The sequence below is a fragment of the Notechis scutatus genome, chromosome Z (genome assembly GCF_049901735.1).
Source record: "Notechis scutatus isolate UNSWTSFEM ecotype Mainland chromosome Z, rNotScu1.2, whole genome shotgun sequence".
Taxonomy (NCBI): domain Eukaryota; kingdom Metazoa; phylum Chordata; class Lepidosauria; order Squamata; family Elapidae; genus Notechis; species Notechis scutatus.
This window is the reverse complement of record NC_142025.1, coordinates 135,769,369-135,824,263: the sequence shown is the minus strand read 5'-3', so window position 1 is coordinate 135,824,263 and position 54,895 is coordinate 135,769,369. Positions and strand designations below refer to the sequence as shown.

At 43.4% G+C, this 54,895-nt stretch overlaps 1 protein-coding gene across 1 annotated transcript; it reads left to right on the top strand.

The window, feature by feature from the left end:
* The first annotated feature begins 3,401 nt into the window (after positions 1–3,401).
* Positions 3,402–51,092, top strand: CACNG6 (calcium voltage-gated channel auxiliary subunit gamma 6). Its single transcript, XM_026677415.2, has 4 exons — positions 3,402–4,096; positions 40,205–40,279; positions 45,239–45,376; positions 48,452–51,092. The coding sequence occupies exons 1-4, from the start codon at positions 3,772–3,774 to the stop codon at positions 48,688–48,690; spliced, it is 777 nt and encodes a 258-aa protein (XP_026533200.1). The 5' UTR covers positions 3,402–3,771; the 3' UTR covers positions 48,691–51,092.
* Positions 51,093–54,895: the final 3,803 nt, after the last annotated feature.

Below are 54,895 nucleotides of genomic sequence, written 5' to 3'. Positions count from 1 at the left end.
TTATGGTGATGCATGAGTGGTATTTTTATGATGCATGAGTGGTATTTTGCATATATATATATATATTGCTCTTATATAGAGAGATTTAATGGAGACACACACAAAATTCTGATGACCTATTGCCATCAACATGACAAAAAACAGCTCTTGTTATTTGTTTATATAATTTAGAAGCCACCCAGATCCAAAATTGGGTGGTTTCTATTTTAAAAGTAAAAAATCTTTTTTTAAAAAAAACTCCCCAACTTACACCATTGGTTTAGTGACTGAATTAGAACAGCACTGAAAAAAATGACATGATAGTTTTTCCACATGACCATTGCAGCATCCTCCTGGTCACGTGATCAAAATCCAGGCGCTTGGCAACTGGTTCATAATTATGACGATTGCAGTGTCCTGGGGTCATGTGAACACCTTTTGCAAACTTCTACAAGCAAAAACTTGCTTGTCAGAGGGTCGCAAAAGATGATCACATGACCCCGTCATAAACAGTTGCCAAGAATCTGAATTTGATCATGTGACAATTATGGGGCTGCTGCATTGGTCATAAGTGCGAAAAATGGTTAACTTTGAACAGTCAATAAGTGAACTGTTGTAAGTCAAGGCCTACTTGTATTTTACTGTGGCCACTGTTATAACTCCATAATGATCTCCACAGAAGTTTAGGAGGGAACAGAAACAGAGAAACATAGCTCAATATCTTAAGGATTCACTCTCCTAATATAGGTACTCCTCAACTTACGACCAAAATTGGGACCAGAATTTCTGTTGCTAAGCCTGGCAGTTGTTAAGTGAATTTCATTTGGTTTTACCTCCTTTTTTTTTTGCCAAAGTTGTTTTTTACCAACGTTGTTAAGCAATTCACTGCAGTTGTTAAGTGAATCATGCAGTCATTAAACGCATCCAGCTTCCCCCCATTGACTTTGCTTGCTGGAAACCAGCTCAGAGGGTCAAAAATGGTGATCACATGACACCGAGGTGCTGCTAATATTGCAAATTTATTTGTTTGTTTGTTAAACGTCTATGCCACCTATTCTGTCTTTTGGTTCACTTGCTGAATATAAAGACAGATAGAATAAATCTACAAATTCTTCCATACAAAGTTTCTTTTATTGGATTATATCAGGTATCCTCAAGGTAACTCACAGTTATGTCGAGATGCATCTAATGTCCAATTCTTTGCACAGTTGAAATCGTAGTGTAAATGATGGTAATCTTTCTATCCCATATTTCATCCCATAGTAGTAGAATCAGGGGGTAGAGCTGCTACCATGAGGCTGTGTTCAGGCAAGAGTGAGGGAGCCTCCCCCAACCCAACAAGGGTCAATTCAGAGACCAATCAGGGTTACAGATGTGACCACATGACATGAACTACATTTCCCAAGATACCTTAACTACATTTACCATGATGCATTCCCTTAAGGGGACCGCTCCCAATTCCTAACTAACTATACCTGGCTAGACAGCACACTACCATCTCGTCAAGGTGACTCGTCAAGACGGCTTACAGTCACACAATACATGCTGGTTGTCAAGCATCCCTCATGTGACCATGAGGATGCTGTAATTGTTAGTGTGAGGAGTGGCTGTGAGTCACGTTCTTCAGTGATATTATAACTTTGAAGAGTAACCACACAAATGGTTGTAATTCAAAGACTACCTGTATCCTGAGGAAACAATACCCTAAACAAGGAATTATCTAACCCCACCAACACTGGCAAACTACTGTATATAAAAAATGAGCAAGCCCCACACTCATTATCACTGATGATAGTCTATAGCAGTGATGGCTAACCCTTTTGGCACAAAAATGCCCAAAGTGCGTGTGCATTCCCAAAATGCAATGCATGCATGCTCTGTGCATGCGCCCCTCCCCCACGTATACACATGTGACCCCCCCACACCCCCTGCCTAGGCGTGCAAGACCCCCTTGCTTATGCTGACAGAGACCTGAAGACCAGCTGGCCGGTGGGAGGCGCACACATGCATGTGTGGCAGAGCTGAGCTGGGGTGACGGCTCGCATGCCCAGAGAGAGGGTTCTGCATGCCATCTCTGGCACGCGTGCCATAGGTTCACCATCACAGGTCTATAGCAGGGGTGTCAAACTCGATTTCATTGAGAGCCGCATGAGGGTTGTGTTTGACCTCGGGGGTGGGGGCAAGGAGGCATGGCCATGGTGGGCGTGGCCAGCATGATGTCACCGTGTCAGGGGGCGCCTGTGGTGGCTTGAGCGCTCTGCCAGTGAAAACAGGCTCCTGAGCTCCGCGGGCCGGATCTAAGCACTCTGTGGACTGGATTCAGCCCCTGGGCCATGAGTTCGATACCCCTGGTCTATAGAGATTTTTCAGTCATCCAGGTCATGGTTGTCTCATGAAGGTGCATTTTTAGGAGGCCGCCGGACTTTCTTGTTTTTCTTTTGAAGACATTTTGCTTCTCATAAAAGAAGTTTCTTCAGCTCTGACTGGATGGTGGGGCATGGAAGGATTTATACTCCTTGCAGACATATATTTGCATCCTTTTAGACTGACCTGGATGACTAAGAATCTCTGCAGACTTTTAGCTATGCAATTGGGATGAACGCCCTTTGAATGGCGTGGGAGTAAGAATGGATTTCCAGAGGGTAAAAAATTGCAGACTACAGGAACCAGAAGCACTACTCAGGTGACCCTGAGGACACTGATAAACCTCCAAGTGCTTTAAAGACCCTTTAAAAGGATGCAAATGACCAGCTGTCTGCAAGGAGTATAAATCCTTCCATTCCCCACTCTCCTGCCAGAGCTGAAGGAGCTTCTTGGATAAGAAGTAAAACGTCTTCAAAGAAAAAAACCCAAAAAAGTCTACTTGCCTCCTGAAAAAGCACCTTTGGGTCTACCGGTGATGATGTTGCCTAGTTGGGTAATAAAACATCTGCAAGCAAACAGCCAAGTCCAGACAGCACCGAGAACTCCACACAACGTGAGTGTTTAAAAGTTACAGTGTGGTAAAGGCAACATTCACAACTGAGTGCCGCATCAGGACATGCACGCACCCTGCTCTGAAAATAAATCAATGCTTTACCCAGGGGACGTCTAACCTTTTTTTTTTATAGGACTTCAAAATAATAAACCAGACCAGGACAATTCATTGCCTCAAGTCAACCCCTCCAAGCGCACGCGAAAGGATTTAATACGTTTACCTATGATAAACAGCAGGCACATTGAGAAGATTTCCAGGCCTATTTGGAAGCAAACCAAATTCCACAGAAGGACAGAGGAGGGACAGAGGAGGGTGCCTCGAGCTCTTCCATGCCTAACAGGGCGCTGTGGGAGTGGGCAGCTGGCGCAAGAGGGCCTCCCCCATTCCTGAAAGGATCCAATTTAAGCGTCTGCTTTTTTAAGAGTGCCGTACCCCTGCACACAAACACATCCAGACTGTCTATGAACCTTGCAGCTTAAAATAACCCTTGCTGCATGGATGGAGGCTGAGAAGCAGCAACAGGTGCTCTGTAGGCTTGCCAAGGCACCAGGGTGGCTGAGGTAGTTGCTGTGCTTGTTGCCAAGTTGGGGGCACTGCCTCGAAAAGACAGGGGTGCTGGGAGAGCGCTCGACAACTTTTCGGCACTGCTTGCAGTGTGTTGACCTAGATAAAACTTAGAAAAAGCTGGGCAACAGACCCAAGCACAAAACCTGGCTCAGAGCTTGGGTGTTTAACAGGCAGCGGACACACTAGCTTTTATTTTTTTCCCAGGCAAAATAGATTCCCTCAACCAGCAGGGATCAGGAAAAGGGGCTATGATGTGGCCTAACTTTTTCCTTCAGGACCGGGAGCAACGCATAGCTACGCGCAGGAGAGGGGAGACCCAACGGCAGAAAATTCTGACGGACGAGCAGGAAGGCAAGATCAAGCTGGCCTTCTTTGTGGCCATTGTGGGGATGACCCTGACGGTGCTGGCGGTGGGCACAGAATTCTGGGTGGAACTCAACACCTACAAGCAGAACCACTCCGCCATCTGCGAGGCCGCCCACTTCGGCTTGTGGAAATTCTGCTACAAGAAGCTCTGGGTCTACGATGTGGGAGAAGAGAGGCACACCTGCGGGCCTGCGGAGCTGCCCGGTGGTAAGTATGCTTTGAATCCCCTTCCTATCTGCTCTTCCTCTCTTTGCTAAGTTTCAGCAATTCTTCAAAACCTGTTCTCCAACTCTGTTTGGGATAGTCAACTTTGTAGACTTCTCCAGTGTTTTATGCTGGTCTCCTTCTATTCCATGTCCTGTTACTGCTCCTTCATACAAGCAGTTTTGTTGATGCAAGGAGTTTGTTCCAAGAAATGTGCCTGGAGGTGGGATGGATGAGGCCAGCCCTAGAGGAGACAGATGAGATTGCTGCCCTTCTCACCTCCCCAGAAAACCCAATTCAACTTTCCACACGCATTCTTTCTGTCTCACACACGCACACGCACACACGCACGCACACACGTAACTGAAAAGCCTTTGCGTTTGTACTTTGTTCCAGGAGATGTGCCTGGATGAAGGATGGATGAGATGAGATCACTCTCTTGCTCAACCTCTCAACTCAACTTTCCACACATATTCCTTCTGCCTCACATACACATAAACACACACACACACACACACACACACACACACACACAGAGCTATGTAACTGGGAAGACTTTATACTTGTACTTGTGTTCCAGATGTGGCTGGAGTTGGGATGAGGCCAACAGTAGACAGGTGAGACCACTGTCCGGCTCATCCGCTCAGAAAAGCCAGTCCAACTTTCCACACACATTATTTCTGTCTCACCTAAATACACGTGCACACCTGTGTAATTGGAAAGACTTTGCACTTCTATAGCCATTCACCATCTACTCCGTCACCAGTGGATTCCTCTTAGCCAGCCAAACAGCTGCTGCTCCTGAGTGGTTTCTTCCTCATAACTATTATGCCACTTGGCAATTTATGAAGATGTTGCTGCCACTCATGGGGAGAATTTTGCAGCTGAAGGGAAATGTGCATGGGGGAAGGGACTTCACTGAAGCTCTCACATGCAGTTTGTGGGCACTGATGTCACACAAAATTCCTTATAGTGTTTTTATATGGAAGCATAACATGCGCATCTTGCATAGAACCATAAGGCATGGCACAGGCAAGGTCATGATGCTAGTTTGAAGATGAGATTTTAGCAGCCATCAGTAAATCTGGGGCTCTTCTCCTTAATGTAATGGAATAACTGTAGGGCTTACTAAATTACACTTTTCAGCAATTCCAGCTAGCAAGACCAGTGGAGAAGGGCGTAGTTGCACTCCTGTCTTGACAGCAATGCTAATTTCCCTACTTAGACATATTCACTCTGATCTTTTATTCACAAAACTAAACTGATGCACAGCATCTGTCTCTCCTCTCTTGCTCCCCTTCCCTTCCGTTCCACATATACCAAGTCTGTTCATAATGAAGGCTCATGATTTCAGGCTTGGCATCTTTTTGCAAGGGTAGGCAAAGAACTTGCTGTGAAGAATTGCTGAAGCATTTATTCCCTTCGGCTAATGATGGGTGACTAAGGCCCTGCTAGCACATTTTTCAGATACCGGTTTCCATAAGCACATTCCCTCTTTGAATGTAGAATTGTCTTAACAGCAGCCTTTGGCATCCAGGTGGATTCCCATCCTTTTGCATTACAACCAGTTGCCCTGTTGTCTGGATGATTATAGGAGTTGATAGCCCAACACATCTAGAGGCCACTGAATTGGTACAAATGATTGTTTAAATTAGGAGTGTATCAGTTCATGAGTGTCTAAATTCAGAGCCCTTGTAGGGTCTCAGGAAGCAAACCTTCCTAATTAGCACATTTTTCTTCGATCCCATCCATCCACGTCATCGTTTCCCCCCAAACTTTATCATAAAGGCAAAGGAGTCCCTGCTACTCAGCTAGCCATTGCCAGCTATAGGGCCCCCCTGCTCATCTCCCTTTCAAGGCCATTGAGCCAGAGCTGTCTGAAGACCTTTCCATGGTCATGTGGCCAGCATGACGTCATGGAGGGCTGATACCTTCCCACCAAAGTGGCACCTATTTATCTACTCGCATTTGCATGTTTTTGAACTGCTAGGTAGGCAGAAGATGGGGGCTCACCCCGTCGCAAGGCGCTTGGGCCTCAAACCTGGGCTGCCAAGTTTCCAGCCAACAAACCCGCTGTCTTAACCGCTGAACCACTGTGCCGCCCTTTAACTTTCATCACGCAGTCTTTTTCTATTCCATCATCACTCTCGTCACATGCCCCGAGTATTTTACTTGCTGATATCACTGCCTTTGTTCAATTCAGGATTGATTGGCAAGGGTTTTCCATGCAGTCACTCTGTTCTTCGCAATCAGCAGCATCCCCGTGGTCACGTGATCAAAATTCAGAGGCTTGGCAATGACTTGTATTTATGATGGTTGTTCCGAACAAGCAGGCTCGTAAGCCTGCGAACCTGACTGGCCTTTCCACAAGCTGGCTCGTAATCCTGCACATTTGATTGGTCCGTTAACAGCGGGTCGTGATTGGTCTTTCTGGACTGATCTGATTGGCTAGTTAACGGGCTGCCGCGATTGGACGCTCCAAGCGCGGCAAACTTAAACCATTGGACGCTTTGACAGCAGCCAGCTCTATAAAAGGAGCTGCTGCTGCCAGTCTCTTTGCTCTGTTTCCTGAAGTCACAAATAAAGAGTTGGAGTCACTATTCGATGTCTCGTCTCCGTTATTGCGCCCACTCTCCGAGATAGAACACTGGCGACGAAGGTGGGATGCGGAGACGATAAGAGCTGACTGAACACTCGCGAAGTATTGACAGAGCACGTGGCTGACAACGTGCAGAAAACAGCAGAATGACCAGCAGCGCAATACCACCCGCTCCGTTTGATCCAGCTAACGAAGATTGGGACTCGTATATGGACAGGTTTCAAATGTTCCTGGAAACCAACAATCTGAAGGATGCCATGCCTAGCAAGAAATGCGCAGTGTTCCTAACGCATTGCGGACCCGCAAAGGCACTAGCAAAACCAGCTGAAGTCAAAACTATGGATTGGGACACCCTCGCTCCCATTCTCAGGGCTCATTACGCCCCAGCAGTTCCAACCCTCATCAGAAGACACGAGTTTTACCAGAGGGACCAACGGGAAAGCGAAAGCATCGGGGACTTTGTAGCTGATCTAAGAAATCTGGGTGGACTATGTGGCTTCGCGAATCTGGAAGAAGCCATGAGAGATCGGCTTGTCCTGGGTCTAAGAGACCTCACCATCCAAAGCAAGATTATGGCAAAAGGAGATATCACCCTCGCAGATGCCATAGCAGATGCTACTGCAGCAGAAGCAACCAGGAAGTCAGCAGCCCAAATGCGCCGAGCGAATGGGTCCAACCGCCAACTCGCCAGCAACATCGCAACACCCCCAGAGAGACACACAACAACAGCCCACCATGAAGACATCGAGTCCTCATCAGAAGGTGAAGAAGAAGAAGTCAACAGACTCAGATCAGAGCGCGACCAGCGAGACCAGCGAGGTCGTAAACCCAATTTTCAATGCGCCGGATGTGGGGGAAACCACCCACGAGCAGATTGCAGGTTCCTAAATGCCATCTGTCGTTCCTGTGATAAAAGGGGCCACATCGCCAAGGTCTGCAGAAGTAAACGAGTATCCAGCCCCAAGAGGAACAAAAATACTTTCCGGCAGACAGAGGGCAACCACCCATCAAAACACCTAGTGGAGCCCGTACAACAGAAACCGAATGCTTGCCACCACTACCAGACGAGAGGAGGCACATCAAACCGTCACCATCGGCCATGCCTCATCAGTGGATGCAAAAAAAATCTGGGTAAAGGTCACCATCGAAGACAGACCGTGCATCATGGAAGTCGACTCCGGGTCGTCCCTATCAATGGTCTCCTGGAAAACTCTCAAGCAACTGATCCCTGACATCCGCCGCCAGGATCTCAGCACCCAGAGACTTATATTAAAGGACTACCAAGGCAATCGAATCCCGGTTGCTGGTTCCAGTCACGTCCAGGTCTCGTTTAAAGACCACACCGCAACTCTACCTCTCACCGTCGTTGACAGAGACTGACCCAGTTTATTGGGACTACAGTGGTTCGCGCCATTAGGAATCAAATTGGCAGGCATCAACCAGACTGTAAGCGAAGACTGGGAGGCGGCCCTCATCCGGGATTTTCAAGATGTCTTCACCGAGCAATTAGGCAAGTACAAGGGGTCCCCCATTTCGTTTAATCTCTGCCCTGATATCGCACCCATCCGTCTAAAGCCACGCCGAGTTCCCTTTGCTCTCAAACCGAAAATTGACGAGCAATTGGACAAATTAATAGCACAGGGCGTGTTAGAACCCATCGGCCATGCCCGATGGGAGACCCCAATTGTAACCCCCATAAAACCTGACGGATCCCTGAGAATCTGTGGGGATTACAAGGCCACCCTGAATCACGTGCTTCAACAGAGCACCTATCCAGTACCCGTGGTCCAACACCTTCTTCACTCGCTCGGGGGCGGAAAAGTATTCGCTAAGCTTGACCTGGCCCAAGCGTATCAGCAGCTGCCAGTAGACGCAAAGACCGCAGAAGCCCAAACTATAGGCACACACAGGGGTGCGTTCAAATGTAATAGACTCCAGTTCGGAGTAAGCGTAGCACCTGGCATTTTTCAAAGTTTGATGGAAAGGTTGCTACAGGGCATAAAAGGAGTTGTACCCTATTTCGATGATGTATTAATAGCCGCCCCTACACGAAGTCAATTAGAAAAACACCTAAGAACTGTCCTACAAAAGTTCCAGGATGCAGGACTCAAAGTCAAGAAGGACAAGTGCCAATTATGCACTGAAAGGGTTGAATTTCTTGGTTACCTTCTTGACAAACAAGGTATTCACCCTACCGAAAAGAAATTAGCAGCTATTAAAAATGCTCCAAGACCCAGAAACAAGACAGACCTCCAAGACTTCCTGGGCCTCATTAACTTTTATAACATCTTCCTACCCCAGAAGGCGACTGTTGCTGAACCCCTGCATAGGCTCCTCGACAAGAAGGCTTCCTGGTTTTGGGGACGTCAAGAGGAGCAAGCTTTCCAACAAGTCAAAGACCTTCTAACATCTGATGCAGTGTTAATCCAATATAACGAGACACTACCCTTGACTGTGACTTCTGACGCTTCACCTTTTGGAGTAGGAGCCATCCTGAGCCACGTTCTACCAAACGGTACGGAGGCGCCTATCGCATTCTTTTCAAGAACTTTGTCTAAAACTGAAAGGAACTATAGTCAATTAGATAAAGAAGCCCTTGCTATTGTATCCGCAATTAAAAGGTTCCACGAATACGTATATGGACGATCCTTCTCCATAATCACAGACCACAAGCCATTGCTTGGCATTTTAGCAGGGGATAAACTAACTCCCCACATCCTATCACCGAGAATGACACAATGGTCAGAGTTCTTAGCCGCCTATGACTACCAGTTAAGACATCGACCGGGGAAAGCCATTCCCCATGCTGACGCCTTAAGCCTCTCGCCATTGCCTGAGTTCCTAGACGATCCAGCTCCTACGCTATCCACGCTACAAATTGAGATGCTTCCCTCACCCCCACTAACTGCGCAGGATATCGCGTTAGAAACAAAAAAAGACCCTTGTCTGGCGCGAGTCCTCAGCTGGGTGGAGAGGGGATGGCCAGAAATCGAACCCAACGACAAGTTCAAACCCTTCAAAAACAGACAGACAGAACTTTTCTCCCAAAAGGGGTGCGTGTTATGGGGAGACCGAGTAGCCATTCCAGAAAAACTTCAACACAGAGTCCTGAAAGTGCTGCACGATGGACACCCGGGCATCATGCGAATGAAAGCACTGGCAAGGAGCTACGCTTGGTGGCCAGGTATGGACAGACAAATCGAAGCCTGGGTTGCCACCTGTAGCAAATGCCAAGAAACACGTTCGGCTCCACCAAAAGCACCCCCAACGGAATGGGAAACGCCCAGGGGTCCATGGTCCCGCATCCACATCGATTTTGCGGGACCTACAAAAGGACATACTTTTCTAATAACAGTAGATGCCTACTCGAACTGGCTCGAGGTGAACAAGATGAAGACCACCACCACAGAAGCGGTCATCAAAAAACTAAACAGACTGTTTGCAACGCACGGATTTCCAGATGTCCTGGTTTCCGACAATGGCCCGCAGTTTACCGCCTTGGCGTTTGAACAATACCTAGCGGACCGGGGATACGTCACGCCTTGACATCACCTGCTCACCCGGCGGCCAATGGCAGGGCTGAACGAATGGTTCAGTTTACTAAAACAACCCTACACAAAATGGACCAAGGAAACATTCACGACAGAGTCACCAGAATGCTCCTTCTCCAACATATTACACCGAACAGCACCACAAACAAAAGCCCAGCCGAACTCCTGATGGGCAGAAAACTTAGATCACATCTGGACCGACTACACCCTGCCTACACCCCAGAAAAGCCCCTGGGTTCCAGCAGCAAACATCGCACATTTAAGGTAGGAGACCTCGTATTTGCTAAGAATTTTATAGGTGACCCATTGTGGGTCCCTGCCAAGATAACACAAATTACGGGCCCCCGTTCCTACTGATTAGAAACCACAGATGGAAGATTGTGGAAACGCCACATCGACCAGTTGCGTTCAAGGCTGACAACTACCCCCTCCACGAACTCTGAAATCGAAACCAGAGGGGGAAGGGAAACCGAGGATTTTGAAAATGAAATAACACCTGCTACAAGACACGCAAACCCACAGTTCGCACAATCAAGCCCATCATACTCACCTGATGAAGAGGACCCATAGCAGATGGTCACTTCTCCAAGCAACAGCAGCCGAGTGGGGTCAGAGGACCCAGACGACGGGAACGAGGGTAATGTTGAAGGCATCCCCGAGTCACCTGCAAGGATACCCAGCATAGAAGCCAGGTCACCGTTAAACAATCCACCAGAACCAGAATCCGAGCAAAGGCAGGTTGAACAACGCAATCAGGTAGACAGGTGCGAAGACCTGCCTACCTGCGCGAATACATCACCCCACCCCTGAGACGGAACCTAGAGGGGAGGGGTGTTCCGAACTAGCAGGCTCGTAAGCCTGCGAACCTGACTGGCCTTTCCACAAGCTGGCTCGTAATCCTGCACATTTGATTGGTCCGTTAACAGCGGGTCATGATTGGTCTTTCTGGACTGATCTGATTGGCTAGTTAACGGGCTGCCACGATTGGACGTTCCAAGCGCGGCAAACTTAAACCATTGGACGCTTTGACAGCAGCCAGCTCTATAAAAGGAGCTGCTGCTGCCAGTCTCTTTGCTCTGTTTCCTGAAGTCACAAATAAAGAGTTGGAGTCACTATTCGATGTCTCGTCTCCGTTATTGCACCCACTCTCCGAGATAGAACAATGGTTGCAATGTCCCGGGATCATGTGACCTTTTTTCACCTTTTGCCACCTTCTAACGAACAAAGTCAATGGAAGAGCCAGATTCACCTAACAACCGTGTTACTAACCTAACAACTGCATGATTCACTTAACAACTGTGGCAGGGAAAGTTGTAAAATAGGGCAACATTCATTTAATAACTGTCTTGCTTAACAATGGAAATTTTGGGCTAAATTATGGTCCTAAGTTGAAGACTAACTGTTGTTTTCTTTATTCACTTTTTCTTTTTATTAAAACTTCCCACCCAGGAAAGGAAACCTCATATCATCCCAGACAAATGGCTGCCCAATTTTTACTTGAAACCATCTCGTAATAAAATAACCATGACTCTAGCAATCCTTCTCTTTAACGATTTTGCCTAATCTTGTTATTGGTTATATTTCTAAGCTTAAACTCTGTTTTTCTGTTCCAGCAGATAAACCTCCTTTATCTATTCATAGACCCACGAAAATAAAATCATCTACCAACTTCATTTCTTTATTCATTAAGCTTGCAGGTTGACATGATTTTGGTTTTTTTAAATATTTAACTGCAATCTCAAATATTAATTTCCATTTTACGTTCATTAAGAGCTCATCTACATTTTCTTTACTTCCAGCTAAGAAATTGATATGATCTGAATATTTCAAGCCATTGTTTTCACCTTCGGATTTTAACTACAGCTGTCAGCATTTCCATTCGCTGTATGTTCTGGGAATATATATCTATTATATTCTATATTCTATTCTATTTCTCCGAAATCTGTCCTTATATCTCCTCTTCCTCTTCCTCCTCCCCTCCCACCCTCCTCCTCCCTTTTCTCCTTCCTAAATACTCCTTAGAACAGGGATGTCATCCTCAATTTCATTGGGGTTCCATCAGGGTTGTGTTTGACCTGGGGGGGTGGTCAGGTACGCATGACCAGGGTGGGCATGGCAAGGAGTGGATGTGGCCAGCTCGAGGTCACTTGTTTGGGGGCAGAGGTGGTATTCAGCAGGTTCTGACCAGTTCTGGAGAACCAGTAGCGGAAATTTTGAATAGTTTGGAGGACCAGCAAATACCACCTCTGACTGGCCCCGCCCCCATCTATTCTTTGCCTCCCATTGAGTCCCGGTTGATTGGCTGGATCTTCTTTTGTAGCCTTGCACAGGAGAACAGAGCTGGAAAGCAGGTTAGTGGGGTGGGGAGGGAATGGGATTTTGCAGTAATCTTCCCCCAGGAGTGGGGAGGGAATAGATCTTTTACAGTATCCTTCCTCTGCCATGCCCAGAGGTGGTATTCAGCACATTCTGACCAGTTCTAGAGAACCAGTAGCGGAAATTTTGAGTAGTTCGGAGAATCAGCAAATACCACCTCTGACTGGAGGTTTCACAGTATCTTTCCCCTGCCATGCCCACAAGGCCACGCTCACAGAACTGGTAGTTAAAAAAAAATTGAATCCCACCACTGGCCACACCCACCAAGCCACACCCACAGAACCGGTAGTAACAAAAATTTGAATCCCACCACTGGTTGGGGGCACCTGTGGTGGCCCAGGAGGAGCCATTGTCTATAGCGGGGGGAGATGAGACCAGGGAGAGTACCAAACTCATCCTCCGGAGGAGCCTCGACGTCCCTCTTCGGCCACATGGAGGAGTCCCCGGATGGTGGCGTGGGCTGTCCAAAGCCCTAGGCAGTGGACAGCATTCCCCCAGCCCAGCCCTTGAGCTCCCAGGGCACCATGACCTCACAGCCCAGCCCAGCCCTGCTTCCCTGAGAGGGTGCCAGGCTGAGCTTAACCACCTCCTCAAGGCGGCTGCTGCTGTTCTTGCTCTCCTTGGCCAGGTTGCTCAGGTGTGTGCAGGAGGACAAAGTGTGCAGGTCAGAGGGAGGCCCACTCCCTCTCCATGCAAGGAGACCTGATTTTGTAACAAAGCATCCTCAGCAACAGGATGGGAGACAACCAGGAGAGGTCAAGAGGAGGAGATAAGGGGATGGTGAAAAGGCAGCATGGCTGCTGGTGACCAAGTGCTAAGGCAGGACTTCCCTCAGACTCTCCCTCTCATTAAAATATTTCTTTCTTTTTTCTTCCTTCCTTCCTTTTTCCATTTTCTTCTTTTTCCTTCCCTCTTCCTTTTCCTTTCTTTCTTCTTCCTTTCCCTCTTTCCTTATTTTTCCTTCCTTGCCCTCTTCCCATCTTCCCTTCTTATCTTCCCTTCGTGGGTGCTCAAATGCACGAGGCCTCCTCGCCCTGTGATCAAAGGCTGCTTTTGCTAGCAGTGCCTCTGCCAGTGTAAACAGAGCTCAGGAAGGGCACACCCGGCCCTCCCGAGCTCCATTTTCGGCTGTGACAGCCTGCTCCAGCAGTCTGCCAGGGAAAAGGAGATCTGTCCCGGGCTCCGTTTTCACTGGCAGAGGCACCGCGGGCCAGTCCTTCACTATTTCCAAGATGGCCGCATGGGTCACATCAGGCCCACGGGCCGTGAGTTTTACACCCCTGCCTTAGAAAAATCACCTTGTTCAGACGCACCATTAGCCTACAATTCAATTGGGGGTGGGGTGGGAATCCACCTCTTTTTTGTATTTTCTTCTTTATTATCCTTCTCATGTTAGCTTGGAAATTCTCTCCCCATCTATGGTTCCATACTTGGGGGGGGGGGGAGGTATTACTTTGCTGTGTGAGAAATTAGGGCAGTGATTCAGTAATTAGCACCTTGTCTTGCATGTCTTCTTCAGCGTAGGCATATACAGCGATCTTTCCTAATTTTTAGGTCGCACAATTTCATTTCATATTCACTGACATATTCATTGACATACAATTATGAGCACTTTAATTGCCTCTTTTTCTGGAGCTTTATGCGGTTTCATTGATATTTGCTCTGGTACTCCCCTGTTTGACAGGTGGCCTATTACCTTCAGTACTTCATTTTCTAGTGGGGTTGGATTTTGAATATATGATTTTTTTTTCATATATATTTGATATTTGAGAATATAATATTTCTATGAATATTTCTATCATTCTACAATAATAAGGGGTTTTAGTATAGTCCAGTGGTGGCAGGGGTGGGATTCTACCAGTTCGCACCTATTCTCTAGAACCGGTTGTTAACATTCTAAGCAGTTCGGAGAACCGGTTGTTAGAAGAAATTACTGGCCTAATCCTGTAAGGAAGGCAGGAAGGAAACATTCTGGTGTTGCTTACAGAAACTGCCTCTCCGTTAACCCTTATTACATTCTTGGCAGGACTAGACTTCCTGTCTCAGGAACATCTCTGGAGTTTTTTCCCCCTCCTTTGCTGGTACTTTGCTTGTGTGGAGTGACCATTTAAAGTTACAATGGCACTGAAAAAGGTGACTTATGATCATTTTTCACACTTACGACTGTTGCAGCATCCCCACAGTCATGAGAGGCCATGGGAGGAGATGAGTGCCTCAATGTGAGTGATATTGAGTTGGCCACGCCCAGCCAATAACATGACCACCAAGCCATGACCACCAGTCACATGACCACCAAGCCACGCCCACCAACCAAGCCACGCCCACAGAACCGGTTGTTAAAAAAATGTAATCCCACCCCTGAGTGGTGGCTAACATTTTTCAGCTTGTGTGCTGAAAATTGTGCACATGCTCACACACGCTGGTCATATGTTAGCACCCAGAAGGTAATGCGCGCGGCCTCCCCCACGCCCCTGAGCATGTGTTCACGAGGCCCCCACGTACCCCACACATCTGCGTATATGCACACATCTCCTGCACATCCCCAGCCCCCCACGCATGCACGCCAGATACCTGAAAATCAGCTGTCAGGCGGGTGGCACACGCGGATGCGCGGTGGGGCTATGGGACACATGCCATAGGTTCGCCTTCACGGCTATAGCTCTTCTTCCTGGAGTTTGCCTATATCGGATTATTTCTGTTGATTCCTCTTGCATATTTCTAGCTCAATTATAAATGTCTCTGTGATTCCTCTACTGTCTTACAAAGTTATTTGTTTCCTATATTTATATGCTACATATGTGTTGACAGCTTAGCTGACAGATTTTCCATTGTCCTTTCTAGTTTGATCTTTAACTGTATTCATACAAGCATCTGTACCCACAGAAACCAACACCGTTTGGCATTAAAAGTGATTTTTTAAAAAAAAAAAAAAAAATCTGGTAATAATAAACAGATACCTGATAGCTAGATTAAGAAAATAAGGCTGTGTGGGAAGGAAGTTTTAGTCAGAGGCATGATATTTTCGGGGAGTAAAAGAGCCAGGATATATATATATATATATAGGTAGTCCTCAACTTATGACCACAATAGAACCCCAAATTTCTGTTGCTAAATGAGACATTTGTTAAGTGTGTTTGGTCCAGTGGTGGGATTCAAATTTTTTTTACTACCGGTTCTGTGGGTGTGGCTTGGTGGGTGTGGCATGGCTTGGTGGGCGTAGCAGGGGAAGGTTACTGCAAAATTCCCATTCCCTCCCCACCCCACTAACCTGCTTTCCAGCTCCGTTCTCCTGTGCAGGGCAACAAAAGAAGAGCCAGCCAATCAGCTGGGACTTGGGAAGCAGGGAATAGATGGGGGTGGGGCCAGTCAGAGGTGGTATTTGCAGGTTCTCTGAACTACTCAAAATTTCCGTTACCGGTTCTCCAGAACCAGTCAGAACCTGCTAAATACCACTTCTGATTTGGTCCCATTTTACAATTTTTCTTGCCACAGTTGTTAATTTAATCACTGCAGTTATTAAGTTAGTAACACTATTGTTAAGTGCAATTGTTTTCTCCATTGAGTTTGCTTGTCAGAAGGTTGCAAAAGGTGACCACATGACCCCTGGACACTATAACGGTCATAAATATAAGTCAGTTGCCAAGAGTCCAAATTTTGATCACACGACTGTGGGGATGCTGTAACAATTGTAAGTATAGAGAATGGTTACGAATCACTTTTTTCAGTCCTGTTTTAACCTCAGCATTTTTAGAAAACTGAATCTCAGAGAAAGGGGTCAGGGAAGAAAGCAGATTGGGGGTGGTGGAATTCAAATGAGCAAAAGTGTGCTGTGAAAGCCATTATTTTGGAATTGAATGCATGAGATTCAAACCATACATTAAACCCCATCCAAAAATTATGGCTTTGTGTAATGTGTTAACCAGGTCAGGGGGTGATTCTAGACAAGTAACCAACCACATAGTAACTCAAAGATGGATGTTTGCCATCATAATTTGCTTCCAAACCATTTGGGTCCCTTAATCCTAAAGAGCTTGTCAGAGATCCACACTTCAGAAGAACAAATGAATGTGTTGGTGCAGCACACATGAGTGCATTCATTCATTATGCTTTTAGCCTTGCCATACTGGGTAACCTCTAGTTCAGTCATGGCTAATCTTTTTGTCAGTGCACGAGCGTGCCTGCACCCATAATGCAATGCATGTGTGACCCCCTCCCACTCTCCCTGCCCCCCTGCACATGCCCATGTTCCCCCACCCCCCCCAACCGGGGTGGGATTCAAAATGTTTAACAACTGGTTCTGTGGGCGTGACTTAGATGGTGGGCATAGCTTGGTGGTCATGTTATTGGCTGGGCGTGGCCAACTCAACATCACTCACATTGAGGCACTCATCTCTTCCCATGGCCTCTCATGACTGTGGGGATGCTACAACAGTCATAAGTGTGAAAAATAGTCATGTCACCTTTTTCAGTGCCATTGTAACTTTGAATGGTCACTCCACACAAGCAAAGTACCAGCAAAAGAGGGGGGAAAAACTCCAGAGATGTTCCTGAGACAGGAAGTCTAGTCCTGCCAAGAATGTAATAAGGGTTAACGGAGAGACAGTTTCTGTAAGCAACACCAGAATGTTTCCTTCCTGCCTTCCTTACAGGATTAGGCCAGTAATTTCTTCTAACAACCGGTTCTCCGAATTGCTTAGAATGTTAACAACCGGTTCTATTGAATAGGTGCGAACTGGTAGAATCCCACCCCTGGCTGAGACCCATGTGCACACATCTTCCCCATGCCCCATTTTGGGCCTACTAGGCCTCCTTGCAGCCTCCTGGGAGCAAAAACGAAGCACCGGTGGGTGCAGCGCGGCTCCTCCGCGGCCCATTTTTGCTTTCAGGAGGCTGCAGGGAGGCCTACTAGGCCCAAAATAGAGAGCATGGGAGCGTGCCGCACTCCCCACGGTCCCTCCACCCTCCCCGCATGTGCACGCAACCTCCCCACACTCTCCCACCCCGCACGCACTCCCACCCACAGTGCTCCACCATCCCCCGTGCATGCACTTGTGTCTCCCTCAGGTGCCTCGCCCCCACGCATGGGCAACAGAGACCGGAAATCAGCTACTACGCACACATGTGCAGTGGAGCAGAACTGGGGCGACAGCTGAAAATTGAGTTCGTGAGAGCCACGAATGCTCTCCTCGAGCTCCATTTTCATTGGCAGAAGGTTGCAGGAAGTCATCCCAACCAAAAATGGAGCTCAGGAGCCCATTTTCATTGGCAGAGTACTCGGGCCACCATAGGTGCCCCCAAACACAAGTGAAGTCATGCTGGCCACACCCAACCCAGCCCCCTGAGGTCAAACACAAACCTGATGCATCCCTCAATAAAATCAAATTTGACACTCCTGTTGTACATTCAGACAACCCCTTTCCTGGATTTTAGATGGTCCAATCTTAACAGATCTGGGTTATCGTGATGGCACACAATGCACAAAGGGATCTTAATCTTCTCAATCTTTTGTCACAAAAACAGTTCTTGTCACACGATTTGTCAGGAATGAAAGACCAGGTCCACATATGAGGATTCAATCAAATTGATTTATTGCTAAAGACTATGCACAGGAATCTCCTCAGCTAATGGTAATCAAATACTTAGAGTTAGATAAAAGCCTATGGGGCTCAAGGAGCATTAAACCTAATTCACTTGTGACTGCATAATCATTCTAGGTAATCATAATCATAATCATTCAGGCTCTGCTCTTCCTCTTGCCTTCATCTTTCCAAGAAGCTACTAATTAAGGTGCAAGGATTTTACCATCTCTGGATTTCCTTACCTTACATATTAACCAAAGCAGTATTTCTCAACCTTGGCAACTTTAAGATAAGTGCAGATTGTCTTGCAAAATCATACAACTTGGCCTCTGCTAAAACCTCCTTTTATAATCTAAGCACATTTTCTTTTCCTTTACTGTTTGCTAAGACATTGTGAGTTTTAGAGCTAGCTAATGCTTGCAGTTGCTTGGGTTCAGTTTCTAAATTTCATTTGAAGCACAACAGAAATTCTTAGAGATCTTCAGCTGGGGTAGATATTAAGAGACAAGATTATCTTGGAATACTTCAGTCGTTGAAGGAACAGGTGTTGCCAGGGCTAAAACTTCTTAATTGCATCTGTTATTTCAGAAATGTTGACACTTGTACATAACTTTCAGTTATATACCATTTCATTTATATCCCAACCTTTCTCCAGGAATTTTGCAATTTCACATATAGGCTGTTTTGCATCAGGCTAAAATCTATCACTAAGCCGAGTCAAAGTATCATCTGTAGCATGTATCTCTTTTGTCTAATTCCTGGTCTAACACTAATCTCATCACTTTCAACAGTTTTTAATTTTGGACGTTGATGAGATGTCACAGCAAAATATTTTTTTAAAAAAATACCCATGCATCTCCCATCTCAATGTATAATTTCTGCCATCAATGCCAAATTCAAAGAGGAGAGTTCAAAAACTTAAGATGCAATCAAATTTATCATTCCAACTGAGTGATACTTAACAACTAAAGCCAGGCCAAATATTTAAGTTCATTTTGACAGGTTTCCTGTTTTTTAAGGACTACTTTTCTATATTTGATACATGCTACTGAACTTGCAAAATTATTCCAGTATGTGTGGCTTGCAAAACATTGGGAACACAGAATTAAGAAGGAGGATTTCCTTCAATACTGTGAAAAAGGCAAGAGTCTAACTGAGTCGAATTTCATTCAGTTTGACTTGGTGAACATACACATGAAATTTGCTTGCAGACAGAACTGGTTCTGCCTTCCTCTAGTCTAGGGCATGTTTTCAACCAACAGTCCACACCTGATTTTACTTCACTTTTGAACCCAATGTCAACTAGTTGCTTTCTCTAATGGGTGAGAAAGCCTCATCTGAGCTTTTCTCTCCAATTAGAGTATTTTCTTTGGTAATTTAGGTCACAAAAGGTCAAAGGGAGTCTCCAATGTTACATGTAGTCCTTGAGTTGCGATCATTTATGACTTACAATCACTTGTACAGTGCCGTGATGGCAAACCTATGGCACACGTGCCACAAGTGGCACGCAGAGCATTTGTGCGGGCATGCAAGTCCCAGCCAAACTTCCCTGCACTGAGCACTTCGGCCCGTTTGAGGCCTTTTGCAGCCTCCCAGAGGCTCGAGGGAAGCCTCTGCAGCCTTTGGAGGCCAAAAAACAGGCCCGTTTCGTCACTTCCTATATATACGAAAAAGGCCTCAAATGGGCCAAAAATCACCTGGGAGGCACATGCATGCACAGTGCAGGTAAGAGGGTGGGGGGGTTGCGCACGCATGCACAGAGGGTGGGGTGGGGCCACGGGCATTGCCTTCTGGGTGTTGGCATGCAAGCGCGAGCACAATTTTCAGCACAGAAGCCCAAGAAGGTTAGCCCCTACCGGTATAGTGACTGTTTGAAGTTACAGTGGCACTGAAAAAAGTGTCTTATGATTGATTTTCACAATTATTAGCCATTGCAGCATCCCTATGGCCACATGATCAAAATCTGGACACTTAACAACTGCAACTGGTATTTATGACAGTTGCACTGTCCCAGGGTCACATGGTCACCATTTTAACTTTCCCAGCTGCCTTCTGACAAACAAAGTGAATGGGTGAAACCAGGTTTGTTTAACAACCGCATGATTCACTTAACAACTGTGTCAAATAAAGTAAAATGGGGTGTAACTTACTTAACAACTGCCTTGCTTAGCAACAGAAATTTTAGGCTCAATTGTGGTTGAAAGTTGAGAACTACCTGTACTGAGTGGTCCAGTGAAGTACAGATCAGTGTAGAGCTACTAAGAAGAAAGGTATTTAGCTGTGGGGACCAAGGAAGAAATAAGGCAGGAGCAAGAAATCACAAAATCAGGCACTACTGACTTAACCGCTTCACATAGCATAGGAAATTCTGGTCTTAATTGTGGTCATAAGTTAAGGACTACCTGTATTGCATATTGCCAGTTTTTGCATGCCTGCACATACTGGCATATCCCATAGCAGCCCCAAATGTGCTTTTTCAAGAGGCAACTGGACTTTCTTGTTTTTCTTTGAAGACATTTTGCTTCTCATCCAAGAAGCTTCTTCAGAGCTGAAGAAGCTTCTTGGATGAGAAGCGAAACGTCTTCAAAGAAAAACAAAAAAAAATCGAGTTGTCTACATCCCATAGCAGCCTTTCTGTCTGAATGCTGTAAGCTTAAACCAAAAATTTGTGGGAAGCTCCCTTTCCACCCCCACCTCACCTCCTACCGCCAGGCCTGGTTTTCCTTCCCTGTTCTGAGTTAGATGATAAGTTATTCATCTTCCATCTTAAATTTTCTATAGTTAGTGAAGCAGACTTCTAACAAAAGGCTGCTGAGCTGTGCTGATGTTCCTCTCTCTCTCTCCCTCTCTCTGCAAAGAAATGCAGCTGTGGGGGCGTTTCAGTTTGATTAGAGCAGCTGTGCTGCCTTTGTTCTCCTTTCCAGATCAAAGTCTTTGCCTCCAGTTCTACTTGTTGCCCCACAATTGGCATATGTGCTACAGTTATCCCAGATCCAAAGCAGCACGCTGAAATTTCACACCATCCTGCCCCGCCAGGAAAGAAGCCAATTCCTCCGCTGGCCTCAGGGAATGTGACACTAATGTGCTGCTCGTAGCTGATGCTGACGTTCATCTACCAATTATGAAAAATCTCCCCTACTGATTTTGGCTGATCATGCTCTCATTAAAATACAGGCTTATAACTACGGCTTACGATTACAATTGGGAACAGAATTTCTGGTGCTAAGCAAGGCAGCTTTAAAGTGAGTCACGCCCAATTTTACAACCTTGTATGCCAGAGCGGTTTAAGCAAGTCACTGCAGTTGTTCAGTGAATTATGTGGTTGTTAAGGGAATCCAGCTTTCCATACTGATGTTGCTTGTTGGAAGCCGGCTTGGAAGATCGCAAAGAGCCATCCGATGATCCAGGAACACTGCAAATCCTTGTAAATACATACCAGTTGTCTAGTGCCCAAATTTTGATCACATGACCATGAAGATGTTGTGATGGTCATAAATGCAAAAATCAGTCATAAGTCATTTTTTTCAGTGCCATTACAACATTAAGTGGTCACTAAACAAACGCTTGTAAGTCAAGGACTACCTGTGCTAGTCTTTTCATTCAGTCCCCTTGCCAAATGTTGAATAAATAATGAGAGACAATCATACATGAGTGAGCTTGTGGGCTATATCTGGGCAGAAATATATCCTTGCCAACGGAACAATTGCCATAATGTTAGCAATACAGGAAATCTTCCACTTATGACCACAACTGAGGCCAACATTTCTGTTACTAAGTGAGACATTTGTTAAGTGTGTTTTGCCCCATTTTAACGACCTTTTTTGCCACAATTGTTAAGTGAATCATTGCAGTTGTTAAGTTAGTAACACAGTTATTAAGTGAATCTGGTTTCCTGATTGACTTTGCTTGTCCAAAGGGCACAAAAGGTAATTGCGTGACCCTGGGACACCGTAACCCATCATAAGTATGAATCAATTGCTAAGTGCCTGGATTTGGATCACGTGACCATGGGTGTGCTGCAATCATTGTGTGAAAAATGGTTGTAAGTCATTTTACTCAGTGCTGTTGTAACTTTGAAAGGTCACTAAATGAACTGTTTTAAGTGAAGGAGTACCTGTATTTACAATTTTACATCCTCTCAACCTAAATGTCACAAAATTTAAAAAGGGCAGATGTGTCTAGTCAGACACATGGCTTTATTACTTCTTTAAGCACTGTCCTGATTTTTTCATTATGTCCAAGGCCCACAATTACACAATCATAGCCCATTCCTTTTACTACGTCTCACATATACAATGCAGGTTTAAAAACAGGTGAGGTTTTAATTGTGTTTTAATTGGTTTTAATAACGGATGTAAACTGAACAAGGAGAGATTTAACCTAGAAATAAGGAGAAACTTTCTGACAGTGAGAACAATCAACCAATGGAACAGCTTTCCCTCGGAAGTTGTGGGAGCGCCATCACTTGAAACTTTCAAGAGGAGATTGGACTGCCATCTATCAGAAATGGTGTAGGGTCTCCTGCAGTGGTGGGATTCAATTATTTTTACTACCGGTTCTATGGGCATGGCTTAGTGGGCGTGACTTGGTGGGTGTGGTTTGGTGGGTGTGGCAGGGTAAGGATACTGTAAAATATCCATTCCCTCCCCACTCCTGGGGGAAGGTTACTACTAAATCCCATTCCCTCCCCACCCCCTAACCTGCTTTCCAGCTCTGTTCTCCTGTGCAGGGCAACACAAGAAGACCCAGTCAATGTGGAGTGGGGTGGACTCAGGAGGCAGAGAATAGATGGGGGCGGTACCAGTCAGAAGTGGTGTTTTCCAGTTCTTCGAACTACTCAAAATTTCTGCTATCAGTTCTCCAGAACTGGTCAGAACCTGCTGAATACCACCTCTGCCTCTCAACCTGAATGTGACAAAATTTAAAAAGGGCAGATGTACCTAGTCAGACACATGGCCTTATTACTTCTTTAAGCACCAAGTCCTGATTTTTCCATTATGTCCAGGGCCCACAATCATAGCCCATTCCTTTTACTATGTGTCACGTATACAATGCAAAAAAATTTAAAGGGTGGGGGTTTTAATTGTGTGGATCAAAGCCCTGCCCTTTTTCAATATACATCACATGCGCTGCACACCTCCAAAGGGTGGGGCTTTGATGGCACAGTTGTGGCCTCCATCTTGACTTTTGCCACCACCATCCCCTTTCCAGGGATGCCATGCAGAAGATCCAACCTTCCTCAATTCAGCCACGATTGGCAAAAGTTCCGTATAGTTTTTCTTTTTTTCATCCGGTGTGCTTGTGATTTTGTTTTTTGACACCGCCCTTGTGAGCAGCCCCTCACCTTGTTAAACCATCATTTCTTCATCATGGTCTATTTAAGTGGTGTAGAAATATTCTAAATTGTATACTGCATTTAGTTGGAGACTTGTTCCAATAGCATCATCACCAGGGCAAAAGTTAGATTAAATTTAATATCATTTCATTTACAAATAAATACTTTTAAGTTATACAATAAATCCCTCTCAGAGGAAAAAAGTCATAATTTGATTATCTTGAGGTTGAAATGCCACCAAATGTATACAGGTTGCCCTGTTTATTCTTGAGCCTGAGGTGGTGCAAACTTTTTTCCTGAGTCAATAATCTTATTCATAGTTATCTAGGTCAGGGGTCCCCAACCACCGGTCCGCGGACCGGTACCAGGCCGCGGAACAACTCCTACCGGGCCGCTGGCTTGCTGGGCGCCGCCATCTTTTTTTGATGAAAAAGTGCTTCCGGTGAGCTTTTCCGGGTAGAAAGCTCACCGGAAGCACGTTTTCATCAAAAAATGGCGGCGCTTAGCGCTCGGTGAGCTTTTCGGGTAGAAAGCCATTTCTACCGGAAAAGCTCACCGAGCATGGCGCCATCTTTTTTGATGAAAACGTGCTTCTGGTGAGGTCACCGGAAGCACGTTTTCATAAAAAAAAGATGGCGGCGCCCAGCTGATGCCGGTACCGGGCCGCGGCGCCCAGCTGATGCCGGTACCGGGCCGTGGCGTCAAAAAGGTTGGGGATCACTGATCTAGGTGCATCAAAATAAAAAAAAAATTATTTACAAACTACACTCACAGGATTCCCAGAAGTAAACACAAATCATTATATGTTCTAACATGATGTGCAAAGCCAGCTTGTGCTGCCCAGAGCCACCAGAACATCTTTTGGATTAGCCCTAGGTTGTTGAGAAACTCTTCTGTTTTTTTCTCATACCCAAACTCTTTTTCTACTCTGCTCATTGAAAAGCAAGTTTTAAATTGCTTGTGGGTGAAATGGTTATAAACTGAGTGTTAACCAGGTAGAGGAAAAGAATTTAGGAAGAAACCTTCGATGCGGTAATGATGAACATCAAGACAATGTTCAGCCTCCCCCGGTAGCACATTTTTAAGTGCACCATTGGCAATCTTACAAACAAACTAGAAAGATTTTTGAATGTCAGACTAGCAACCAAGACAGGAAGAAATGGTAAAAAAAAAAAAAAAGATTGGAAAAAAAAGATTAAGCAACAGTGAAGTAATTGGCTTCAGGTGCTTAAAAGGCAAATGGAATGGATGAGAGATGCTGACAAATAATTATCTCATTGCCTATCACTGGTGACATTAACCTGGTTTGGCTAATGAAATGTCTGCAAGAAAACAACCAAATTCAGAGAGCATTTCAACCCTTGGCAACAATCCTTTATTGGTATCTCTCATTTCTACCCTCATGATCTGTTGCGAGTCTGTGAGGAGTTTGGTGTTGGGAAATTTGGAGCAGAATTGCTGTTTCCCACCTGCGGCAAGACTGACTTAAAACAATCTAGGTTCATGAAATACATATGGTGAAATATTTATTAGCTACCTCTCTGTGTAGAATTTGAGACTTACAACCACAACTGAGCCCAAAATTTCTGTTGCTAAGTGAGACAGTTGTTAAGTGAGATTTGCTCCATTTTATGACATTTTTTGTCTCAGTTGCTAAGTGGATCACTGCAATTGTTAAGTTAGTGACATCGATTACTGAATCTGGCTTCCCCATTGACTTTGCTTATCACAAGGTTAAAAAAGGTGATCATATGACCCCAGAACACTGCAACCATCATAAATATGAGCCAGTTGCCAAACGTTTGAATTTTGATCACGTGGCCATGGGGATGCTGCAAAGGTCGTACGTGTGAAAATCAGTTATAAGTCCCTTTTTTCAGTGCCACTGTTACCTCAAATGGTCACTAAACGAGAACTACCTGTAATTCAGCAATAGAGAACATTTATCCATGATGGCATCTCATCTGTGCAACCTTCTTCCTTGTATCTATCTGACAGGTCCTGAAGCACAAAAAGAAAAAAAAATTTTTTTGAAATGGCTATATTGCTGCATTTAGTTCTGCAAAGTTAATGCTTAATTTCACCCACTCCCCAAAATGTTAACATTTATGAAATGTGAAAGAACGAATTTTGTGTAGCAGTTAAAGCATCAGGCTAGAAACTGGGAAAGCGTGAGTTCTAATCTGTTTTAAGCACTTCACTCCTCCAGCCTTTTGTTGCAAATCTCCAGATGTGACTGACAATTGTCAAGTTGTATAAGGGCAAGGCTAGCAATAGCCATGGGAATGGGACCCCTCCCTGCAGTTTAACAAATAATCCCACAACACAGTTTTGGCAGGGCACTCTTGGACAAAAGCTGTTAAACTAACTTTTGTATAGAAGTGAAGGTTGCTCAGAGCCATGGAAATGAAAGTGTGAAAGTTATATCTGGATACACTCCAGTTTAGAAATGAGGCCGCTGGTATTGACAACAGGAGCAGAGACTGACCAGATGGCTATGGTGAAGAGTGAACAGTCCATCAAACTGAAATTAGATGCCTGACTGAAGGACTCAGCAGATACCAAGCTCAATTTAATTCTCTCCTCCAAATTTATGCTACACTTCTATTCCCCATTCACTTTTTATGCACAAATGATAGCCAAAGGGCACTATTTTGTCTGGCTTTTCTCCTGCCCTTTCTCTCCCCATGGTGGCATAATAATCTCAGGCCAGCCTTATGACTTGGAATGATGGATGGACACACAGGTATTTTCAAACAGATTAGCCCTCAATATCTCTATTTCAAGAATGAAATGTTGGAGAGATATTTCTAGACATCAGATCTGTCTGGAAAGAAACGCCATCTGATCGGGATATCCATTGCTCAGACCCCTGGCGTCTGAAATAATTGCATTCTGTATCTGCACTGGGAAATGCTTACTCCTCTTATTGAATTGTTTAGATATGAGACAAGACATTAGCCCACTTCTCATATCATGCTAAGTTTATTGTGGAGTCCTTGTTGCTGTCCGAGCTTGCTTGTTTGCTTGCAGACATTTCATTACCCCATTAGGTAATATAATCAGTGCTAAAGAGAGTGGGATTTGCTCCCTATTTATATACAGTAGTGGCTTGCATTGCCAGTGTTGGTGGAGTTGTAGTTTTCTTCTTGGTGGACACGTAGAGATAAGCCATATTTTGATACCATTCAAAAGAGACAATAGCAAAGTTAAAAGAGAAAGAAAAAGACCAGAACATACTTTATACAGCAGTCTACACCCAGGTAAGCAGGGAATCAAACAAAAAAAAAAACAATACCCTAATCAAGGATGGAGGGGCAGGGATGTGTTCATTCTGCAATGGCTGTTTCTGGCTCCCATGAGGTGTCCCTTCTGACCACTAGGTGCTCCCCTCAGTTTACATGTTAGCTTAGATTTCAGATAGTCCTTGACTTATGACCACAATTGGGATTTAAAAATTCATCATAATTAGCAATGCAGTCATTGAGTTAGATATGACATGATTGCACCTGATATCATGACCTTTTTTTGCTGCAATTGTTAAGCAAGACATCTCACTATCTTTATTTGTAACCCTTCCTACTGGCTTCCCCATTGACTTTAGTTATCAGAAGCCAGTCGGGATGGTCAGAAATGGCAATCACAGGACTCCAATACACTGCAATCAACACAAATATATCCAGGTTGCCAACCATCCAAATTGCAATTAGATGAGTGTGGGGATGCTGCAATACTTGTAAGTGTGAGGACCAGTGATAAGTCTTTTTTTTTCCAGCACTGTCATCCCTTTGAATAATGGCTAAAAGAATGATCATAACTTGGGAACTATCTGTATTAAAGAGATGGGATTCCTGGCTTCTGAAAATGCTTCTGCCTAACTGGACATTTGTGGGTTTAGTGCTCTTCTCAAAGGTGGACAACTTGGTTTTCAAAAATGTTTAGCAGTCTTCTCAAAGATTAATAAGGTAGACCTGGTGCTTCAGTCAATTTAAATTAGAGTTGTGGTGGCACAATGGTTAGAATGCAGTATTGCAGGCTGACTCAAGGATGGCTCAACCTTAAATCCTTCCAATCAGTAAAACGAGGACTCAGATTGTTGGGGGACAATATGTTGACTCTGTAAACTGCTTAAAGAGTGCTGTGAGGCACTGTGAAGCGGTATATAAATCTAAGTGCTATTGCTATCACTACTGCTAAATCAGGAGAGAAAACCAAGTTCTTCCAGCTGTTTGTTGCAGGTTCTGTCCCAAATAAAAGTTTAACAGGTTTCCTGTTGCTTCTGGCAAGAAGAGGTTTTGCATAATTGTACTTTTTACTGGTTTTATGACTGCTGGCAGTCTCACTTCTCAGCTGGGCTATTTTATGAACACAGATTCAGTGCTATTTTAAAGAAATCCTAACCCCACAGTTGTCCAGGTTTACCAGCACTGGTATTTAATGAAAAGAAGGACTAAAGGGTGACATGATAGCAGTCTTCCAATATCTATGGTGCTGCTACAAAGAAGAGGGGGGTCAAGCTATTCTCCAAAGCACCTGAGGGCAGGACAAGAAGCAATGGGTGGAAATGAATCAAGGCGGGAATCAACTTAGAATTAAGGAGAAATTTCCTGACAATTACAAAAATTAATTAATGGAACAACAAGAAGTTGCAGGTGCTCCAACACTGGAAGTTTTTAAGGATAGATTGGACAACCATTTGTCTGAAATGGTATAGGATTTGCTGCCTAAGCAGTGGGTTGGGCTAGAAGACCTCCAAAATCCCTTCCAACTCTGTTATTTGGTTGTTTTTCCTGCTGATAGATAGTCCTAGGTGAAAGGGAAAACATAGCCGGGGTCTCCTCTAAGCCCTGCCCATTTATTGTCGTGCATGAAAATCTGGTAACACTGATTGTCACAGAGACAGAATAGAATTTAGCATACATACACTGTCCCAATGCAAATTAACGCTGCATATTTTACTGCCAACTGAAGATGGTATACAGGTCAACCCAACTATGCAGGCTGTTTTTTTTGGTTACAGATAGTCTTTGATGTACGACCACAATGGAGCCCAAACTTTCCATTGCTAAGCGAGACAATTATTAAGTGAGTCGTGCCCCATTTTACTACCTTTCTTGGCACACTTGTTAAGGGAATTATTGCAGTTGTTAAATTAGTAACACGGTTGTTAAGTTAATCTGGCTTCCTCATTGACTTTGCTTGTCAGAAGTTTGCAAAAGGGGAAATCACATGACCTTGGAACATTACAATGGTCATAAGTATGAGTCAGTTATTAACCATCTGAATTTTGATCACATGACCACTGGGATGCTACAAGTATGACATGTATGGAAGGCAGTCATTCAGTGCCACTGTAACTTTGGATAGTCACTAAATGAACTGTTGAAAGTCGAGGATTACACGTATGTCCTTTGCACATAATGCAGAAGCATTAAGAGACAGTGTGACATTATTATTGCTGGAAAGTGCCTCATTTCTGTCCTAGAATCTGCTTTCAACCACTGGGGCTAATGACAGAGAAAGAAAATGTCTGCACACTGTCTCTGTGCTTGTTTCTCACTTGGCTTGCCTGTTAGTTAAAGGAGTACCTGTGTTTGCAAGATGAAAAGAGCTTCCTTCCTCTCCTCCCCCCCGCCTCTGCCCCCCCGCCTTTCCTGTCTTCAAGATATAATTGCGGTGGAAGTGAGACAAAGCCTGTTAGCATTCAGTGATAGCTGGGCTCATATTCTGCATCCATTATTATGAGCAGTTCCTTCCTTTTAGTGGGATGTTCTACAATTTAATGAAGCAGTACAGGAAGTCCTTGACTTACAACCACAATTGGCACTTAACAATTTTCATTGTTAAGTGAGTTGCACCCAATTTTATAACTTCTTTTGGCCATGGTTGTTAAGCACATCAGTGCAATTGCTAAGGGTATTGTGCAGTCATTAAGCAAATCCAGCTTTCCCTATTGACTTTGTTTGTTGGACAGTAGCTGGGTAGGTCATAAATAGCAATCACATGGTCCAGGGACACTGTATATGTTCTGGTTGCCAAACACCCAATTTTTGATCATGTGACCATGAGGATGCTGCAACAGTCATAACTGTGAAAAATGGTCATAAGTTACTTTGTTCAGTGCTGTTGTAACTTTGAATGGTTGATAAACAAATGTTCTAAGTCGAGGACCACCTGTACTACTTCAGCACTTTGCATAGGTTCTTGCTGATTCTTGCTCTGGGCTCTTTCTGACTTCAAACCAAGCTGCAAAGCTGCAAGCTACTGGTGGTTAATCAGGAATACAATTTTACAAAATTGCATCAGTCTCTGAATTGACAAAGTGCAGAAAGGCAAGAGAATCAAATTGAGAGGGAGGGTCTCTTTCATGTTGTTGTTGTTGTTGTTGTTGTTGTTGTTGTTGTTGTTATTATTACCATGTTTCTCCAACAATACGCCCCCCCAATAGGAAGACCCAGCATGTTTTCTAGGCATAAAATGAAATTAAGCCCCTCCCCCCAAATTTAGGCCTAGTTTAAAACATGTGCAATTGGGGGGGGAAGGCTGGGGGGAACTTGCCATTAGGAGTGCCCTGCGGGCAGCTATGCCTCACCATCAGCCGCTCCTAACACCATGGTGGAGCACGGAGGGCTCCCTTACCCCTCCCTTACCCGGGTCAGCAGGCGTGCGGCGTCGGTGTGGATGTCTGGCAGCATTTCAGCCACTTCTCAGGCCTCCATAGCTTCCACGGTCCCCACTGGTGCTGGCGCCTCTCTCGCCAGCGCCGTCTCCAACAACAGCGTCTGAGTCGCTCCTGCTTTTCCCCCGTCCCCGTAACAACAGGGAAAAAAAGGATTTTGAGGTACCTGGGAGCGCCGCGTGCTGCGTTTTGGTTTAATCCCGAGCGGCTGGGTGGGCCTGAAAAGAGCCGAGCAAGCGTCTCTGCTGCTGCTACCCTTGGTGCTCCAGCCTCAGCCTCTGCCAATTTGCAAAAGTCCCGGTGCGCAGCCCGTTCCTGAATTCCAAGCGCCCAGGCCGAGCTGCAGCTGTCCCTCTCTCGCCAGCGCCATCTCCAATAACAGCGGCAGCAGCGACGGGAACTGTGGAAGTTACGGAGGTGGCTCCACCACCCGAGAAGCGGCTAAAACGCTTCCATGGTTCCCGCCGCTGCTGTCGCTGTTATTGGAGACAGCGCTGGCGAGAGAGGGACAGCTGCAGCTCGGCCTGGGCGCTTGAATGCAGGAACGGGCTTGCACACCGGGACTTTTGCAAACTTGCAGAGCCCGAGGCTGGAGCACCAAGGGTAGCAGCAGCAGAGACGCTCGCTCGGCTCTTCTCACACCCACCCAGTCGCTCGGGATTAAACCAAAACGCAGCGCGTGGTGCTCCCAGGTACCTCAAAATCTTTTTTTTTCTATTGTTACGGGGACGGGGGGAAAGCAGGAGCGACTCAGACACTGTTGTTGGAGATGGCGCCGGTGCGCGGGGGGGAGAAATTAATTCACCCCCGAAAAGACGTCCTAGCCATTTTTTCGGGGCTCAAAAAAAATAAGGCCAAGCCTTATTTTGTGAGAAACACGGTATTATTATTATTATTATTATTATTATTATTATTATTATTATTATTATTATTATTATTATCATCATCATCATCATCATCATCATCATCAGCCTGCCCAAGGCAATATATCCCAGACCATTTTTTTCTTCTTCTGCCAACCTAACAGTTTGAAAGCATGTAAAAATGCAATTAGAAAAATAGGGACAGCCAAGGAGACGTCTTCGGACAGCGCTGGCTCTTTGGCTTTGTAATGGAGATGAGCACCACCCCCTTGAGATGGAAACGACTAGCACGTGTGTGTGCGAGGGGAATCTTTACTTTTACCTTTTTTTAAAAAAAAAAAATCTTCCCAGGATTCTGAAAAATAGACATATCATTATTGAGATGTCTTGGGAACCTTTAAATTATGGGAAGTTCTGGAAATATAGAAGACTTTAGAGCTGAGGCACACCCATTCAAATATCTCTGGTTCTGTAAGCTGCAATGTGCTTGTTTCTATCACAGATCTGAGAGACACAAAAGAACTTTGTAATAACTTACAGAAAATTTTGCCATACAAAGACTATCGGCTGCATTGGGTGTCTGATGGAAAGCACGCACTTTTTAAGAATCTCAAACCACATGAACCAAAGATTTTTATCCAAGAAGGCTTCTTAAAAATAATGGCACAGAAGTGCAAATGCTCTCCTTCAAATGTCTTTGCCTCTACATTTTAATATGCTGAAATAATAGCATTAATGCTTCAGGATAGCCTGAGTTTGGATTAGGGAAGATCTAAAATACATCTGCAAGAATCCCTGAGGAGAACAGAGAAATTCCTGGAGTAAACTCAAGCTTTCTGGTTTAAAAGCTAGAGAAAATCCCCCTTATCTGAAAGGTGCAGAACACACCTCAGGACATTCTGAGAAAGAAAAGAGGATGAGATAAGGAGGGGATATCTGCATAATGGAGCAACTGCTCCAGGGTTTGACAAAAAAATTAAAAAATATCTTGATAAAGGCTACAAAGGGAGATTGAAATGAAAAACGAGAATCAAATATGCTTGCAAAGGATTGGTGAAACTGTAATAAAATATACACTGGCCGATGAATTGGGTTACATGTTAAGGAGCTACTACAGGTAGTCCTTGACTTACAACAGTTCATTTAGTGACCATTCAAATGTACAACAGCACTAAAAATACGGACTTATGACCGTTTTTCACACTCACAATCATTACAGCATTCTCATAGTTACTTGATCAAAATTCAGATGCTAGGCAACTGGTTCATATTTATGACAGTTGCAATGTCTTGGGGTCATGTGATCACTTTTTCTGACCTTCTGACAAGCAAAGTCAATGGGGAAGCCAGATTCACTTAACAACTGGGTGACTAATAACTTCAGTGACTCATTTAACAACTGTGGCAAGAGTGTTACACAAAAATGTATATATGTATATAAATGTATACATATATTTATCTTTCTTTATTTTTAACTGTTAAAAGATTGGACAGAAATGTATGTCAAAGAAGATACACCACGTTTATATTTAATAAAAATTATTTTTTAAAAAAAACAACCGTGGCAAGGAAAGTCATAAAATGGAGCAAAACTCATTTAACAACTGTCCATTGAATTACTTGAATTCTGTTTACTCTTATCTATCACAAATTTGCTTTGATCATTAGTAGTTCAGATTCTTGTAGAGAATGTTAAATATACAACAAACCCACATTCATTTGAACTGCCTTGTTTCCTAATTTCTTGTGCCTTACAATATAGAGTTAATCAGGCAGATATAAAGTGAAATCATCGTGAACTTCAAAATTGCAAATATGCCACTCAATACATTTGACTTATTCATGCAACCACCCAAAATGCAGGAATTATCGAAAATAAAGGGAATATGACTTAAAAGCACTATTTGATGGTTGATAAAATCTGTAGGGACTTCCATACCTGTTGTATTGAGACAAATAGGAGAAATAGACATTTTGTCATTTCCTTGATGGAGCATGCTGTTTTTGTGGTTTATAACTAACAAGTCATAAGTTATTCAGTTTGTCACTTATGTGGAAAATACATTTGGAAGAAAACCACAGATTTTGCAATCTGATGGAACAGGATTTGTGAATGAACAGATGTTTGATTATTAAAAGGAAAACAAGATTATTCATCAGATCTGTTGTTGTTACGCCAGACTAGAATGAATTAGTAGAAAGAAAGGATCATTCTGTGCTGGAAATATGTACAAATTGTTAGTTGACTCACAGTTGGATTTTTTTAAAATGGTGGACAAACAAAAAGAACACTCTGAAACAGATCAGGCATTTTGGATCAAAACTGGGTGCCTTTTGGATCAAAACCAGATGCCTTTCTCCAATTTATTTTCTCTTTCATCAGAAAGAAAGGCTTTAATTGTGGAGTTGTGGCTACCATCTTGATTCTGATTTGTAAACGCCCTGATAAATGCTTGGGAAGGATCATGCTTAATATTTTGAAAGAATAACACAGATCACAATTCAGAATGCAAAATGCAATTACTATTTTCAAATCTGAGGCATGGTTTTCTGAGGGTTTTGTTTGTTTGTTTGTTGTTTCCTAGATGAGAAGATATTTTAAAATTTTAGGGCATCAATGTTTTGGAGTGTTGACCACTTCAGAATGGCAGGAAGCTATACCAGAAACTTGAGGTATAGAAGGAACTTAGGTAGAAGGTCTGAATTAAAGGGAGGGGGGGAGATCCATATTATAGAATTGATTATGTAAACCAGTGGTCCCCAACCTTTTTGTACCAGGGACCAGTTTCATGATTATTCATTCTTTGCGGCCCGGTACAAAATGATCCACGGACCGGGACCGGCATCAGCATGCATGACCAAGGCAAGGCGAGCCGAGCGACCGGCCAGCCAGCCGTCCCCCGCTTCTCCCCGCCACCTTCAACTCCTCCTTTGTACCTTCTTGCGGTCGATGGGCTTTTCAGGCTCTTTCTTAATCTCCTCCTGAGTAACGCGAGACTCCACCGCCATCGGGACGGCTCTTCGTTCGAAGCTGCCCCCCCCCTTTGACTAAACTAAGGCGCGAGGATTCCTTCAGCACCCAAATGCCGCTTTCCAACCGATGACCAACAAGCTCACCCGGAAGCACTTTCTCAAGCGCCGTCGAAACAAGATGGCGGCGCCCAAGCAAAGTAGGCCCTACTTTCATTCTTTGCGGCCCGGTACAAAATGATCCACGGACCGGTCCCGGTCTGGGGCCTGGTGGTTGGGGACCCCTGATGTAAACAAACAACTTGCATCCATGGATGTGTCTCTATGGCTTAAAGGCAAGAATGTTGCCTTTAATTGCCAGAGCTCTTGGCTAATTTGTGTCATGAGTAAGATACTCCAGTGATTTTTATCAGACAGCTTGGTGTGACTTTGGAGAAAGGCCACCACAACTACATTCAGAAATGTTTCTTTCTTAATCTGACAAGGCTGAGTGAGTGCCTTTGGCAGGACACCACCATGGGCTATCGGAGTGGGCAGAAAAGAAGAATATCACCTGGCCGAAAGGGAATTGGGGCCACTTGCTAATTGATAGGCCTGTCTATAAAAACAACCATCCTTGCCTTTGACTGGGCTGGGTCCAACTCTCTGGAGTACCTGTACTTGGTACTGATATTAACATTAGTGAACCATATCAAAACACAAGGGGAAGATGTAGATCCCAGACCCGAAATCTCTCTTTCCTCCTACCTTATTTTGCATTTGGCCATGTAGGTAGTCCTTGACATACAACACTTTATTTAGTGATCATTCAAAATTATAATGGCACTGAAAAAAGTGACTTATGACCATTTTTCACACTTACGATTCTTTCAGCACCCCCTTGATCCTGTGATCCAAATTCAGGTGCTTGGCAGCCGACTCCTATTTATATTGGTATGCAGGGTCCCAGGATCATATTGTCACCTTTTGCGACATGACAAGTGAAGTCAATGGGAAAGCCAGATTAATTTAACAACAGCGTTACTGACTTTGTGCTGTCCAGACAGTTTAGAGTTAATGGGATTTGGGATAGTTAGTTAGGAATTGTGAGCTGTCCCCTTAAGGGAATGCATCATGGTAAATGTAGTTAAGGTATCCTGGGAAATGTAGTCGATGTCATGTGGTCACATCTGTAATCCTGATTAGTCACTAAATTGACTCTTGTTGGGTTGGGGGAAGCTCCCTCACTCTTGCCTGAATCCACCATACCATGCAGCTGCTCCAATCATCATGGGGATGAGACTGTATTATCTTTCTACACCATAGTGCAGATATGCAAAGGATTGGACATTAAAAAGAACCTCATCATAAATGTGAGTTGATAAGGATGCCTGATGAATCAATAAAAAAGACTTTGTATGGATGCTTTGTGGAGTTGCTCTGTCTGCTTTATATCCATCCAGAGCGTAATAAGCAGAACAAACTTAATAACTGCACTTAACAACTATGACAAGGTCATAAGATGGGGCAAAACTCTCTTAACAAATGTCTCACTTAGAAACAGAAATTTGGGCTCCATTGTGGTTGTAATTTGAGGACTACCTGTAATTAATACATCTAATGACTACCTGTAATTAACACGTCTGTCATAGAATTCCTCTTGTGTAAAAATGGATGCCTTTTTCAGGGGTTTCTTCAGGGAGGGGTGAATACACAGTCAAGAGGATGATGGCATAAACATGCAGATCAAAAATCCTGATGTGGGTAAAAAGGTGGCAGGGCTTTAACTGCATGGCTGTTGCTGCCATCATGACTTTTTTTATGCCGTCCCTGCTGGCAGTCCTATCATGGCATAAACCTTTTCTCAAGTCTCTACTTCCTCCTGAGTTAAACTTCCTTGCTATCAAGTCTTGCTATGTTGCAAATGCATTGTCTCCAGCCAGCCAGCTCCTAATTTACAATTCTGTGTAAAGGGGGGTATCTTTTCTCACCAATCCAGGCCCATAAAAATAATTTTTGCATTGGGCAAAAATCTGATGGGTTGGGCAAGGAATTCTGCTTTGGGAAATGTAATTTTAAATCATAGTGCAATCTTCTTTCTGTCTTTCTGCTCTGTACCTTTCTGCTCTGTACCTCTGTACCACAGGACTTGTGCCCTGCAGCTACTTGGAATTTCTCCAATTCAAAAAGATGCAGCTATTGCTCAAGCTTTCCTTTGGGGACACAATTAAATCCACTCCACTGGGTCATGCAAAAAAAAAAAAAAACTTGGAAAAGACAAGGCTTAAGGCATGAATCATAAAGAATATCTTAGGGGAAAAGGGCTCTGAACCCTCCACTTCAGCTGCCGAATTGTAGAGATTGCCTCTCTCTTGAATAAAGTTTATGAATTGGTTCATATGTAAAGAGAGAGATTAGCAACTGCAGAAGCTTCATTCTCATTGTCTGGGTTTCTTAACCTTTCTACTACTGGTAGCCTTACATACTGTATTTAATATATATAATAAATATCAGTCGGTGCACTGCAGATATGCAGGAAAAAAACTGGTGGCCATGTCAGTCCACAAAGCCAAAGAATGCTTAAAAAGAAAAAAGTGTTTTCTTTTCACATTTTTCATGGTTTTTGTGGCAGAAACATCTGGCAGGCAACATTTTTTATATAATATATAATGGTATAAAGGGGAATGCTGTAAGAAATTGTTGGCAACTTGGAAAAAGCATGTGCCAGCAGAAATACAGTAGGATTACAGTTGTTATTTTAATTGCAACCGCTTTACATAATTTGCATCTGAAAGCAGCTCATTCATAATCCACAAAATACATCAGTTCTTCAATCCACAGAGTACTACATTCATCCTTTACTGAAACTGTGTAAAATTAAAATGATATTATTGGTTTATTATCTGTGTGCATATGCATAGGAATTCTCACATAAAAAGGTTTTGTTGTTTTGTTCTCTTTTCTTCCTCTTTTTTTGTTGTTATTAAGTAATGTCTCCCCAAAATTGAAAAAAATAACTATAATTGTAATTAATTCAAGAGGAAATTGCCAAGAAGTTACTTCAGGAATCTTTCATTAAAATAATTAAATAATATAAGTACAATGTGCAAGTTTTCTCCAACATGGTGCTATCAAAACATTTTGGACTATAACTCATATGAGTTAAGATTAGTTACAATGACACTGAAGTCAATGGGGGAAACCAGATTTATTTAATGACTGTGTGGGGATCAAGCTATTTTCCAAGGCACCTGAAGGCCAGACAAGGAATAATGGATAGAAACTGATCAAGAAGAGATTCAACCTGGAAATAAGGAGAAACTTCATAACAGTGAGAACAATTAACCAAAGGAACAGCTTGCCTTCGGAAGTTGTGGGAGCTTCATCACTGGAGGTTTTCAAGAAGAGACTGGACTGCCATTTGTCAGAAATGGTGTAGGGTCTCCTGCTTGGTCGGGAGGGTTGGACTAGATGACCTATAAGGTTCCTTCCAACTCTGTTAATCTGTAAAATGATTTGCTTAACAACCATGACAAAAAAGGCCATAAATCAGTCACAACTCACTTAACAACCATCTTGCTTAGCAATGGAAACGCTGGTCCCAATTGTGGTTGTAAGTTGAGGATTATCTATACATCTATTTCACCGCTGTATTCAGCTATCAATACACCTAATTAATTGTACTCTTTGCCCTTTTAATCCTGATCCAAAATCCTTTAATTTACCTTATAAACTCTTAATGATCTATAAGCAACTAAACTGATTTTGACCAAAGATGTACTTTGCTTTATATGATGAAAAAGCACTCAATATAAAATTAGACAGGTCCATTTTCTTTATTTTTCAATGTATAAATTTTAGACAGATGTTTCATGAAATCAAGAAATGCATATTTTCAGTTTTACAGTGTCAAGGAAATGCTTAGCAAGCGTCCAAATGAAATCAGAGATGCTGACACAAACTTGTCTTTTTAATATATTTATTAAATAAATATATTTAATATCTATATTTACAACAATCAGGAACACAATGACATCATAGATAGAAAGATAGAATTCTTTATTGGCCAAGTGTGATTGGACACACAAGGAATTTGTCTTGGTGCAAATGCTCTCTGTATACATAAAAGAAAAGATACATTCGTCGAGAGTCAAGAATCATCAGGTACAACACTTAATAATAGTCATAGGGTACAACAAGCAATCAAATCATACTAGGAAACAGTCAATAAAAATCGTTAGGATACAAGCAACAAGGTTACAGTCATACAGTCATAAGTGGGAGGAGATGGGTGAAAGGAAGGATGGGAGGATTAATAATAATAGTAAGAGTAATGCAGTCATAGCAAATAGTTTGACAGTGTTGAGGGAGTTATTTGTTAGCAGAGTGATGGCATTTGATAAAAAAACTGTTCTTATGTCTAGTTGTTCTGGTGTGTAGTAACTCTATAGCATCATGAGGTAAATCACATGGGGTAAATTACTCATGAGGTAAATCATGAGGTAAATCACAGCATACAGAGCACATAGAATAAAAAAGGCAGCGGGAAAGGAAACTCTCCCTTTACAACCCACAGCAACCAATCATAGCATAGATTGCCTCATGCAGGAGCCCGCACTCTCCAACCAATCACCTACAACTGTAGGTTCTGGCCCATTATACACTTTACTGTTCCAGCTACTAAATTTAAATATCCTAAGATACAGTCATTGCAGTGAATGAGAGTATTCATGATTAAATAGCTTAAATAACGACAAGTTAAAATTTCTCAACCATCGTTCTTTGCTTCAATCTTTGCTGCATCTAAATTATAATCTGGAATTTGATATAAAAAATATTTCCTATCATGAAATGTTTGTTAAAATGCCACAAAAGTACATGTGATTACATACAAAACTTAAATGGTCTTATAAAAATAAACTTAATCAAGTTATTATCTAATATACAACCTTCCTTCATCCTATCTTAAAAGGGCTTCAATTAAAACATGTTTGTAAGCTTGTGCATTGTTTTAATTTATCAGTTTATGTTTGATATTTAACGCTTCTATCATGAATATTTGGCAAAGATGTATACCAATGTTTATTTGGCATGAAAGGCATACAAAAATAGTTATGTGTAGGTAATTAAATTATTAATAGTAACAAGGGCAGAAATTCTGTGGTCTCTGAGAAAGAGATTTTATTTCAGAGGAGAAATTTGATGTCAGAAACAGTCGCCAGTATAGTCCAATAGAAAGATCTGAGTTGTGGCTGTTTCTGAAACTGGGCAGGTGATAGGAATTACTCTGAAAGAGGATTACAGAGGGAAATTTATAGTAGTCTATATGGCATGGCAAAATGTGTCCACAGATAAAGTAAAAGGGCTCGTCCTACGAGGATTTTCTTAAATTCATGGCAATTTTCAAGTTTCATTGCTAGAACTGATCTATATAGCCAGTATTTGGAAAGAAAGAAAAAAACATAATGTCCTTTTTTGGACTAGGTTTTGTTTTATTGTTTTAGTACCTAAAGTGGAGGAAATATTGAGAGATTTATGAGAAATGAATTTTGTTTGAGATAATTTGAAGAAATTAGGAGGAGGAGGAATATAGTAAGTTTCCTTGACTTATTACTATAGTTGGAACTGTCCAACCGTCCATTGCCAAGGGATACCATCAATCAAACAGAATAGAGCTGGAAGGGACCTTGGAGGTCTTCTAGTCCAGCCCCCTGCTCAAGCAGGAGATCCTAAACTATTTCAGAAAGGTGGCTGTCCAGTCTTTTCTTAAAAACCTCCAGTGATGAAACACTTATAACTTCTGAGGGCAATCTGGTTAATTGTTTACAGTTGTTAAATGAATTGTACCTGATTTTAAGACATTTTTACGTGGTTGTTAAGCAAATCTAGCTCCCCCCATTGATTGTGCTTGACAGAAGCCCATTTGGTAAGCACAAATGATGATCTTGTGATTCAGAGCACTACGACCATCATGTATTTATGTATGTAAGTTTTGATCCCGTGACCACAGAAACATGACCAGAGGGATATGTGATAGTTGGAAGTGCAAGGACTGGTTGTAAGTCACTTCTTCCAGCACCATCATCATTTTGAACAGTGATTAAACAAATGGTCATAAGTCAAGGATTACCTGTGGTATAACTTAATGATAAACGAGTTAAATGCTTTTTTTCTTTTCAGAAGCTAATTGTTCTTATTTCAAATTCTTCACCACTGGGGAGAATGCCAAGATCTTCCAAAGGACTACAAAAAAGGGTAAGTCCATCAGGCGTTCAGGTTGAAGCGTTGTGTGACAGGAAGGTAAGGAGCTACGTGTGCCAGTCAAGACCTTCTGCATCCCATACTTTTGACATTTTTGTCAAAAGGTTTTGGTTCATATGCTGATTCAAGGGGGTTTGGAGAGGACCTACCTGAATTGATGAGAGGGCTTCACTACAGTTATCCTCAAACCATTAAGGCAAAGCATTACATTTCTGCTGTTCTAAGAGGTCTCTCTTGTTGAATCGGCTGTTTATTATTAATTAATCATGCTGAATCATGCTGAATAGAGGGAGAAAGGAATGAGCCATTTCTCCGCCTTGCAAAGCATTCCTCTAACCCAGTATTTTTCAATCTAAGCAAATTTAAGGTGTATGGACTTCAATGCCCAGAATTCCCCAGCAAGAATGGGCTGACTGGGGATTTCTGAGCATTTCTGAGACCTTCTGCATCCCATACTTTTGACATTTTTGTCAAAAGGTTTTGGTTCATATGCTGATTCATATGCTGATACACCTTAAAGTTGCTGAGTGAGAAATCCTGTTTTAAATGATTGACACAATCCTAACCAGCTGCTCTAATGTGGATTGAACATGCAGTGGGGAGCTATTCTAGACAGAATTTGAGTATGAGCTAACGTTTACGTTTTCTGAACCTGTGGTTGGAGACTGGATGAAAGTTGTCCAGGTCAACTGGATCCAAGACTAGTCATTTGAAGAAGAGGTACACCACTACTTTTTTTTTCAAAGCCAGTGGAACAATCTCACTTCTCAAAGACATATTTATCCCTGCACATCAGTGGTGGGATTCAATTTATTTTACTACCGGATCTGTGGGTGTGGCTTGGTGGGCATGGCAGGGGAAGGATATTGTAAAATCTCCAGTCAGAGTTGGTATTTGCCGGTTCTCTGAATTACTCAAAATTTCTGCTACCAGTTCTCCAGAACTGGTCAGAACCTGCTGAAGACCACCTCTGGTGCACATGCTGCATCCCCAGAGGTCTCAAGCAATCAGGAAGAGCATTGAGGTTAATACACAGTCAGCCACAGCTACAAGGACCAGGTCCATTTTCTCAGGACTAACAGACTCAAACTCCTCCTGATAACATCACAAGACTGCTTCCACCACCTATGCAGGACTTGTCTAGCCGAAGGCCAACTCACAGTGAATCTGAGCAATGTTATCCACCGGGTGATTCGAATAGCTCTCACAGTAGTTTTGCAGATGCTCCAGGGTCTAGAAGGGTCTAGATTGCCCTGCACAGGGCTATTGGCCAATATGCCGAAGAGAAGGGTGGAGAAATAAATCTTTTTTGCTACCCTTATCACTATGTGGTAGGCTCTAACAAAAGCTTTTATCTATGTCTGGTTAGATTCATTCTTGTTTTCTCTCAGTTGGGTTTAGGTGTCTCTTCTGTTGCTTTATCCTCTTTATCTGCACACCACAACAAATATATATAGAAAATCTCAATTATCCAGGTGATGGTTGTCCCAAAGGTGCTTTTTTCAAAGCTTTCTTGAAGTCCAGTTGCCTTTTGAAGAAATAAAGAAAGGAAGTGAAAGAAAACCCAGTTATCTTTTGAAAAGCATCTTTGGGAAATTCCACAACATGCCAAAGGTCTGCATGTAGAGTTTCTGTATACTTGGAATCCAACCTAAAATTTTGTTTGTTTATATTTTGTATTTCTCAACTGTCTATCTCCCTCAGAGATTTTACTGCCACCACATCATTCCAAATGGTAACTGAGGTGTCAATGAAAATATTTATCAAAATATCCGGAAAAAACATAAACTTCCTCTCAAACCAATTAAGTCCCTGGAATGAGCTCATTCAAGAGCCTCAGCCTCCCTGCTGAGAAAGGATGTTAGGGAAAACTCCAAAGTGATAAGGGACAAGTGGCAACATCCTAATCATGTAGTCACTTCCCAAGGCAAAAGCCAAGATCCAAATTGGTCAGATCCATGATTTTCTGGGTATCAGGTTTCCAAGTGATGAAATCCATTTAAAAAGAAAAGTACAAAGTCCACCTTCCAAAAACATTTCTTTTATTCAGGAAAGCATCAAATTGACCAAGTCCATGGTAATTCTGGATCTGACACAACCTGGAATTACCCCACAATATTACAAGTTAGAAACAACCCCCAAAAGTCATATTCTCCAATAGAAGTAATTCAACGCTGCTTGATGTCATAAATCTCCGCCTCAAGGGGCCTAAGCACGGACAGCTCATGTTTCCACGGAAAGAAGAATCACCTAGCCAAAACAACTCTCTTTATCTCCACTCCTCCCCCCTTAGAAATGTATCAAGCCCGAAACCCTTCCCCCCATGACTACCACAGAGAAAGTAAGAAAAAGAATATATACTAAGACTAACTAAAATGGCTACGCTTATGTCAATTTCGGGCTTGACACTGGGTTTGGCTCATAGTTTTCATGATTGTGATAAATTATTGCACCAGCTTCAAGACTTCCTCCATAAATACCCACTATCTACCTTAGTGGGCTTTCTTAGGACTGGAGGCTAAAACATATTAAGAACAGTTGCAGGAATTGAGTATGTCTATGCTAAAAATTAGGGGTAACATGATATCAGTGTTCCAATATCTAAGGGAAGTTTTCCAATATCCACAAAGAAGAGGAGGTCAACCTATTTTCCAAAGCATCAGAAGGCAGGACAATAAACAATGAATAGAAACTAATCAAGAGGAGAAGCAATTTAGGGCTAAGGAGGGATTTCCTGACAAATAGAACAACTAATAAGTGGAACGGCTTGCCTTCAGAAGTAGTGAATGCTCCATCACTGGAGGCTTTTAAGAAGAGACTGGACAGCCCCCTCTCTGCAATGGTATAGGGCAGGGTGTCCAACCTTAGCAACTTTAAGACTTGTGGACTTCAACTCCCAGAATTCCTCAGCCAGCTTTGCTGGCTGAGGAATTCTGGGAGTTGAAGTCCACAAGTCTTAAAGTTGCCAAGGTTGGACACCCCTGGTATAGGGGCTCCTGCTTGAGCAGGGCAATGGATTAGAAGACCTCAAACGTCCCTTCCAACTCTGTTATTCTGTTTTTGGATTAAATTCTTAAACTATGCAACAACGACTTTGGGGAATAAACATTTTTCTGCTTTTCAGGTTCTGCAGCTCCTGCTTCCAACCTGGCTTTATCTAGATTTCTTGTTGCAGTCATCCTAAATGTCCTCCAGATGTGTTGGACTAAACCCATAATTCTCGGACTGTCATCCATGTTGGCTGGGGACTATGAAAATTGAAGTCCAAATCATTTGGAAAGCATAAAAAAGCAAAGGCCCAGATAATTACAGCTAATCAGAAAATGAACTGGTGTTTAATGTTGCAAAGATAAATTTGTTGATACTTCTATGCACAAATGTATTAACACTATATCATCTTAAAGAGTGCAAGAGGCTTAAATTGTTAAACTGTGGATTTTTAACTGAGGAAATTAAAATTGTCCACAGCCCAGAGTCACTCTGTGTGAATTGGTTGGCTATATGCATTTATTTAATAAATAAATAGCTCTCCTCACTATAGAAAACATTGAATTGATAATGGCATAGTCACAATTCAATAAGCTAGTTACAAATTATGTTGAAATCAATTTCTGCCACCTTTCACAATTTAAATTTAAGAACTCTACCACTCAATAAGTCTGGGCATTCTTTTAGTCATTATACTTCTGAAAAATCTCAAACAGTTAATCACTGCAGCTTTCCCTTTAGGGCTATAACTGCAGCTTTCAATCAAAAAAGATATTTAAATGCTCCCAGGGTACTATTCAAAAGATCTCAAATTACACGGAAGGTTGCTGGGACCAAGAAGAAATAGCTCTTTATCTTTTGGGGGATGTGATTATATCACCAAAAGACAGATAGATAGATAGATAGATAGATAGATAGATAGATAGATAGATAGATAGATAGATAGATAGATAGATAGATAGATAGATAGATAGATGAATGATAGACAGATCAGATAGATTAGATTAGATTAGATTAGATTAGATTAGATTAGATTAGATTAGATTAGATTAGATTAGATTAGATGGAGGGAAGGAGGCAGGCAGGCAGGCAGGCAGGCAGGCAGACAGATAGTGAGGATCACAATGGCTCAATGGTTAAAGACGCTGAGCTTGCCATCTGAAAAACTGACAGTCTGGGTTTGAGACCCAAGCACTGCGTGACAGGGTGAGCTTCTGTTACTTTCAGCAGCTCCTGCCAACCTAGCAGTTTAAAAGCATGCAAATGCAAGTAGATAAATAAGTACCATTTCACCTTGGCATATAGATATACTGGTCACATGGCCATGGAAGTATCTTTGGACATACTGCTGGCTCCCTCAGTTAAGAAACAAATATGAGCACCTGCCCCGAGAGTTGGAAAGGAAGGAAGGAAGGAAGGAAGGAAGGAAGGAAGGAAGAAAGAAAGAAAGAAAGAAAGAAAGAAAGAAAGAAAGAAAGAAAGAAAGAAAGAAAGAAAGAAAGAAAGAAAGAAAGAAAGAAAGAAAGAAAGAAGAAAGAAAAAGAAAAAAAAAGAAAGAAAGAGATAGACAGAGTGTATTTGTTGGTATGTGACCTGTGTATTATTCTAAATTGGCTTCACCAGGTTAATATCTCCAATTATGCCTGGCTGTGGCCATGCTAACAAGAATTATGATTTGATGGTTAACATGTAAAGAGGGAAACAGCTACTCTAGATCAGTGTTTCTCAACCATGGCAACTTTAAGATGTGTGGACTTCAGCTCCCAGAATTCACAGCTTTAGGGCTGTGACTGCATCTTAAAAGTTGCCAAGGTTGAAAAACACTGGTCTAGATATTGATGATTTCTTGCTGGCCACATCAGAGGTAGGGCACAAATTATCCTGCCAGTATGCCCCTATTTTCCTCTGTGAAATGTTGGGTGGAGTGAAATGACTTTTTCTCCCCTGCTTGGTAACACTGCATAGAACTGAACATCACGGCAGCCGTTGTGTCCCTCCTCAGCATCATCTTGATGGCCATGGGATCCCTCTGCATCACAATGGCCCTGAGCAAAGGAGTTGAGTTCCTCCTGAAACCAGCATCATGCTTCTTTATAATATCAGGTATGAATTCTGCAGAATCTTCTTTTCTGTCCTGAAGTATGTGGGATGGGAGGAATGGGAGATACCCATGATATTCCTTAAAATAGGGCTGTCCAATATTGACCATGTTAAGACCTGCAGACTTCAACTCAGAATTCCCCAGCAAGCATGGCTGGCTAAGGAATTCTGAGAGTTGAAGTCCACATATCTTAAAGTTGCCAAGGTTGGACACCACTGCTTTAAAACATAAGGAGGCTACAGATCCACCTAAAGATAAATAAAAGGAGCCACATAATACTCTTCTAAGTAGCCCTGTTTAATCCAATGTCCCTCTCTAAACTGCTTGTTTGTAGCCTTGGTTCACAGCTGGAAATATCTCAAGGGTAACATCCTACACCAGTGATTTTTCAAACTTGTCAACTTTAAGACATGTGGACTTCAACTTCCAGAATGTTTTGGGAAAATCTTGGGAGATGAAGTCCACACATCTTAAAGATGCCACATTTGAAAAACATTGCCCTACACAGTCTTATTTTTTTTTAGGCCCAAGGAATCAGGAACATTCATAAATCTGTATCATAGAAGATTTATTCAAACTTATAGACAAAAATCTAGTCAACTAATGTAAACTAGTCAACACTAAACTGCCACTAGATACAGGCAGTGGTGGGATAAAGCTGATTCACACTGGTTCACTCGAATCGGTTGTTAACTTCTTCTGCAGTTCAACACACCAGCTGATCTCACCACTGGCTGGCCCCGCCTCTCACCTCCCAGACACTCCTCGCCTGGCCTGAGAAGCTAAGGCCAACACTGCTGGAGAGCACCCCGTTGGGGACAGACAGCTAGCCCTGGCTGGGTTCTTAATCGCAGCCATGCTGATATGCCCTCTTCTGTTGCCAACTCGCCTCCCCAGCCATGCGTTTTTGCACAAGGCTTCCCTGTCATGCCCTGCTCTGGCTGCTTCCTCTTAGCTAACGCCCAGCAATGAAGGAGCTGCTCTCCATAAACAGGTGGCAATGAGCAGTGAGGGGTGTGCCTGAGCGATGCTCCTGCACCGAAAAACCTTCCCTTACCCTTCTCCTGTGTAAAGATTGGGATCTTTTTCCTCCAACCTAGGCTGAGGTGATGCCTGGGCACAGGTCTCTGTCAACCTTATCTTTGTGGGCAGCCGTGAGAGCAGAGCAGTGCGAGCCCCGTGAGCTGGAAATTTGGGCTGACAGCTGGGGAAGGAGACCTGTTCTGGGCCTGCCACACTCGGCCAAAGGGTTGCCTCAGGATGGACACGGTGAGGCTCAGCCACCTTTCGGGCCTGGCTCTTGACTTCCACGAGGTTCGAGTGAAAGTGCCTGGCCTGGCCACACAGCCCCCCAGGGAGAAAAGCCTTGGATGACCTGATCCATCCCAAAGGCCTCAAGGGGCTCCAGAGTTTCCATCTGCCTCCACCAGCCCAAGCGCCCTGCCTTTCGGACCCCAACAGGGCCAGCACCTGGAGATGGATGGGTGACCAGATGTCTCGGGGATGCATGCACGCACCTTGCTGCAGAGCGGCAGATTTGGCCCAGTGCAGCGCATTCAACCCAGGGCTGCCCGCTCACCCACCCGCCAGCTGGGCTGGCCCAGAAGCGGTGCATCCCCAACGTGGGATGGATGTGGGACCCGAGGCAGATGGGAGGGCCAGTGGGCCTGCTGCACTCAGCCAAAGGGTGCAGGCCACCTTGGGGAACATGGCAAGGCTCAGGCCTGCTTGCCTCCTATCTGCCTCGAATCCCGCAATAAGGGAACATACCTCTTCCGGGTCCACCCGGATGGTGGGTGGGCGAGGAGGCAGCCCTTGGGGGAGAGTGCAGCGCTGGGGCCAAGTCCGCTGCAGTGCAGCAACGTGCAGCAAGGTGCTGCCGCCAGCCGTCCCTATCAGCCTGGGCTTCAGTGACTTCATGATCAATCCATGGCACTGGGGGGGGGGAACGCACACGATGTCACCCTCAGCCCTCTGCCTGCTGCATCTCAGCGTCTCTGTGAGGGAGGAGGCAATGGCGGCAGGCTTTGGAGTGCTGTGGAGTGCTCCACGGGAGACGATGAAGAAGCAGGAAGCCCCAATAGCGGAGAAACGGGTACTTGAGGGTGAGTGAGCCCGAGAGGCGGGTGGAGTTGTAGAAAGGACAAGTGTGGAAGTGATGGATGAGGAAAAAGGGCTTAGGTTTAAAAGGAACTTTATTTGGAGCCCGAGAAACCCTGCGTCTCACTCCCGAGCGTCTCGCAGGGTTACAGTTAAGTCATTTCTGTGGGTGATTCACCCTTCCGATGATGACACCTCCAGGTGCCAAAAGCATCCTTTTCTTTAAATGTCAGCCACGAGGGCCGGCACACACCCTTCGCCCTCCCCTCCCTTGGTTTCACACGAGCTCATTTAATTCTGGGTGGATACACTTCTCCTCTAGGGTAACTAAAACATGCACTGGTTCAAACAGGCTATTAAAAGTTGCCTCCCCCTGAACATTCCCTCTGAAGGGAAAAACAACAAGAAGCAGCGGTGGCATCTCAACCAAAATTCCTTTACTTTTTATTTTATTTTATTACATTTTATTTTATCTTAAAAGCATCTTATGTAAAACAGTGCTATGTCAAGGAGGCTGCAGGTTCTTTAGCATTACAAGGACTAAAGTAGCTTTATATGTGCAGCGCCTTCAATGGATAACAGCCTCCTAAATTAGGAGTGCATCCCATATAATGCTCTCAGTAGCTCTTTATGACTTAGGAAGTGTCTTTTCTTCTCTTATCACCCCCGCACACACACACACACACAGACAGACACACCCAGGCGACGAGACATCCTCGACGTGTGTGTTGTCAAGTTGGCCACACCCACCCAGTCACATGACTACCGAGTCACGCCTACCCAGCCATCATTAGGGCAGAGAACCAGTTGTTAAAGTATTTGAATCCCACCACTGGATACAAGTCAATGAAATTCTTGGGGAGGAGCTTGGATTTGGATTTCTGGTGGTAACACAGGGATTCTAAACTGATGAGACGTTTAACTCTGCTCTCCAACTTTGTCTGCTCTTCTAGACCTCTTTTTTGTTTCCCTTCCAGGACTGATGGTGTTGGTGACTTTGGAGATTTTCCGACAATCGGTCCGATGGCTGATCACCTCCAATGCGACCATCCCACTAGAATATGAGTATTCCTGGTCTGTGGCTTGTGCAGTGTCTGCAGGGGCAATTCTGATATTTGGGGGAGCCTGCTTCATCCTATTGTCTATGCCAGGTTTGCCCAAAAAGCCTTGGGAATATTGCATCAGAAAGAGAAGCACCAGTGAACATACTTCCTAAAGTCTCTCTATCTCTCACTCTGCAACCTTTACACGTAGAGGTGGAATGAATCAATCTTCCCCAATTTACCCCCTGTCCTATTTCTCCAGCTTCTGGACACACTTTTCTTCCCTGTTTTGTGACTTGTAAATAGAACCAGTTGTACTTCTCTTGTTTTAATTTGGGGTGGGGGAGCAAGGGGGGGGACTGCAAGCAAAGGGCTCTGTTGATGAACAAGGGACAGTTGTGTTAGTGAACTGAGACACTAACAAATTGAGAGAGGATAAAGGCCTGTATTTAAAACCCAGTTTTTATAAATAGCTGTTTTTAGCTCAACAAGAGGACTTGTGTCTTGAAAGTCTTTTAAATTCACATCGAGGTCAGACAACAAAATTTCATGTCAATTTCCCACCATAGCCAAGTTCCGCCCAAAACAAAAATTACAATTCTTCTGTTGGAAAATTGAAAGATCATGAAAAGAACAAAAGATACTTGCAATTTGACTTACATGTTCAGGTTTTTTTTTTCTTTTTGCATACCCTCCGGATTTACCCAAAAATATGATTTCTAGCTAGGTCCTTTGAGAATGACAGGGAGACACCGAAGTTACCAACCTAACTTTCCAAACACAGGTGAATTCTTAACCTACCATTTGGGGAACCTGAAAACAGAGGACTTTTGTTCAGATGAATTTCCATCCAGCATCTTGCCAGTTAACTAGCCAAAATCTACAACAGTGAAATCCACGGACAGGCATATTTTCAAAACTCAAATTTTTCTCCCCCCAATTAAGTGTCATCATATAAAAAAATATTTCTTGCAACTTTTCCAGTGAGTAATGCTTCTAGAAACTCAGTCCAGCTGATAAGATGACATAAATTGCAGCTCTCTGCTCAAAGAAGGCATTACACAGATAGTGTAGCAGGAACCTTCTTGATTTAAGAATAACTTATGAAGAGAAGTGGAGAGAAAGCAAGCAGCTACAGGTTTACAACATGAATTTATATGTTGATGCCTAACCAGCATCCTTTGTCTTCTCTAGACACCAGAGCTCAGGGGTGTCAAACTCAAGGGCCTGGGGCCGGGCCCAGCTCATGGGGTGCTTAGATCTGGCCCACAGGGCCACCCTGGAAATAGCAAAGGATTGGCCCGCGGTGCCTCTGCCAGTGAAAACAGGCTCCTGTGCTCCGTTTTCGGCGGCCCTCCTGAGCTCCGTTTTCACTGGCACAGGGATGCAGGAGGCTCAGGAGCCCATTTTTGCTGGCAGAGCGCTCAGGCCACACAGGTGCCCCCGACATGAGTGATGTCGAGTTGGCCATGCCCAACCCGGCCTCACCCACCCCAGCCCCCTGAGGTCAAACACAACCCTGATGTGGCCCTCAATGAAATCAAATTTGACACCCTTGCCATAGACACTCTCCAGTGACAATGTTTATGTTCTTGATATGATGGTGTTTAAAGCGCATGGAGGCAGTCATGTGAGCATGGGGAATTCTGGGAGTTGAAATCCACAGAGCTGGAAGTGGCTGAAATTGAGAAACAGTGTTTTAAAACATCCATGAACGTGGTATAGAAATGAGCCAATAAGAAACCTCTATTGGACTTTGTTATTTTGTGTTGATTTTCCTCAAAATCCACGTATTGCCTTGAATTTACAGGAATTAATGCATGAGTGAGTTTGGAAAGGATTGCAGGCCAAGGTGCTTTGATGAAGGAAGGCAGAGTTTTTCAGCCATACTGGCTGGAGAATTCTGGGAGTTGAAGTCCAACCATCTTAAAGTTGCCAAGGTTGGAAAACACTGAAATAAGCAATAAAGATGCATGGATGATATTTCTCTTCACTGCCTCAATTTGTTCTGAAGATAAGCTCTGTTTCTATGGAGACAGAAAGGGCCATTCCCATTTCTTTTACCAGAGTCAAAGTTGGCTGGTTTGCTTTGCTGTATTTGAGGAATGGGGGAGAAAGGTGGCAAAATTATCTGGGGGAGAAATCATGCTTTTTTGTTTCCCAGAGAAAGCCCTGCTTTTTTTTTTTTTTGCAAAACTAAATAAATGTTTGAAGGATTCCATCATCGTGGATGATATTTGTGGTAAATCACGCCCTGTTACAGATGGTACAGAATCAATAAAAAGATTCTACAGAATAATTCAAGGAGACAGGCTGTTTCATTGAAATAATTTCTTTTTTCTTGAATTGCTAGACCAGATTTCATGAATCTTTCATCAAAACTGCCTGGGAAAGTTTTCCCATTTTTTTTTTAACCATATATGGAAATTCTTTGATGGGACAATATTAACTGTGAATTAATTTGGAACTATTCTGGGGCACAACTGGAAACCATTGAATATTCAGCTGCAGTCAGGTATCTACAAAACATGGTCAAAGAGAAGAATTGCAATGGTGCAATTTAAACTCTGCCTTTTTTTTTTTTTTTTTTTAAAGAGGAATTTCAATCAGAACTTTGTGACCAACAGCTTGACTGTTATAATTTATCATCCCACAGTCAGCCAGATGTTTAGGCTGGATTTGGCATCTTTATCCACCTATTGAGTCCTTCCCAAGGGCTTGATATAGCCAGATGTGGAGGTATTAAAAGTATCATCACAAGATATAAACTGTTCCATCATGTAAATCTGCCTTTTACAATTGACTGATGACGATTTTGTCAATGACGATAGTGTTCAGGTGGTATGTTATTATTGTACACCCAATATAATATGGTAGCATCCCTGCATATTCCATCGCATATTAATTTAGATGATGCAGTCTTTTAAATGTCAGTTTTGAACTGATTTGTTGTATCTCCAAGTCATTATAAGATAATTTAAACCAATCTATGTGAAATATAATGTAAACAAATCCTTTTAAGAGACTTTCCTGAGGCCTAGCAAAGACCCAGAGGTTGGGCCATGAAAAGCAGAGGTCTGTAGTCTTGTGAGATTACAGAAGAAGGGGAAAATGTCAAGGCACAAAATGACATGTGGGTTTTCTCCAGCTGGCCTTACGCAAGGAGTTCAGCTTCTATTCCTCCTTGTCAGCATCTCAGCCTTGGGACAGGGCGTCCCACGGCAACAGTCCTCCAGCAACGCTTACAACTCTCTGCTCAGTTATTCTCGTTCTGCTCTGGGCCTCTCCAGTTACATGCTGGGATGTAAACAGTGCCCTAGTCTCTCTTTTTGATCTCTGCAGAGTTTGCACAGCAAGGAAACAAACTTGTCACAAAAAGACAAGCTCAAAGTTCTGCTTCTAAGCAACCACTAGCTTTCCCTTTAGCCTGGATTCCCCTACAAAGGGGGCTTGAGCAGGCATTTCCCAGAGACAGTTTCCCCTTGCTTTTTAAGGATGCAGTGATGTGAAATCACCTACTTTCTTATTCAGGTTTAAAGATAGAGTAATTGGCCTTTGAAGTTGTTTAAATTGCAGCTGTAAGGCTACTGCCTTGAAGCCAGAATAAGCCAGTGGCTAAACAGCATTTCTCCCAGCTGGCCAAACAGAGCAATGCCAAAATGGGTGCCCCTCTTCCCAGCCTGGCCTCACACCCAGTAATTTTTTGCAGCAAAAAAGCAACAACAAGCGTTTTTAAAAAAGCAGGTCGCTATTTGCAAAGCTGCTTGAAAGCCCAATGCCAGAACCTCAGAGCACAATGGCAGCTTAGCAGCTTCGGGAAGGAAGGGAGGGAGGGAGGGAGGGAGGAAGCCAAAGAGCGGGGGAGGGTGGGATTGGCAGGGGTGCAAAAACAAAATTTTGCTATTGGAGCTGCAGTGCAGCTGAGCTGAGGAGAATCAATTCAGCTACTTCACATCCATGACGGTATGGGGTTAAGGGGGTGTGGCGCCACGCTGGGAGCGGTGCCAGGGTTCAGTATGAAACTAGAACAATCCGTCCAAACAATTAGAAACAGGGCTACTAATTTAGTGCAAATCCTTATGCATTTGACCACAGCTTGTCATGCAAAAATCAAGAAGTGAGGGAGATTAAGGTAAGGAGAAATGTATCGATAGATTGATCAGTGGTTAAACAGCCTAATTAATGGCTTTCAAAAAGGCTGATAAATTTAATTTTGGATCACTGTGTGTCTGTTTCTACCAATTTATCAAAGGCCCTACTTAGACATAATCTGCATGTGGACAAGTTCTTTCTGCCAGATCTTCATGACATTTCCTTCATCTCATCTCCAACCCATACCTGAGACAGGTATCCTTAAGTCATCCTTAGCAGATTGGGTGTTAAAATAGAATTTTCCCCATCAAACCATAATCTATGGATTAAGTTTAATGCACTTCATGAAGCATTTCATCACTGTCATAGTCAGGTGAACTCTGGGGCCATGGCATCAACACAGGAAGCCTTGACATGGCCACAATTGGGCCATTTAGGTTGCTAAGCGAGGCAGTTAAGTGAGTCACACCCAAGTTTACTAGTTGTTTGCCACAGTTCTTATAAATCTCTGCAATTGTTAAATGAATCATGCAGTTAAAATGAATCCAGCTTCTTCCATTGACTTTGTTTATTAGAAGCCAGTGGGGAAGATTGCAAATGGTGATCACATGACCTCCGTATGATGCTACAACCATCATAAATACATGCCGTTGCCAAGCATCCGGATTTTGTTCACATGACAGGTTGTTGCGATGATCATAAATGTCAGGACGGGTTGCAAATCACTTATATTAGTGGTATGGTAACTGTGAACAGTCACTGAACAAATTTTTTAAACTGAGGACCGCCTATATTAGCCATCAGCCCGCACTGATACAGATTAACAAATGTGGAAGGGACTTTGTAGGTCATCTAGTCCAACCCCCCCCAAGCATACCCTATATCATTTTTGACAGATGATAGTCCAGTCTCATCACCTTGATTTCCTGGACCATTTTTCTTTGCACACAGGAAGAATCCATTATTTCAATCCAAGCTTTGGGGAGGGGGTGGAGTAGGAGTGTGGGGGGAAAGTTTCTGTATCCCATGCTCACGAGGTTGTTAAATTGTCCCATATATTATAGTTAATGTGTCACATTTTTCCTGCACTGCACTGAAAACCCTGAGACTTAAGCACCCAGTGAACAGCTTAATCTATATTTACTGTTTTCCCAAAAATATGACCTACCCTGAAAGTAAGTCCTAGGTTGATTTTTACACATGTTCCCAATATAAGTTCTTCCCCCCCCCAAAAAAAAAATAACCCCTAATTCCGCCCACTCCAGGGTACACGGATAAAAAATAAGTGGAGGTATGGGGGGATGGAGCTGCCCTACTACTTACTTTTGAACAGTTGTAACCAGGCCTCGTGCACCCTGACCCTGCCTTGCTAGCCCATTTCTTCTGCAGCCAGAAAGGCCAGAAAGGCTTTCCTGAAAGTCTCTGCAGCTGGTAACAGAGCTCTGGCTTGCCAGCCACAGAAAAAGTTCCTGAAGGCCTTTGACAGTGAAAAGGAGGCCGGGGACAACACACGCAAGTGAGGTGAGTCAGGGGATGACATCTCCCCCCAAAAATAAGACCTGGCACCATTTTTTGTGGCAATACACACACACAAACTCTCTCTCTCTATCTATCTATCTATCTATCTATCTATCTATCTATCTATCTATCTATCTATCTATGACAGTCTTATTTTTGGGAAAACACGGGTATTTCTTGTGGTTTATGGATTGTAGCTTGGGAAAAATTGTCACATGCTAGTGCATGTATTCGTGACTCTGGTAAGAAAAATGGTGTAGTGTCTACCCAATTTTTATCAGAAATGTGGCCAGAGAATTTAGAATTGCAATTGACATCTCTTAATTAATAAACCTTGTTTAAATTAGATATGTATCTTATCAACAATATTAAAAAGAGTGGGAGTGGAAATTAAATAAAGGAAATGGTTCTTTCCAAGTATTTATACCTGGAGCTTTTTCTCCTTCTCTATTCAATTCTTTGAGTTAATCAAGGACTTCTTTTTATTGAACAAGTCTTTGCAATTGTTTAAATTAGATGTGTATCCCACCAACTGTACCACAAAGAGTGGGGATGGGAGTTTAATAAAGAAAAAAAATGGCTCTTTCCAAGCACTTAGAGCTTTTTCTCTCTTTAAATCTTTGAGTTAAGCAACAAGGACTAAATTTTCAGACCTTTTATTATTAAGCAATATTACCCAGCTTAATATGGAAGGGGTCAACCTCAAACTGAACCTGGCCACAGCCATTTTTCTTGTTCCTTAGTTGCCACACAGAGGGGGAAGGAGAT

What these genes read in the sequence shown, in the direction of transcription:
- CACNG6 (XM_026677415.2), top strand. Translation starts at nt 3,772, where the DNA reads ATGATGTGGCCTAACTTTTTCCTTCAGGACCGGGAGCAACGCATAGCT. An exon ending in CCAAAGGACTACAAAAAAGG is followed by an intron (nt 40,280 to 45,238) that starts GTAAGTCCATCA and finishes AACACTGCATAG; the next exon opens with AACTGAACATCACGGCAGCC. An exon ending in ATGCTTCTTTATAATATCAG is followed by an intron (nt 45,377 to 48,451) that starts GTATGAATTCTG and finishes TTTCCCTTCCAG; the next exon opens with GACTGATGGTGTTGGTGACT.